The sequence below is a fragment of the Heterocephalus glaber genome, unplaced genomic scaffold (genome assembly GCF_053883595.1).
Source record: "Heterocephalus glaber isolate CG9 unplaced genomic scaffold, H.glaber_assembly_v1.0 deba00001532, whole genome shotgun sequence".
NCBI lineage: Eukaryota > Metazoa > Chordata > Mammalia > Rodentia > Bathyergidae > Heterocephalus > Heterocephalus glaber.
The window spans coordinates 34,671,496-34,743,584 of record NW_028258330.1 but is presented as its reverse complement, the minus strand read 5'-3'; the positions used below and the strand labels follow the sequence as shown (position 1 = coordinate 34,743,584).

The following is a 72,089-nucleotide window of genomic DNA, read 5'->3' as shown; positions in this document are numbered from 1 at the left end:
AATGAACATAGATGCAAAAATTCTTACTGAGATACTGGCAAATAGAATGCAGAAGATCATCAAGATCATACACCTTGACCAAGTGGGATTTATCCCAGTGATGCAGGGATGGTTCAACATACGAAAATCAATCAATGTAATACACTATATCAATAGAGCCAATGACAAATTTATGCACATCTAAATATATGCAAGAAAATCATTTGACAAAATCCAACGTGCATTTATGATAAAAACCCTACAAAAATTGGAATATACAGTCTCTACCTTAATCTGATAAAAGCAATCTATGAAAAACCAACAGCCAATCTCACACTAAATGGTCAAAAACTGAAATTCTTCATACTAAAATCAGGAACAAGACAAGGATGTCCACTATCATGACTCCTGTTCAATATAGTTTTGGAAACATTAGCCACAGCAATTAGAAAAGAGAAGGAAATAAAAGAAATAAAGATAGGAAATGAAGTCAAATTGTCAGTATTTGGAGATGACATGATACTCTATATCAAAGACCCCAAGAACTGACCAAAAGTACTCTAGACTTAGTAACCAAATTAAGTAAAGTAGCTGGATACAAGGTCAACACACAAAAATCAATAGCTTTCCTCTATACAAACAACAGACTCACAGAAAGAAATAGTGCAAAGAATTCCTGTCACAACAGCATCCAAAAACTGAAATACCTAGGAATCAATCTAACAAAAGAAATCAAATCCTCTTCTCTGAAAACTATAGCACTTTGAAAAAAGAGATTAAGAGGATGTCCAAAAATGGAAATACAACTCCTGCTCCTAGAAAGAAAGGATCAACATAGTGAAAATGGACTTATTTCCTAAATTGCTATATATGTTCAATGCAATCCCAATTGAAATCCCAGGTGCATACAGATAGGGAAAAGTTTTAAAGTAAATTCAGTAGATTAGCTATTAAAGTAGTTATGGAGGCAAAATAAGTAGTGTATCCCTGTAAAAGCTTGCCTTAGCCTATTACTTCTGCTGTGTAAAGTGAAGGTTATATAGTTCCTTTGACCTGTAGCTCCACTATAGATAACATCCTAGCTCTGAAGAACAAAGTGGGAATCCTTGAACAAACTTGTGATGTATGTGCCTTAACTGTCAAGTAAGGCACTGTAATCAGTGACTGTAATCAGTGACAGAAACTACCTGTGTCTAACCACGAAACAGGAATTGAAACTTTATTTACTTAACAAAGACCACTAGAGATGAGATAATGACTGACAAAAGTAAAAGGTGATGGACAAAGAATGCAGGGCGCAGACTCTGACCAGACCCAGTTTCTGGCAGTCCAGACTGCTCATGAGTAAATTTATATTTTACTCAACCTCTGTGTCTCTGTGCATTTCTTTCTGTGATTCCAGAACAATACTTCATGGACCTTGAGAAAACAATCCAAAAATTCATTTGGAACAAGAAGAGACCCAGAATAGTAAAAGCAATTCTAACTATCAGAGATTTGTCAGGAGGTATTACAACCCCCAACTTTAAACTATCTTACAAAGCTATTGTGATTAAAAAAAACAGCATGGTACTGGAAAAGAAACAGACCTCAGGACCAGTGGAACAGATTAGAAGATGCCGAAACAGCTCCAGACACACTCAGCCATCTCATCTTCAACAAAGGAGACAAACACCCTCACTGGAGGAAAGATAGCCTCTTTAAAAAATGGTGCTGGAAAAATTGGGTTTCAACTTGCCAAAGACTAAAACTAGACCTATATCTCTCATCATGTACTAAACTAAACTAAAATCTAAATGGATTAAAGATGTAAATATTAAAACAGAAATGCTAAACTGGTTGGAAGGGAGGTTAGGTAGAACTCTTGAAGACATTGGTTTTGGAAATGTCTTTATGAACAAAATCTCAGCTGCCCATGAACTAGCACAAACAATCAACAAGTGGGATGTGTTCTTACTAAAAAGCTTCTGCACAGAAGAGAAACCACTAGCAGTGTGAAGAGAAAACCCACAATGTGGGAAAAATTTTTCACCAATGGTCCCTCAGACAAAGGTCTCCTATCTCAAATGTATAAAGAACTTAAAAAAATAAGACCTCTCACATTTAAAGACCCAATGCAAAAATGAGCATCTGAAATGAACTGACACATTTCCCACACAAAGAAGTAGAAATGGCAAATAAACACATGAAAAAATGTTCTACATCACTGGTCACTGGAGAGATGCAAATGAAAACAATGCTGAGATTCCACTTCACTGCAGAAAGAGTGGCTGCTATCATGAAATCAACCAATAGCAAATGCTGGTGGGGCTGTGGGAAAAGAGGAACCATGTTCCATTGCTGGTGGGAGTGTGGACTGGAGCAACCACTGTGGAAATCAGTATGGAGATACCTCAAAGAACTAGGACTGGAAGTCCCATTTGACCCACCTATTCCCCTGATGGGTATCTTCCTCAGAGAATTAAAAGAATCATGCCACAGTGATATATGTGCAACCATGTTCACAGTGGCACAGTTTGTAATAGCTAAAACTTGGAAACAGCCCCAATGCCTATCAACTGGAGACTGGTTAAAGAAAATATGTTTTTTTATAACATGGAGTACTATTTAGCCATGAAAAATGAGAAACTAGAGACATTTATTGCTAAATGGATGCGCATTGAAGCAGTACATTTAAGTGAAATAAATAGGACATACATGTGTAAATACCGAATAGTTCTTCTAGTGTGAGAAACTGAAAGTGTAAATAAGGACTAAAAAGTATAATGGATAATGTGAAATAGGAAGAAAAGTGGCAAAGGGAAAGTGGGAGGGGTAGTGGAAAGGAAAGAAGGGAATTCAATTAATAAGGGAAAATGAAAAAATGGAAACAAAGTTGTTGTAAATAGGAAGGGATGGAAGGGTTGAAAGGAGGGCAGGAGAAGGGAGAAGACTAAGTACCAAGAGAGCATGTAAAAGTTGCATATCTCCAATGATGAATGTCATTATATTGTACACCTAAAATGTACCAATAAAAGGATATACAAAAAAAAGAATTAAGGAGGCACATGATGGGTATAGTCCTTCTTTCAAATCTTTTATGGTAGCCAGGCCTGGTAGCACACACCTTTATTCCTAGCACTCTCAAGTCTTAATGGTGCCATTAATCTCCATAATTCTCATTGTAATGCAATATTCCTTCTTGTTTACAATCTTGGTAAGAAGAAAAGCAAAAAGCTCCAGGGGCTTTATCTCAGTAGTTCTTTTAATAATTGTCTTCTTCCTATGGGTCAGGGCATCACTTTGAATATTGTGACAATTGCTGTGCATATCTACTCTGATTATACATTCAAGAACTGGGGGAATAACCCCAAAGTGAGTCCTTGAAGTGAATTACCAGAGAGTATGTCAGACATGAGCTAACATTGCATGTATCACCAGACTTGATTCCAGTAGTCGAGTATCACAATCCCTCAAATGATCCCTAGGCCTAAAAGTCAGATTTAAAACCTCAGGACTGAAAGGGTGATCAAGTCTTCTTGAGGAAGTACCCTACATCACTGATTTAAGTTTCCTCAAAACTTCCCCTAGGGCCTGGATTTAGCTCCATTGTTATACTCCCTGCCTTGCAAGACCAAGGACCCAAGTTCAATTCCTGGTACTGTGAAAAAAAAACAAAAAAACTTCCCCTAAAAGGGACTGTAAGCCATATACTAAAGTGACTGATTGAGAAATGCAAACTGTGTACATGCCAGTCAGACTTTCTTTTCATTTTTGCCTATAGATTAATATATTCATAATTAATCACATGTTTTTTTAATGTTAAAGTTGTACCATTTCTTTATGAATTTTCAAAATGTCTTATACCAATGTATTTATTTTTACCTCTTTGTTCTACAATGGTCATATGTATGACATCCACATACATTCTAAATCTTAAAGCAGCATGCCATATTTTTCTTTACATGATAATATTTTTTAAAAATTTAAAGAAAAAGTATAGTCACATATATCCACATTTACCATTATTCTTCATTTATTCCTTAAATCTATAGATTATATCTGGCATGGCATTCCTTCAACTTAAAAAACTTCCTTTAGCATTTCTAATAGTACATAAGCCCTCAATTTTCACTTATCTGAAAATACATTTATTTCATTTCCATTTTTAATGGTATTTTGCTGGATATAGAAATCTGATCTGACTCTAAAATTGTCATTTAATTTGCTTTGGCCTCTATTGTTTCTGATTAGAAAATCAAGTAAAATATTATAATTTTCTGATTTAAAAAAAAACACAAAAATTAGATCCCTATATTTAAAGACTCAATACAATAATGGGCCCCAGAAATGAATACACATTTCTCAGATGAAGAAGTACATATAGCCAATAATTACAAGTGAAAAATTCAACATCATTGGCTATTCATTAAATGCAAATTAATACTATCCTGAGATTCTATCTCATTCCAGAGAAAATCGTTATCATCAAAAAATCAACCAATAACAGAATGCTGAGGAGGCTTCAGGGAAAAAGGAACCCTTCTTCATTGTTGGTGGGAGTGTAAAAAGTTACACTAGAAATCAGTATGGCGATTCCTCAAAAAACTAGAACTAGAGGTTCAATTTGACCCAACTATTCCCCTCCTTGATATCTTTATAAAAGAGTTAAAGTCATCATAAAACAGTGATACATGCATACACATGTTTATAGGAGCACAATTTGTAATAGCTAAATCTTGAAAACAAAAATGTGGCATTTATATACAATGAAATACTACTCTGCCAAAAAGAATGATAAACTTTAGACATTTTTATGTAAGGAGATGTACCTTGAGACCATAATCTTATGTGAAATAAACCAGAGACATGAGTTTAAGTATCACATTGTTTTTCTTATATGAGAACCCCAAAGTGTAAATAAGGAATAAAATAAAACATAGATTTTAGGAATTAGGGAAATTCTTTTTCAAATGGTAAGGTGAACAAGAGATGGAGAAATGTGGCAGGAAGAAAGTAAAAAGTTGTTTTTGAAATAGAGTTGAAGGAGCTGGGCATGGTGGTGCACATCTGTAATCCCAGAACTTGGGAGGCTGAGGCAGGAGGATTGCCACAAGTTCAAGGCCAACTTGGGCTGCACAGTGAGTTCAAAGCCAGGCTGAACTAAATAGTAAGATCCTGTTTCAAAAGACAAAACACACAGAAAAACACAAAACAAACAAAAACAAAAAGTTGAAGAAAATAATTGAAATAGAGCTTTAGCAAATGCAGAAAGGAAGAGCTGGCAAGAGCAGGGAGTAAGAGGAGGGGAAGGGACAAAAGAAAAGAGTTAAGATGTCTTATGTATATGTTCAAAGTCCCCATGATAAATATAATCATTATTACTGTAAATATGTACTAATAAAAAGTAAAAAATAACTATGTGTAGGAAACAAGTATATTTACATAGTGCTGATATATATATTATATATATTATATATATATATTCAAACAGTTTGATTTCTTTAATTTTGAAAAAATCTACAGATTCTTTTTTTTTTTGGTACCTGGAATCAAACTCGGGACCTTGTGGTTGCGAGGCAGGCACCAGAACCACTGAGCTAAATTCCCGGCCCTCTACAGATTCTTTTACTCAGCAAATTAAAATCTAAGAATGTATTTTACAAATGCCTTTGATCAGATATATTTGAGAATATTCTCTAAATTTCAAAAAAAATTGGATCAAATAAATTTATTGTGATACGTTCAAGCAATGGGACACTGTACAGAGATTCCAAAGATGAAGAATTCTCTTATGTGGAATTTCTTATGTGGAATATGTAGAAGATAATCCTCCTTCATGGAAACAATAAAAGCAGTGTACAGAGCATTATATAGTATGGTCTCATTTGTTTTGAATAAATTAAGGTATATGTATAATAAATACTATATATATATGTATGTATATTTAAAAAGAACTAAGCAGAAAAACCATCAATTCTTGGGCAGATTTTTTGTGATTTTGTTGTGCTGGGGAATGAATCAAGTCTTTGGACTGAGTTAAGTTGCAAGCCATTTTTGAGATAATGCATTGCTCCCTCACCAAGTCCAAGTTGGCCAGACATCTCAATCTCACGATCCATCTGTCTCAGTCCCCCAGAGAGTTTGGTTACAGGAATGTGTCACCATCCCTTGTTCCTTGGCTTCTCTTTAATGGAAGACTTTGTTATTCATTTACTTCATTTACAGTTTTTGGTCTGTTTAGATTTCTATGTCATTAGTATTCAGTCTTTATAGATTGTGGTGTCAAGGAATCTATACTTAACTTCTAGAATATCCTCTATTTTGAGCATAAAATAACACAATATTTTCTTGTGTTCTTTTGTGTATATCATATCACTTGTAATGTCTTCTGCTTCATTTTTAAATGTATTTATTTTAATCTTCATGTTTTATTTTCTCCATTGCATTTAAAATGTATTTTAACTGATATATGAAAACAAAAATTGCACATATGAGTGGTACTATGTATACACTGTATAATCTTTAAAAGTGATTAAACACATCTGTCTCCTAAATCTTTACCATTTCTTTCTGGTGAAAACTGTCCAAACCCTTTCTCCTAGCTTTCTATAATTGACAGTAGATTGGGCTGGGGATTTAGCTCAGTGGTTTCACCACCTGCTGCACAAGTACAAGGACCGAAGTTTGATCCCTGGTACCAAAAAAAAAAAAAAAGACAGTAGATTATTGTTGTCTATAGTCATCTTGCTCTCCAATAGGGCACCAGAATGAAGGAATATGGGTGAACTAGAAGAACATATAGTAAGTGAAATCAGCCACGTGCAAATGATAAATACTGCATGATCTTACTCATGTATGGATTTTATAAAGTTGATTTCCCAGAGATTGAGAGCAGAATGGTGAATGTCAGAGGCTGAGGAAGAGCTAGAAATAACATGAAGGGATAACTTGTACAGCACCAGGACTGCAGTTAATGATGACATTATGTATCCTTAAACTCTTCTGAGTGGATGTTGAGTGATAAACCACAGAAAAATTATAGCTATGTGAGATATTTATGCTCATTTTCTAGATTTAACAGTTTAATAATGTATAACACTTTCAAACATTATGTTATGTGTGTTAAACAGTGAATTTAATCTGACAGTTTAAAAAAATAAGAAAAGTTAATCCCTTTCCTGTTTGCAAATAATCTCTCAGGTTCCTATTGTGTTGGCAATTTTCCGCATTGCTGGGACACAATTCCTGACATCCACAGTTTAAGGAAGAACAGTTTATTTTGGCTCACAGTTTGTAAATGTCTCAGTTTAGTCAGATAGCTCCAAGGCAGAACCAGCATGGTGGAAGAACCTGGGAAGAGGAGTGCAGAGAAAGTTTAATGGAGAAGCTGGAAAAAAGACCTACCCTTCCAGGTCCTGCCCACAGTGACCCCACCTCTTCCAAACAGAGCCCACTGCCTAAGAGCAAGTCAACCATACTGCCTCCATAATCCAATCACATTTCAAAAGCCCCACCTTTGAGGTCATGAAGCTTAGAGGGACATCCACATATACACCATAACTACTGGTATCTACCTTTGATTTTACTCTTTAATTTATTTGAAGAGATGGATGAAGAGCAAGGGAAAGAATGAGAGATTAAAAAATTAAAATGTCCTGTGTACATGTACCAAATCCCCATGATGAGTTAATTTTTATATACTGCAAACATGTAATAATAAAAGTAATGTTTTAAAAATTTTAAAAATAAAAATAGTAAAAATTAAGATAGGTCTCTATTCTTTACAGCAGTGTGTGTATTAAATAATCCATAAAACCTGCAAAGTTTTGAAAGCCATTTATCACAATTGGTTGTTTCTGGGATTCCTTCATTGAAAAATGATAATTTGTTTAGAGTAAGCTTTGTGACTTTGAAATCAAATTAAGGAATAAAAGTATCTACTTCCAGGAAATAGACAAATCTCACTCCATGCTACCCGCATAGAGGCAAAATTTTAAAGAAATTACTCCTTTCTGCACTCTTCTTTGTACCCCAAGGGAGCTGAATTGTTTGGAGAATAGAAAGACAATGGAACAATGTACTTAATTAGGAGCTCTGACAATTCAAACCTTGAGATGCTAGAAAGTATAAACTCACCATATACTCCTCCCCTGGAGTTTTCTGATCTCAGCCTCCATGAAAACATAAGGGGGCCTCCTAGGCAACATGAGGGAGAAAAACCACTGGAGAGAATCATGTATGCTACTGAGGGCAGATGGTTTAAGAAACAGAAGAGGAGACAAGGTGGGTAGCCAGATTTCCCTACAGAATTATGCTGAGAAATCACAATATTCCTTTAGCCTGTGAAGGTGATATCTTTGTACTTTGAAGGCAATTTAGTTTCCACGGACACATCATTTTCACCCATTCAGCTTCCTTTTCTCCTTCTGTACCCTAGAGTCTTTTTCCAGTAAGTTATTTTCTCGAGAGTCTTCAACTCTTATTTGCTCTTTCTTATAAGTTGTGCCCTCCTGTTAGACTTCCTTCACTTGATTATTTATTTATAAACAAACCACTGAAAACCTATTATGCAAGAGATATTTTCTATTTTGTTTCAAGTTGGAGTTTTTCTATTTTATCCTCTATTTTCACAGGCAGATTCCACTTCTTCAAAAACATATTCACAGTATTTCCCAGAAGATAAGACCTAACATGAAAATGAGCACTTGTCAGTCCCATAGTGATGCTCAAGGCAGGAAGAATAAACTGCACTATTCTCTTGCTCAGTGGCTGCTCCCTAATGCTGGTAAGGCAGAGTGATTGAGGCTCTCATTTTTTTACCTCAAATTTTAAAGACTGATTATTTTCCAGTTTGGTCTCATTTTCAAGGCAACACAGAATGCAGAGCTGTGATGTAAAAATTCATAGCTTCAGTAAGAGTTCCTAGATCAGAATGTAGGAATATAAAAATAATCTTAAGAAAAATTTAAACTCTCTCAGCTGCAAAACACTATCTCACCTCTACTGTAGGAGCAATAAATTTTCACTTCACATTAGAACTAAAGGCAAAATTGAATGCGTTGTTGTTCAGTGATGTCCTAGTCAGAATTGCCTGTTTAACCACACACTATGACATTCACACATGACAAAGTCACCTAACAAATGTTTCTTTCAGAACCTACCCTAGTTGTTAATCATCAAATGACTATACTTGTTTGTTTGTGTGTGTGTGTGTGTTTGTGTGTGTAATGGGGATTGGAGTCAGGACCTTGTGCTTGTGAGGCAGGCGGTAGGACCACTAAATCCCTGGCACAACTACACTTGTTTTTAATTAATAATGTATCTGGAAATGGAACTAACTGGTGGGTTATGAGGTCATTTTATGTTTAATATCTTGAAGAATAACCAAACACTTTCTACATTGTAATGTATAAAGTTTCTAATAGTGTCCTATTAATACTTTAAGTTTTTATTTAATCTAAATTATAGGCTCCTACTGGGTGTTGTAGAAATCAACTTTCCTGGCACCCACAACATAAAAGAAAACATTTAATTTTACTTATGTTTTCAAGGAATTCAGTCCATGAATTATTGGCTTCAGGAAGGAGATACAGTGGAAGTGCATGTTGGAGTACAGCTGCTTGGATTATGTCTGCAGGGAAGCAGAGGAAGGGTAAAGTTCCAGATAGGGAGAGATCATATATAGTACCTAAATCCATGCCTCAGCGACCCCCTCAGACACAGCCAGAAATGTGCTCCACCAATCCCCTGGGATGCTCCCAAGCCAATCAAGTTGACACAATGAAGCTTACCTGTCACGCATGTGAAGTAGTATCACATTGTGATTTTGATTTGAATTTATCCATGACTAAACATCATTTACAAGTGCTTGTTGGAAGTTTCATTATCTTTTATGTAGAAATGTCTTTGTTCATTTTGCAATAGTGTACTGTGTACTTTTCCTACTGATCTATAAGATTTCTTCATATATTCTAAATACATGATCCTTACCAGATGTGTGTTTGCAAATATTTCCCTGTGTATGTCATCTATCTATTTATTTGAAATATAACATTTATTGTTAATAACCACACTCATCATGATATCATGATATGATATCTCTTAAAGTTATTTCTCCGCTCTATCTGAAATTTTTGGTCCTTCAATAAATATTTACCCAAGCCCATGACTCATAGTCTCTAGAACCTACTATTTTCACAACTTGGACTATTTTATATTTCATATGTGAGCTCATGTGAGGTATATCTTTCAAAGACTGGCTCAGTTCTCTTAAAAGAATGTTGCACAGGCTCACCAAGTTGTTCAAAATAATATTGTTTCTGTCTTTCTTTGATTTTTTTTCACTTTTTATTACTTTTGTTTTGGTTGGGTTTTTAATTAAGCTTATTGATAAATGTTAGATATACATAATGATCAAGTTCATTATAGGGAATTTGTACCTGTATATGATATATTTTGATTCTCCTTTTCTGCCCATTACTCTCCACTCCCTTCAACCACTGTTCTTATTTACAAAAGTTTGTTTCCATTTTTCCCTCTTTTCTCCTTTTTCATTTTCCATCCATACATTCACCCCTTCCTAATTGAACATTTTCTTTCTCCTTAATAGTATCTATTATATTGTTCTTATTTATACTTTTGGTATCTCATACCAGGAAAACAATGATATTTACACTTGTATGTTTGATTTATTTCACATAAGATTATGGTCTCAGATCTCAGTGAGAAGCTGGTGTGGTCTACAGCAGCATGGGTGTGGGCAGGTCCTAGCCAAAGCCCCCACTGACCCCACAGCTTAGGCCCACAGGCCCCAGACAAAGGACCACCTAGAAAAGAGCTGCACAGGTGCACAAGCAACAGCCAGAGCCTGACTCTGATACCACGTGTAAATATTTGTAGACCCAACCCATAAGCTCACTCAGACACCAGCAACTTGGTAGCACAGTCCCCAGCCAAAGGCACTCCCAGACAACAGCTATAAAGGGAGGCAAGCCACAACTAGAGGCATGACCAGACAAAATCCCTAGTGTGCACAGACTCTAGCCAGAAGCCCACCCACAAAACAGGACAGCACAAGGATCTAGAAAGCCATTCAGAACCCAGGAATTGCTGCAGTGGTGGGCAGCACAGAAAAGGCCTCTCAGAGTCTTGCTTTAATTGAAGATCAACAGGCAAGCAAAAAAGCACCTAAACAAAGGCTCAGCAAGCTACCTATATTGAAATGAGAAGACACATAATCAAGTCCCAAAACCAGACATCCAGGTCACCTAAGGCAACATACAAAGGACAATGAGATGGAACAATCTGATACCCAACCACCTAGACTCCCTGAACTGGCAACAAAAGAGGATCTGGAAAAAATGAAATAAAAAATAATTTCTCAAATGACACCAGAGATTGTGCACATAGTGCAAGATATGATTAATAAATCTAGAGCAGACACAAATAAAAAATAGAGGAGCTGAGGAGCATGATGCAATCCCAACATAAGAAACAAATGGAATTCATAAAAGAGATGCAAACAGATATCAGGGAGATTAAAAACTTCCTTGAAAGTTTACACAGAGGAATAAGTGAATGTGAGGACAGAATTTCACATATAGAAAACAGGATTTCAATTAGTGACTTGGAAAAGAAAAAATTCTTAAAAATAGTAAGGGACCATAAGAAATCAATCCAGCACCTGCTGGAGATGATTCAAAGAAGAATGACATAAGAATGATTGGAATGAATGAAGAAACAGGAGAGAGTACAAACAATATAAAAAACTTCACAGAACTACTTGTAGAAAACTACCAAATCAGGGGGAAAGAATTGGACACATAGATAAGTGAGGAACATAGGACTCCAACTAGCATTCATCAAAAAAAAAACTACACCTAGGCATATAATAGTTAACATTTCAGAAATGCAACAGAAGGACAAAATTCTACAAGCAACTAGAGAAAGGAAAAAAATCACATACAAACAAAAGCCCATCAAAATCACAGAAGACTTCTCAACACAAACCCACAAGGCAAGAAGTACTTGGAGTGATGTATTTCATGCCCTAAACAAAAACAAACTCCAACCCAGATTGACGTACTGTACAAAAATATCTTTCAAAATTGATGGAGAAATAAGATACTTTCAGGACAAAGAGCACCTGAGAAACTTCATGAATAACAAATCAACATCCAGAAAAATTTTACACAAGGTCCTAGGAAAAGACAACAAGGATCACAACCACAGGAACCCCAGCAGAATGAATCCATCAGGCAAAACAAGAAATTAAATGCAAAGAGGGAGAATCCAACAAAAAGAAAAAGTCATGACAAGGATAAGTCAATGCATATCAGTTATAACCATCAATGTTAAAGGTTTTGATTCACCAATCAAAAGAGACTGGCAGAATGGGTCAAGAAGAAAGATCCAACAATATGCTGCATACAAGAAACATACTTAATTCAAAAAGAAACTCATAGCCTGAAATTTTCAGGGTGAACAATACTCCATGTTTAGGAATCTGAAAAAAAGCAAGAATAGCTATCCTATTAGAAGATCAAATGGATTTCAAATCAAGACTGATCAAGAGAGACAAAGATGGACACTAAACCTCTTTAAAGGGAAAAATCAAAAAGGAAGAGATGGCAATCATAAATACATATGCACCAAACACTAGGACACCCAACTATATAAAACAAATACTAACAGACATGAAAAATCAAATAAGCACTAATACAATAGTAGTGGAGGAATTCAATACCTGACTGTCACAAATAGCTAGATAAATTATACTGAAAATAAACAATGAATTACAGAAACTCAAACTCTTGAACAAATGAACTTAACAGATATTTTCCATTAAGTTCATCTGTATATTTTAGGAATACAATACAGTTACATTCAACATTGGGAACTTGTACCTTTAGATGAAATAACTTTGTTCTTATTTTCCCCATTCCCCTGCCCTCCTTTCACCTCCTCCACCCTTTCCTATTTACAAACACTTTGTTTCCATTTTTTCCCTTTCTCATATATTTTCTTTTCTCTTCTTTCCTTTCCCCTACCCTGCCCACTTCTCCTAATCCTTTAGAACTATTCTTCCTATTACACAATATCAATTATGAATTTTGATCCTTATTTACACTTTCAGTGTTTTACACAAGAGAAACTATTCAGTATTTACAGAGTGTTTCATCCCATAAAATCAGAATATACATTATTTTCAGCTGCACACGGGTCATTCTCCAAAACATGCCACATAATCACTCATAGAACTTGTTTCAGTAATTGCAAAGGAATTGAAGTTGTCCTCTGTATATTACAGAACATAATGTATGAGATTGGAGATCAATAGCAAAAGAAACCACAAACATTTCATATACACATGGAAATTGAACAACACACTTTTGAATAACAAATGGGGCACAGAGGAAATTAAAGAAGAAATCAGATAATTTGTACAATTAAATGACAATGCCTGTAAAACATCACAGAATCTTTGGGACACAATGAAAGCAGTCTTATGAGGAAAATTCATAGCAGTAGATACTCATATAAGTAAAAGTGAGAGAGCTCAAGTAAACAACCTCATATTGAACATCAAGCTTCTAGAAGAAGAGCAGAAAAACCCACAGCTCATAGAAGGGATGAAATTATAAAGATCACAGCAAAAATCAATCCAATGGAGACTGACAGAATGATAAAAAAAAGTCAATGAAGCTAAGAGTTGGTTCTTGAAAAGAATAAACAAAATTGAGAAACCCTTAGCCAAACTAATGAAGAATAGGAAATAAAAGACCCAATTCCATGCAATTTGGAATGAAAAGGGTGAAATTACAATGGATCCATCAGAAATCCAGAGGATTCTCAATAACTACTTTGAGAACCTATATGCCAATAAGTTGGAAAACACAAAAGAAATGGACAGATTCCTAGATATGTATGAATTACAAAAGTTGAACAAATACAACCTAAATATTCTAAATAACCCAATATCGATCAACAAAATTGAAAACACAATTTAAAACATGCCAACTGAGAAATGCAGGGACTGGATGGCTACACTGCTAAATTCTGCAGAACATTTGGAGAAGAACTATTGCCACTACTTTTAAACTCTTCACTGAAATGAAAGGGAAGCAATACTCCCAAGTCAATTCCTGCAAGCAAGAATCGCCTTGATCCCAACAGCAGAAAAAGACCCAACTGAAATAGAAAAATACAGGACAATCTCACTAATGAACATAGATGTGAATATCCTCAATAAGCTACTGTCAAACGAGGCTGGGGATTGAGCTCAGTGGTTTTACATCCTCTCTTGCAAGCACAAGGTTCTGAGTTCAATACCCAGTACCAAAAAATAAATAAATAAATAAAAGAAGTATATTCTCAAACAGAATACAGAAGATCATCAAGAAGATCATACACCCTGACCAAGTGGGATTCATCCCAAGGATGCAGGAATGGTTCAACATACACAAATCAATCAATGTAATACACTATTATTAATAGAGCCATGGACAAAAATCATATGATCATCTTAATAGATGCAGAAAAAACATTCAACAAAATCCAACATGCATTCATGATATAAATCCTAAAAAAATTGGAATAGAAAGTCAACTTCAACCTGATAAAAGCCATCTACGAAAAATCAACAGCAAATATTATACTAAATGGTCAAAAACTGATATCCTTCACACTAAAATAAGGAACAAGACAAGGATGTCCACTTTCACCACAGCTGTTCAATATAGCTCTGGAAATATTAGCCATAACAATTAGACAAAAGAAAGAAATAAAAGGAATAAAGATAGGAAAAGCAAAAGTTAAAGTCTCATTATTTGGAGATGACATGATACTCTAAATTGAAGACTCCAAGAACTCCACCAAAAGACTTCTAGACTTAATAAGCAAATCCAGTAGTGGAACTATATACAAGGTCAACATTCAAAAAACAGTACATTCTCTGCATCTACTGAGATGATCATATGGTTTTTGTCCTTAACTCTATTAATATAGTGTATTAAATTTATTGATTTATGAATGTTGAACGATTCTTGCATCCCTGGGATAAATCCGACTTGCTCAGGGTGTGTGAGCTTCTGGGTGACCCTCTGTATTGTTTTCCAGTATCTTGTTGAGGATTTTTGCATCTATGTTCATTAGTGAGATTGGTCTGTAGTTCTCTTTTTGGGTTGGGTCTTTCCTTGGTTTTGAATCAAAGTAGCAATTGCTTCCTTTGGGAAATTGTAGAATTCAGTTATCTAGTTGCAAGAATAGATCACAAGAAGTTTCTTAACTGAGGAAATTGAGTCATTTCTGGGAAATTCCACAAGTCTGTTTGGTAAAAGAATACCAGAAAACTTTAAGAGATGTTGTAAAAGTCTCAGGGGAGAAAAACAGGTTTTCCTAGTTTTCTTATTTACCATTTTCTGGGATCAGAGGACCAGGACCCAATGATTCTATGCATAGTGAGAGAGATATGACTCACTATGCACATCCGTGATGTTTGTGGTGGACCCGTGGGCTTGATTTTGGCTAAAGTCATCCTGCTCTCTTGATACTATCTGATAAGAAGAGGGCTGCAGTGTGCTCTTTGATGTATGGGATTGGTGAACAGAAACAGGGGACTTGTGAATTCGCCTGTAACTTTTATGAGTCACTTAAAGTCATTTGTCACCAGAGGTTAAAATCAGAAAGATGATAGCCAGAATAACTAAACTTCTTTCCTAAATGTATAAAAGCCTTGCTTCTTTCCTTTGTGATTGTGGAATAGTGCCAGAGGAATTAAACTGCTGTTTGTCCCCCAGGCTGTCTCCTTTTCTTTCTTTAAAAATTGGTGCTTTCCAGGGTTCCAGGTCTCCCTGTAGAGAGACCACCAACAGCTTCCACCAATGAATTTGGAAGCCTTCCTTCCCTTTCAGTTTCCTTGATGAAAACAACACAGATTCCAGTTCACCCCAGAAAGAATTGCTGCTATCAAGAAATCAACCAATAACAAATGCTAGCATGGGTGTGGGGAGAAAGGAACCCTTCTCCATTGGGAGTGCAGACTGGGGCAATCACTGTGGAAGTCAGTATAGAGGTACTTCAAAGAACTAGGGCTAGAGGTCTCATTTGACCCAGCTATTCCCCTGCTGGGTATCTTCCCCAAAGAATGAAAAGAATCAGATCACAGCAATATATGTACACCCATGTTTATAGAGACACAGTTTATAATAGCTAAAGTTTGGAATCAGCCCAAGTGCACATCAACTGGAAACTGGGTAAATAAGATGTGGTTCTTTTAAAAATGGAATACTAATCAGCCATAAAGAACAAGAAACTAGAGTCATTTAAAGCTAAATGGATGCATATTGAGGACATATTCTTAAGTGAAACAAATAGGACACACATGTGTAAATATGGAATAGTTTCTCTAGTGTGAGAAACTGAAAGTGTAAATAAGGATTAAAATGAATAATTGATAATTTGAAATAGGAAAGGTACAAAGGTGTAGGGTTGGTGGGAAGAGAAGGGGAAAGGAAAGAAGGAAAAGGAAAAATTATGAGAAAAGAAAAAAATGGAAATGAAATCTATGTAAATAGTGAGGGGTGGAGGGGGTGAAGGGCACACAGGTAACGGGGAAAAAATAAGAATCAAGATACATCATGTACAGGTACAAGCACCCAATGATAAATGTAAATGTATTGTATACCTAAAATGTACCAATAAAAGAATTTTAAAAAAATCCTTAGCTTTCCTGTACACAAACAACAGACTCACCGAAAGAGGAACTGGGGAAATAAACTCTCTACAATAGCATCCAAAAAAATGAAATACATAATAATCAATCTAATGAACAAAATCAAAGACCTGTACTCTGAAAATTATAGCACTCTGAATAAAGAGATCAAAGAGGATATCAGAAAATGGAAAGACATCCCTTGCTCCAGTGTAGGAAGAAAAAATTTAGTGAAAATGGCCATAATTCCAAAACTGCTGTATAAATTCAATACAATAGCAATTGAAATTCCAACAGCATACTTCACCGACCTCAAAAACAATCCAAAAATTCATTTGGAACAAGAAGAGACCTAGAATAGCAAAAGCAATTCTAAGCAACAAAGACAAGGTAGAGGATATCACTATACCCAATTTCAAGCTATACTACAAAGCCACTGAGATAAAAACAGAATGGTACTGGAAAAGAAACAGACGTGAGGATCAATGGAACCAATTAGAAGATGCAGAAACAACTCCAGACACACTCAGCAACCTCATCCTTGACAAAAGAGGCAAACACCCTCACTGGAGGAAAGATTGACTCTTTGATAAATGGCACTGGAAAAATTGGGCTTCAACTTGCCAAAGATTAAAACTAGACCTATACCTATCACCATGCACTAAACTAAAATCAAGATGGATTAAAGATCTAAATATTAAAAGAGAAACACTAATAAACATGACACATGTATAAATATAGTATAGTTTCTCTAGTGTGAGAAACTGAAAGTGTAAACAAGGATTAAAAGGATTAAATTGAATAATTGATAATTTGATATAGGAGGGAAAGGTTCAAAGAAGTAGGGGAAGTGGGAGGGGAAGGAGAAAGGAAAGAAAAGGAAATTTGGAGAAAAGAAATAAATGGCAACCAAGTCTATATAATTAAGGAAGGGAGGAGGGGGTGAACAGCACACAGGGAATGGGGAAAAAATAAGAACCAAGATACATCGTGTACAGCAACAAGCACCCAATGATAAATGTAAACTTATTGTATACCTAAAATGTACAAAGAAAAGAATTTAAGCAAAAAAAAGAAAGAGAGAAACACTAAACTGGCTGGAAGAGGGGTTAAATAGATCACTTGAAGACATTGGTGTAGGAAAAGGTTTCATGAACAAAACCTCAGTTGCATATGAACTAGCACAAACAATCAACAACTGGGATCTCTTCCGATTAAAAAGCTTCTGCATATCAAGGGAAACAACCAACAGTTTGAAGAGACAACCCACAATGTGGAAAAAATTTTCATCAGCTGTTCTTCAGACAAAGGTCTACTATCTAGAATTTATAAAGAACTTTAAAAAATCAGTCCTCCCATATTCAAAGACCCAATCCAAAAATGGGCATCTAAAATGAACAAACATTCGTTAGCCAAAAAGTAGAAATAGCAAATAAACATATGAAAAAATGTTCAATATCTCTAGTCATTGAGAGATGCAAATGAAAACAGTGCTGAGATTCACCTCACCCAAGAAGGAATGGCTGCTATCATGATATTAGCCAATAATAAATGCTGGTGTGGTTGTGGTGAAAAAGGAACTCTTCTTCACTCTTGGTGGAAGTGTAGACTGGTGCGACCACTGTGCAATTCAGTATGGAGATAACTCAAAGAAGTAGGATTAGAGATTCCATTTGTTCCAGCTATTCCCCTCCTGGGTATCTTCCTCAAAGAATTAAAAGAATCATACCACAGTGATATATGTTCACCGTGTTCATAGTGTCACAGTTTATAATAGCTAAAACTTTTGGAAACAGCCCAATTGCCCATCAATTTGAGACTGGTTAAAGAAAATGTAAGGTTTTATTAAATGTAATACTACTCAGCCATAAAGAATGAGAAATTAGAGACATTTATAGCTAAGTGGATGCACATTGAGGTAATATTCTTAAGTGAAATAAATGTAACACACATGTAAATACCAAATTGTTTGGTGTGATAAAGTTAATGTGTAAATAAGGCTCAAAAGTTATAATAGATAATGGGAAATTGGAAGAATATGTGCAAAGTGGAAGGTGAAGTGGGAGGAGCAGGGGTAAGGAAATGAAGTAAATTTGTGAAAATGAAAAAATGGAAATGAAGTCTTTTTAATTAGAAAGGGGTGGAGTGTTGAAGGAAGGACAGTGGAATGGGGAAAAATAAGAACCAAGATATATAAAGACAAATTTCCAATGATGAATGTCATTATATTGTATAACTAAAATGTACCAATAAAATTAATATAAAAAAGGTCATGGTCTCAATAAACACTAATTTACCTAAAAATTTCTCAAGTTTTCCTGTTTTATGGCTCAGTAGTAATTCATTTTATATATATATCACATCTTCTTTATCCATTCATTGGTTGATAGGCATTTGGGCTGTTTTCAATATTTAGCTATTACAAACTGTGTTGCTGTAAGATATGGGTGTGCATATATCGCTGTGGTATGATGCTTTTAATTCTTTCAGGAAGATACAAAACAGAGGAATAGCTGGGTCAATCAGAACCCCTAGAATTAGTTTTTTGAGAAAGCTCTGCACTGATTTCCACAGTGCTTGCTCCAGTCTACCAACAGTGTCATTTTTCCCCACAGCCCTACCAGCATTTGATATTGGCTGATTTCTTGAAATAGAAATTAGAGTGAGATGGATGCTCAACAAAGGAATCCTTTTATTTCTTTCTTTTCTATTTTTTTTTTTTTTGGTACTGGGGCTTGAACTCAGGACCTTGCGCTTGCAAGGCAGGCACCGGAACCACTGAGCTAAATCTCCAGCCTATTTCTTTCTTTTCTTAACAGACTAGTGTTTCACACTCACACACACACACACACATATATATATATTCATATATATATTCATATATATATATGTTCATTTTCATTTACTCGTCTAATGATAAATCCTATTTTGAACTCCTATCTTTGTTACTAAAATGAGACCATGATAAGAGGAATGGACATATGCCCTGGCATACTGATTTCAGGTGTTTTGAATAAACATGCAGTAGAGAAATCACAAAATCATGTGATATTTCTAGTTTTCAACTTTTTGAGGAAGCTCCTTAATTTTTCCATAATGACTACATCAATTTTCATTCTTATTAATAGTGTTCCGTAGTCTCATTTCTAAAATCCCTACCCATATCTTCTATCATTTTTTGTTTGTTTGTTTTTGGGGTTTTTTTGGTGCCAGGGATCTATCTCGGGACCTTGTGCTTGCGAGGCAGGTGCCAGAACCATTGAGCTAAATCCCCGGCCCACATATCTTCTATCATTTATCTTTTGGATTATAGCATTTCTAAAAGATAGGAAGTGATATCTCATTGTGGCTTAACTTACATCATGCTCAAAATTAGTGATTTTTCATGTACTTGGTATCCATTTTTATTTTTTCTTTTGAGATATGTCTATTAAGGTACAACACCTAGTTTATAATCTAGTTATTTGCTTTCTAAGTGTTGAGTTGACTGGGTTCCACATAAATTGGTACATATTCATCTTACCAGATGTGCAATTTTAAAATATCTTCTCCATCTTATGTTTTCCCTTCACTTTGAAAATTGCTTCTTTTGGTGTATGGAGTCATTTAAATTTGAAACTGTTTCATTTTGGATATCCAGTCCTACACCCCATAATTGGTAAGAGTTTGTTATTTCGCCTTGTGTGTCTCTGGAATCTTGGTTAAAAATCATGTGATCATAAATTTGATAATTTATATCTAGTCCATATCCTGTTCCACGGTATTGTGCCAGTTTTCATGTCAGTACCATGTACTGTTTCCTTTAAAATCTCTTTTGATGCATCAGATTGTTAATTTTGATGAAATTACAATTGTCTGCTGTGTTTTTGTTCAAGCTTTCAGAATCACATCTAAGCATCTGTCACTACATTTAAAGCAATGAAGATATTCTATTTTTATGAATTTTGTGATTATGGCTATTTGTAGGTTATTGATCCACTTTTTAAATAAATACTGTTTAATATATGAACTACAGGTGAAACTTCTTTATGTATAATTTGTCCTTGGAACATTTCTTTATTTAAACATTATATTATTTTTTGGCAGTTTAATTAATTTTATTGGTACATTTTAGGTATACAATATAAGGACATACATCATTGGAAATTTGTACCTTTACATAATCTATTTTGTTTCTTATTTATTCCCTTGTCAACCCTACGTGCCCCACTGTGCTATAAAATGTTAGATGTCATATTTCATATCATCTGCATCCCTGTTCCTTTTTTCCATCCCCCTAACAGCTCACCTCCCTACTCATACACATACACATGTACATAAACACACACACACACACACACACACAAACACACACACACACGCTTTCCAGTTTCTGGTAAGTACTATTCTATTTAATAAGGTCTACCTTCTCATCTTCTGCACATAAGTAGCAGCAAACAATGTTTGTTTTTCAGCACCTTATTGCTCTTAATATAATGGTCTCTGGTTCAATTAATCGAAAACTTTATTTTTTCTGTTGTCAGAAAAATACTTCTAATTATATATAGTCTTCATTTTAATTCATTCATCCATTGATGGGTATATTATTTGAGTTCACATCATGGCTAGGGTAAATAGCTGCAATGTATCTATTGAGATCTGGGGAGCTAGTTTCATTCCATTCTGTGGACATCATATTTCTCATCATTGTTATGGAAGACACTTTTCTTTTACCAATGTATATGTTCTTGGTGCCTTCATCAGAGAAGTGTAAATCAAAGTGACATTGAGATTCCATCTCATCCTAGTCAGAATGGCTCTCCTGAAGAATACCAAAAACAATGAATGCTTGTCAGAATTCAGGTAAAAAGGAAACTTTTGATGCTGGTGGTGGGAATGTACACTAGTACAACCACTAGGGAAATCAGTATGGAGATTTTAAAAAAATTCTAAACAGACATCTCATTTGATCCAACTGTACCACTCTTAGGTATATTCCTGTAGCAATTAAAGGCAACATACTATAGTGATACATGCATACACATGAATACAATGTTGCAAATTGTAAAGGTAAGCTGGTGAAGCAACCTATATGCCCATCAACAGATGAATGCATAAAATAAATGTAGAAGATATAAAGAATGGAACAGTATTCACACATAAAAATGAATGAAATCATGTCCCTCATAAGAAAGTGGATGGAAAGATCATTATGATAAGCAAAGTAAGCCAGATTCAGAAAAATTACATTGTGCTGGAATTATGGCTCAGTGGTAGTTTGATTGTCTAGCACATACAAAGCTATAGGTTCAAGCTCCATTACCACACACAAAAAGAAAGATATGTAGCTCATGTTTTATCTTCTATGATAAATATGGAACATTTATTTATTTCCTTATTTTTTGTGTTTTTATTGGTACATGTTTGCAGTACATAATGATTAAGTTGGTACATATACATCTTCATACTTTTTAGTGTCCCTTTTCTCTACCCTTCCTCCTTCCCCTGTCCCTCCATCTCTTGGTTCCTTTACTTTTGGCAAAAGATCTATCTCCTGTTTCTGATTACCTCTCTTTTACTTTGCTCTATTATATTTATATTTTTGTTTTCTCCTATAAGACAAATCATGTGATAATTAAGCTTGTCTTTCTGATTTATTTAATATTATGGGATCAAGGTGCATTTAATTCCCTACAAATGACTCAAATTTAACCTTCTTTATGTCAGTATAGTACTCCATTGTTTACAAATACCACATGTTCTTTATTTATTCATCCTATGATAGACATATAAGCTGCTTTCAAGATTTAGTTATTATAAATTATGCAGTTATAAACATGGTTATACATGCGTCACTATAATATGATGTTTTGACACTTTCAAGAAGATACTTAAAAGAGGGAAACCTACATCAAATGGAATTTCCAGTTTTAGTTTTGAGGAATCGCTATACTGATTTTCATAGGAGTTGTACTTGTTGAAATTCCATCAACAATTTAGAAAGGTTTGCTTTCACCCACAGTCCCACAAGTGTTTATTTGATTTCAGGATGATAGCCATTCTTTCTGAAGTAAGAGAGGATCTCAGAGTTGTTTTAATTTGTAATTCTGTAATGGCCAGTGGTGTTGAATATTTTTCTGTATTTATTTGTCATTTTTATTCTTCTGAGAAGTGTATATTCATTTTGGTTGCCCATATTTTGATTCAGTCTTTTATTTTGTTTGGTCTAAATTTTTTTGAGTTTTTTGTGTGTTTCAAATATTAGTCCTCTGTCTGAGGAATAGCCCACAAATTGTTGTTGATTCATTCTGTTGGTTGTTTTCTTTAATTAGATTTGATCTAATTTGTGTATTCTTGATGTTATTTCTTGTGCAACTGGGGTTGTGTACAGATCTGGCCTCCACCTATGTCTTCATGAGTTTCAACTATTTTATCATCCAGCAGATTGTTTGTGTTTTAACATTAAGATCATCCTGTTGCATTTTGATTTTAGTTTGGTACCTGGTGAGGTATAAGGTACTAGATTCAATCTTCTGCATGAAAATAGAGATGTTTCCTAGTACCATTTGTTAAAGAAGCTCTTTCATCCAGTGAATATTTTTGGCCCTTTGTTCAAAGATCACATCACTGCTGTCCCTGGGGTTGTTTCTGCATTCTCTATTCTGTTCCACTAATCCATAAGTATGTTTTGGTGTCAGTACCATGCTGTTTTTATCATTTTATGTTTGTAATATAACTTGAAGCCCAAGATGTGATGCCTACTGTTTTTTCTCTTGTTGCCCAGGGTTGCTTTTGTGATTCTGGGGCTTTACTGGTTTCATATGAATTTTAGGATTGTGTTCTCTAGTTATGTGAGGAACTGTGTTTCTCTTTTTATTGAGATTGTATTAAATCTGTCTATCAGGTCTGAAATTAAGATAATTTTTTTCTATTTGTTCTGTCTATTCTATGAAGTAGACTTTTGGAGTCAGGGGAGATGATTAAGAGGAGAAGGGAGAAAAGCTAAGAGAGAATGGAGAATGACGGGATTTAAAATGATCAAGATATGTTAATTGTACTCAATAATTTCCCCAAACAAACCTCATCATCACTAGTATTAGTATGCACTAATAAAGAAAATCAGCTGATTTTAGAATACATGAACTTATTTCTGGACTTTCTTTTCTGTTCCATTGTCCTATATCATTGTCTTATATCAGTACCATAATATTTTGGTTACCACAGCTTTGTACTCTTTTGATATCACATATTGTGATGCTTCTCAAATTACTCTTTTATGTAGACATTTATTTGGCTGCTTGAGTGTATCATCTGGAACCAGGTGTAGTGGGGTATTGGAGTTGGTTTCTGAGAAACGAAAAATACTAAGGTGGCTTTTTGGAGAGAGGATTAATATGATTAACTGATAGGCATTAACATGGTACAATAGGGTTAACTAAAAATAAATCATAAAGAGTACTATGCAAAATCCACAAAAGACAGCTGACATGTCAATAAGCATGTTTAGTGGTGGTTAGATATATGATTCACTCAACAGTAGCCACTCTAGTTTACACCAAGGAGGAGGTTTGACAGATTAAACTACATTTCCTTTGTTGCATTGCATGACTAGTGTTCCAAGCAATTCTTTCCTTAGCATATGAGCAATAGGACATCTTCTATACATAAAACCTGTTTGCCCATTTTTCAACTTCCTTCAGACAACCCTTATTGAAATCTTTTACTCTGTCCACTTAGAACATGCCCTTGACTTGGAAGAATCTTGGGAGTGTAAAAGAGATGTTGCAGGGACATGGTTCTAGATTTTCTCAAGGATGATACTTAGACCTTTTAAAGCCACTTTCTTTTAAGAACATGTTACTAGCATTTGTTTGTGATACATACTAAATACATTCATCTTGAGAAATTTATGGATATATATATATATTGAGCCTTGATCATTTTACTTTCTCTTCCCTCCTTCCTGTCTCTTCCCATTTCCTTGTTCTCTTTGCATTTCTACAATGTCTATTTTCCCATTTCCTATCATCTTTTATTTTTATCTTTAAATTATTTATACTTATAGAGATCATTCATTTCCTTGGTTAGGCGAATTCCTAAGTCTTTACTTATTCTGAATTACTGCCAATGTGATGGTTTTTCTTCTTTCTTTCCCAGTGGATTCATTGTTGGTAAACAGGAACACTGTTAATTTTTTGGTATTGATTTTGTTACTGCCACTTTGTTGAATATTTTCATTAGAACTTTTTTGTTCTTCAATGTAAAGGATCATGTCAATAGCAAATAAGAATAATTTGGCTTCTTCTTTTTCTATATATGTCCTTTTTATTTCTTTCTCTTGACTGATTGCACTGGCCAATGTTTTGAGAACTATATTCAACAGAAGTGGTGCAAGAAGACTCTCTTTTCTCCCAATAAATGAATAAAAAGACTTCGACAAAGTCCAATGGCTAGTTTTAAAAAAAACTGATAAAAATAGATATAGACTCTTAAACTGATAAAAGCTATTTATGAAAATCCACTTCTATCATATCAAATTGGGGGAAAACATATATATATATATATATAGAGAGAGAGAGAGAGAGAGAGAGAGAACTTACATCAATATGGATGAATTAAAAGAAACTGTATTAAATGAAATAAGCCAGGTGCATAAATATAAATGAATAAGACTTCCAAACACAACATTTTACATGATAAACACATATTTTATCTGATAAAAATAAATACATTTAAAACAGTAAAAATTAAAAAGGACTTTTTCCGTTCATACCATTATGAGCATCAAATGATCCATAAAATCTCCAAAGAGTCTTCTCAAGAGTGTATTACAGAATATTTTTTCTGTGGTTGGTTCCCTGAGAAAACTGAGTGCATAGAGTAAATCATGCCTTTCAAATCAAACTAAAGAAACAGTTTTCCTCCCTGGAGGAAATAAATGTATCTCCCTCCCTACTACCTACATAGGCCCAAAACAGACAGAAGATTTTCCATTCTGCTATCTTCCTTGTATCCCAAGAGGGCTGAATTATTTGGAGACTGGAAAGACAATGGAACAATATATTTAATTAGGAGCTGTAAGAATTCATAATGTGAGACACTGGAAACTAGAAACTTATCTTGTTTCCCTTCCCCTTACTACTCTGCAGGTTTCAGCAACTGGGCTTCCTGGGAACAGTTCATGGAGAAAAGAAAGCTTCTGTGGTAGCCACTGGAGAGAGACATTGTGTCCCCTTGAGGGCAGGTGGAACATGAAGGAAAAGAGGAGATAAGATTTGTAATGAGAATGGGCAAATCCCATATTTTGTTCCAATATAAAAGTGACCTCTTTGTACTTTGGGGGAACTTTAATTTCCATTGAGACTTCTTTCTTCAGGGTAATTTTTTGTTTCCTTTTCTCACATTTTGCAACCTAGTCTTTCCTCAACATTAGTGATTTTCTGGTGAGTTTCTAACTCCTCTCCATACTTTCCAATAAAACACAGGTTCCTGTTATATGTCCTGCACTCAATTACTTCTTAATTGAATACTTCTCCAAAGATCTATTATGTGCAAGATATTATCTACTTTACGTCAAATTTGACCAAAATTTTATTTGTATTCCCAACCCATTTTTACTGGCAGATTATGTTGAAGTAACATGTATTATTGTAGATTTTTTTTATCTGTTTCCTCAATACCATCTAACATCAATAAGATTATTTTTGACCTGTAAAATACCCAGTCTTATTTTTTTCATATTACGAACCTTATTAAATATTGATAAATATATCAAGTGATCAAAGCTGAAGGAGACTTTATTTTCGACATGATTATGAGTTTAACACAAATACCACAATGTTCAATGTAACATTTTGTCTACTGTTTCAAACAGCCATGTTTGCAGGTATGAAAATAATCTTGGTTTCTTGTTTTTACAGTCTCAACTCAGGATAATCCACACATACATGGCTATTAAATTTTCTCAGATACATTTTTCCATTGGGATTATGTTTATGATTTATCTTCATTGACTTTCTTTTCTGGGATGAATTATGTTAGCCAACATCTTTATGTTAAGCAGACTTCTATTCCTAGAATTGGTCTTCTTTTTTTATCATGTGTCATATTTAAAATAGATATGTGTATGTTATTTAACTTTACTATTAAAATTTGTGTCTATATTCAGGCATATGATAAGCTTGAAGACTGCATAATAGTAAACATTTTGGGCTCAGTATGTTTTTCTATTTCAAATATTTGCATTTGTTCAGAGCCTTCAGTGTGACAAACCCCATGTAAATCTCTCATAAGAGGAAGTGGGAGCCAAAACTCTCACACTTTCTGCACCACAAATAAGCAGAAAATGTCCTCTGGCACCAAGATCATTGTCACACAGAACAAGCACATATTCTGTTCTCTCAGCACACTTCTTTCCTTTCCTTTCCTTATCTCCTTGGAGTGACAATTTCTTTCTATCTCTCAGCCCAAACAGTACTCTTGCAAAGAAAATTCTGCCTCCTACCTTTCAAATTCAACAGGCCCTTAGTGATGTATTTCTCTCTTGAAATAATTGACAATCTCTAGGCATTCATAATACTGACCCCAGATTTCATGGAAATTGTATATATTTATATTTAAATATATTTGGTCTTTCAATCTTTGTAGGATAATTCTTTTATAATTTTTAATATTTTAAGCAATATATATTTTAACCTTTATTTATGTTGATTTTTAACAGAATTCACCCCATTTTGGCAGCCCAAAGAGGTAACTATCTTTCGGTATTTATTGATCTAAGACCCATCTATGATGACAGCCAGAGTTTAAGGAAGTGTTGCTAAATTACACCCATCCAAGACTCATGTGTTGAGATGTTGAAGAGAAGTTCACATTTATGAAATGCCTATTGTATCCCAGGGAGCAAAGTACAAATTAGATCACCTCATTTACTTTTGCTTCAAAACTACCATGTAATGACTATGTACTATCCTGCTGCAGAGGTGGCATATTTGCAGTTAAGATAGTTTAAATAATTTTTACAAAGTCACAAATGAGTTATGTTGTTTGACTAACACCCTATTCCAGGAATTCTGCCTCAAAACGCAATTTTTAAAATTGCAGATGTATATGTTATCTTGGGAGAGTTACTTATCCAAGATTAATAATAAAATGAATAAAAAGAGCTACTATTTATTGAAATTTTTAGTGTGAAGACAGGATTTTTTAAACCTTAGAAACAAATAACAGCAACAAACACATTTTTAAAGCTGAAATAAGGCACTAAGAATTAATTTTCAAATCCCTATCAAGTTCCAAGTCATAGAATAAACATTGTGTTAAAAATTGTTGTTTATTTGCTATTGTAGAGGTACTTAAAAAAAGTATGGAGATTATCAAGTAAAATATATGAAAGTTTTCACCCATTTTAGAAAGATGATATTAAATTTAAAAATTTGTTTACATTTATAAATTCAACTAGGAGAATTAAAACAAGGGCTTCAGTGATATAAAGAAAAAAGAATCTCTACTACATTGAGTGAACTATGGACAGTCACACATATCTGAACAAGAAATAAACTACCACTTGGCTGATTGAACCACTATTACTGGCAAGAAGCAATAGAAAGTGAAGGGATCTGTTCCCATATTACATGTTGCAGTGCAAAGTAACAGTGACATTTGGCTATGCTCTCAAAATTGACTTTTCTTCTATCACAGAAGATACTCTGATGTAGAAACAGAAAACAACACAGGTGAATCATGATTCCTCCTCATGGGCCTCTCACAGGATCCTAAATTTCATCCCATTCTTTTTGGACTGTTCCTGTCCATGTACCTGGTCACAGTGCTCAGGAACATGCTCATTAATCTTACCATCAGCTCTGACTCCCACACCCACACCCCCATATACTTCTTCCTCTCCAACCTGTCCTTTGTGGACATCTGTTTCACCTCCACCATGGTCTCCAACTATTCATACAGAAAAGTTATTTGATATACAGAGTGCCTCACCCAGGTGTATTTATTTTTGGCCATTGTCACAGTGGATAATTTGCTACTGAGCATAAGGCCATGTGACTGCTTTGTGGCCATCTGCCACCCCCTGAAATACATGGCCCTCATGAACTCCAATGTCTGTGTTTTCTTAGTTCTCATATCATGGCTCATCATGTTCTTGGTTTCCCTGCTTCATATTTTAATAATGAAGCAATTGAATTTCTCCATAAACACCAAAATCCTCCCATTTCTTCTGTGAACTGGCTCAGGTTCTCAAGGTGGCCAGGTCTGATACCATTGCCAATGGCAACATCATCCTATTTTATTTGTCAACTGTCCTGCTGTGTGTGTATCCCATCACTGGGATCCTCTTCTCTTAATCTCAGATCATCTCCTCCTTACTGAGGATATCCTCCTCTGCAAGCAGATGTAAAGCATTTTCTACCTGTGGGTCTCACCTCTGTGTGGTCTCCTTGTTCTATGGAACAGGATTTGGGGAGTACCTCAGTCCAGCTTTGACCCATTCTTATCCTGAAAGCTCTGTTGTCTCAGTGATGTACACTGTGGGACCCCCATGCTGAACCCCTTCATCTATAGCCTGAGGAACAAGGATATGAAGGGAGCCCTGGGCAGACTCCTCAGCAGAGCAGCCTCTGGTTCTTGATGGATCACTAATCTTAGAATTAACTGGACATTGTGTCCCTTGAAGCAAATGCTGTCAATTTGCAATCCTGGATCTTTTTCTTCCCTAAATGACATCCTGAAATTCTTGTATTCACAAAGCATCTATGACTTTACATTTTATGTTATTCTGTTTCTTCCTTCTCTACAACTCCCTCAAAAGTTTCCTCTTAAACTTTTCTTCCCTATGCATGTTTCATAAAGTTGCAAGTCTAGTAAGTTTTCTCATGGACATTCCTGAGATTTCCAACATCATGTAAAGTACTGAAATCAACTGCTGAAATGATTCTCTCAAACATTTTACTTAAATGTTAATGTTTTTTACTATAACTTATTCTTGTGTGCTATGGAAGAAATGAAATGAAAATCATCACTCTAAAGTATTTTCCATATCTAAAGTGTACGATTTTGTATGACTTCATACTGAAAAAATATCTTTGATATAATTCCTCATATTCATTCTACTTCTGAACTGAAGAGACTGAAAACGGGATGTATGGTGGCTTGGAATTTGATACTCGGCCCACATTCTTACCTTTGCTATCCTACTCTCATAAGAACAATGACTGCACCTCTTCCATTGAAAGTAGGTTTGTTCATTTGCTTTATAGTGAGATAATGCTGAACATAACTCTGAGTTCTTATATTTTGTGTGATTCTTGCTTTTTTACTCACCTCTTCCTTCTCTCCTTTCCCTGTCCTCCTTTTTCTTCTCTGTTTTTTTTCTTCCTTCATTCTTTCTTTTTTACTTCTTCATTTTGATTATTTTATTTGTTAATGTTAACAAGCTTCATTCTATTTAATGGGTTAATAATATTCTACTGTATATAGACACTTTATACAGACCCTGTTTCTCTATCAGTCAGTTGATGAAAATTTGGTTAATTTCTATCATCTGCTATTGTGAATAATGTTGCTCTGAATATGAATGCTCATTTATTTTTAGTAGTCTACTGTTACATTATGATGCTGCAGTCAATAACAAACTCCATATACATGATTTTCTCCATAACATTATATTGTCCAATGATGCCCTAGTCATTTTAGTTTGTACCTGTGAACTTTGTGATATGCACACAATGAAGGTTTCTAAGATGTACTCTGGTTGTTAAGCAGCAGATAACTATACTTTGTTCTCAGTTATTATGGTAATATATGTAGGAGTAGAATTAATGTGTTATAAGTTCATTGTATGTTTGGCAAGTATATTTTACATTTTTTAAAAAAATGTGAAGTTCTTCATAGCTTCATTTCCTTGTCAATAGGTCTTCTTTTTAATTTTATTAAAAGTATGATCTCTACAAGGAATGAAATAATATTTCATTGTGCTTCAGATATTACCTATTTTTTTCAATTTTTACTTTGTATTGGTACATGTTTGCAGTATATAATGATAATATTCCTAGCAGGGAGTTGGTACATGCACATAATGTTGTAATTCTTTTCTTATCCCCTTAACCTTCCCACCATCCTTTCTGCCTCCATATTTCTGCAAAGAATAAACTGGTTATTTGAGTGAAAATGAATGCATCTTCAGACCATAATGTTGTGAGATAAATCAGACACACAAGTTTAAATATTTCATGATTCCTCTTACATGAGAAACTCAAAATATAAATAAGGACCAAATAAAAGATAAATAACTGGAAACAATTATTTTACAAAAGAGTCGGGAATCAATAGATTTTAATTTTTCCATTACTAATTGAGCATCTATTCAGCTGCTTGCTTGTTGGCAAGTCTCTTTGCTCATGTTGCAGTAGTTTAGTGTGAACTTTTACTTCTGTCAGATTTCTTTGCACATTCTGGATACTTGGCACTTATCATATATGAGTTTTATAATATATCTCCCCTCCCATGTGTTGTTCTTCTATTTATCTCAAGTGCACAATTTATTTTTATAAACTATACTCATAATAAAATATAATAGATTTCTTGAAGTTATTTCTCTTGCTAACTGATTTTATCTTTCGAGAAATATCTAAAGAGGTACTTTGTCTTGTTGAGAGTTATTTGTTTTCTTACTGTTGTGTGGCTTGATTTCTACATGTAGTAAAAGCTTTTATTACAAGTAATTTGTCCTCTGAGTGTTCCACAAGACAAGCAAACATTTCTAACAAGTTTTGTTTATTTATTTTTTTGTGCTGGGAATCCCTATCAATTTCTAATAAGTGTTAATAAATGAGCAAATGAGCATGAGTTTTGATAAATGACCAAATTCTTGCAGTACAAGGGTGAACATCACATGATCACAAAAAAAGCCAAGGGTGTTTTAGGCTCTCTCTCTCTCTCTCTCTCTGCAGGACTGTGAGTTAACTTTTCCCAACAGCAAGACCTTATGGAGAAATTGGAGAATGAGGAGAAAAGAACAGAGGAAAAATTCATCACTTCAAATGAGATTAAGAAGATGTGTAAAATGTGAGAAACTGCAAAATTTTGTAGAAAAGCACCACTGGAAAAAGGCTGTACCTGTGCAAGTGATGAATCTCCTATCTATTTAAAGACAATGCCATGTCACATTTCTAGGAACTCCTCAAAAGGAGGCAAAAGCAAGTGTCATTGGATAGGTTCCTTGTCAAGATTATACAAAAGAAAAGGATTCCACTGAGCCAATAGACAGCAGTGATTCCATTGGTGATAGTAAACTTGTCCTACACAATAACTCTCCTCTCTCTTGTCTCCCTCACACTAGCCTCAGAGGTTTTCAAAGGTAACTGCAGGTTAACTTGTTTATTTTTCTTTATGTTTTGTATTTTATTTATTTTGTATTATATTACATTATTATAATCACGGTAATTTTAATATTTCCATCTTAACTGATATATTCAAATGCATTTAAAATGTATTGTTCTTAAAATTTATTCTCCAGCTGTATGGAAGCTTTTAAGTTTGAAGCAATCTCTTCATTTTTTGTTTTTGTTGCCTTGCTTTTGGGCTTTATATGTAAGGAATAATTTTTTGAACCAATGTCATCAAGCTTTTCTCTTTGTTTGCCTCTGGTGAACTTTCATTTTCATGACTTACACATAACTCTATTCTATTTTATGGTGTTATGAGAGTATCTAATTTAATTCTTCTATTACATCTACAAAAGAGTTAATTCTTTCTCTACTGTGTGTTCCTGATAACTGGCAAAAGCTAATTGATTACAAATTTATAAATTTATTTCAAGGTTTTCTATCCCCTTTCTTTCTTTCTTTTCTTTTCTTTCTTTCTTTCTTTTTTGCAGTACCAGTGATTGAATTCAGGACTTTGTGCTTGCAAGGCAGCAAGGCAGGCATGGCGCCACTGGGCTAAATCCCTGTCCCTCCATTATTCTTTATTATGCTTTCATGTGTATACCAAAATTCATTTTCAAGGAATCAGGTGATGTTTAATGTACATTGTCTAATTTATTTCACTTAGCATTGTGGCCTCAAGATCCAACATCTTTCTAATAAATAATTGAAGTTTTTCCTCTTGTATGAATGCATAGTACTCCTTCTTGTATACATACATACTTTTTATCCATTTATCCATTGATGGGCATATAGGATGCTTCCATAATTTAGCTATTGTTAGTTTTGCTGCCATTAACATGGGTATGCATTACAAATTACTATAATTTGATGACTTTAACTCTTTTGGGAAGGTACTGAGAAAAAGTATATCTAGTTCAAATGGAATTGTTATTTTTAATTCTTTGGGGAATCTTCATAATGCTTTCAGTAGTGGTTGTACTAGTTTACATTCCCACTGCAGTATATAAGCATCACTTTTTCCTCACTATCTCTCTAGAATTTGTTATTGTTGTGGTCTTTTATTTTTTAAGTCTTCTATAATAGCCATTATCATTGGACAGAGATGAAATCTTACTATTGTTCTATTTACATTTCTCTAATGATCAAAAATTATGAACATTTTTTCATATACTTATTGGTCTCTTTTATTTCTTTTAAGAAGTGACTTTTTCAATCTCACATTTTTAATTTAGTCTTTTGTTTCTGGGTCTGATTTGTTAAATTGTTATACATTCTAGATTTTAGTCCTCTGGGGAGTAGTTGTAAATTTTTTCCCTATTCTGTAGTTTGTCTGTTTACTCTGTTGGTTATTTTCTGTGCTGTGCAGAAGGTTTATAGTTTGATATAAACATTTATTTATTGTACAATTGGGATTGTATGGCCTATGTCTTCTAGATTTTACCTGTTTTATCTTCCAGCCAATTCAGTGTTTCTGTTTTCATATCTAGATATTTGATCCATTTTTATTTGATTTGAGTACAAGGTATGTAGATGAAAATGTCTTTTGCAGATAGTGAAAACTTCTTTTTGGCCAATGGATACCCTTTAAAATGTTTTCTCTTGCCTGATTGATCTGGGTAAAGTTTTGCATACAATATTAGGCATGAGTCAGGGTAGTGAGCAGCACTGTCATTTTCATGCTCATGAAGGAAGTGCATTTAGTTTTTCCCCATTAATTATTATGTTGTCAGGGTTTCTCCTAAGTGGCATTTATCAGTTTGAGGTAAGATATTTCCATATATGTTTCCATTAAATAATTTTTTTTGTCATGAAAGCTTTTTGAGTTTTTTCAAAGTCTTTCTCTATGTCTACTGAGATTATTATGTGGTTTTCACCCTCCTACATAATACCTATCTTAGTGAAGAGTGTTGCATCGCTTTGAGATAGCTATTCTGAACTTTACTACCTTTTACCATGGAAAGTGATAATACATCATAAAATTCTTCTAAATCATTGAATAAGAGGGAAAAACAAAACTTTACCTGCAAAGAGTGTCCACTATATGACATCAGAATATAAAATTATTGTTACAGTTATCAAGGATTTTGGCTATAAATTAGGTGAAAAAATATCTACCTTTGGCTAGTAGCATGGATCTTGGCACTCTTGGGTAAAGTAAAAGAAGGAAAACTCAACTTGCTAACAATGAGATGTTGACAATAATCTTCATTCACCACTACAGCCATAGCATAACTAAAAACATGAGACCACCGGTGACTCTTCAGCTGGACATCTGAGCACAACCATATATTTAAAACCAGCTTTATTTCTTGAGCATATTTTGAAATATTTCAATTATAGACAATTGACAACATGACTTTTTCCCATGTTATCATGCATCACTCAGTTTTGTCAAGAATTGTAATATAATTTACTTGTTTTAGTGGAGAAAATTGAATATGGACAGGGTGAATAGTCACTGCAAAATAAAACAAAAATGAGCAATGTGACCACAGAGATAGTTACTAAAGGGAGAATGTAAAAGACAGAGGGCTGGAGACATGTAAGAAATACTGGAATATAATGAATTTCCCAGGTAGTGAAATTTACTGAGCAATACTGTTTAGACACAACACCAAGTGCAAAATAGAGTAAGGATATCAGGAATCCCCACTCAACAGCAAAATATAAATATTTGAAGGGCAGAATGGAGCAGGAAAATACTTTTAACACCAGCTTTAGTAATAATAAGATGCAGGCTGTTGAAGGACAATGGATTCCCAGATGACTTTTAAAGAAAAAATATCACCTACTGATTGCTACAGTAAACTCATTTCTCTTTGTCCAGTGGAGCTTGATCCTTTTAAGCACCACATCTGAGACTTCTCTGAAGCTTTACAAACAACTCATATTTATTCACATGTGTATAAATCATAAACTCTGGTGAAGGGATCCAAATATCAAGTGTTTTTAACCTCCCTAGGTGAATCTAATAAAAGACAACCCTGAGAACCTCTGATATGGCCCCAGGACATAACATACCTAAATGTTATGTCTTAGATACAATTTTGAAAGAAAATATACATGAGAGTCAATTTTGAAAGAAAATATACATGGGGCAAGCGCAGTGTGCTAGGGTCCGAGCTAGGAGCCTGGCGTCTATGGCTTGTTCCCCTTCTCTGCCATGGTCGCCCTCCGCAGCCTGAGCACCAGCTTCCTTCCCTCCCCTCCCCTGCGCTCCCGCCTGGGGTCTCTGGGCCGGGGGGGGTTAGGGACAGAGGAGGAGGTGAAAGCGGGGTGAGGGTGAGGGGCGGAGGGGTACCGTCTTGGGGCGGGGTGCGGGCTGCCTCGCTCTCTCAGGAGCTCTCTCTCTCCAGCCTGGTGTTGAGGCCAGGGGCGTCCAGGCCTCTGGCAGCACACATGGAGCTGGGCGGTTGTGAGAGCCAGGTGCTGCTCACAGTGTCCTCAAGTCCAGGCCACATTGCCCCTCTCCTTCTCCCTTCCTCCAGGCTCCAACTCTTCCTTCATGCCTCTGTTTCTCCTGCACCTACTTATCCTGCTCGTACTGCTGGAGGATGTGAGGGCTCAGCAAGGTGATGGATGTGGACACACTGTACTGGGCACCAAAAGTGGAACTTTTGCATCCATGAACTATTGTCAGACCTGTCCCAAGAACACCGTTTGTAAATGTGAGATCCATGTCAAGATGGGAGAACAAATTCGCATCAAATTGGGTGACATTGACATTCAAGATACTTATTCTTGTCACTTTGGTTACTTGAAAATTTGTAATAGAATTGGACTTGGCAGAACAGAAATAGATATTATCCTCAGTCCTTCCAGAACTGACTGTTGTGTATAACATGTGACTTAGAGTCAAAGTGTCAAGGTTAATACTGTGGCCTGGGGTTAAAAGTGAACCATTCAACTGAATCAAAAAACAATGAAATTGCAATGATGTTCATGAGTCAAGACCATAGCTATGAACAAGGATTTTGTGCTGCATACTCAGTTATAAATAAACAAGATCCAATTACTTGTTTGGATACTGTATCCAACTTTTTGGAATCTGAGTTCAGTAAGTACTGCCCACTTGGTTGTCTCTTTCCTTTTGCTGAGATATCTGGAATAATTCCTCATGGACATAGAGATTCCTCACCATTATGCATGGCTGGTATACATGCAGGAGTAGTGTCAGATGTGTTGGGTGGGCAAATCAGTGTTGTAATTAGTAAAGGCATTCCATATTATGAAAGTTCCTTGGCCAACAATGTCACATCTGTGGTGGGACACTTATTTACAAGTCTTTTTACATTTAAAACAAGTGGTTGTTAGGGAACACTGGGAATGGAATCTGGTGTGATTGCTGACCCTCATACAACAGCATCATCAGTACTGGAGTGAACTGACCACACAGGGCAGAAGAACAGTTGGAAACCTGAAAAGTCCAGACTGAAAAAACCTGGACTTCCTTGGGCTTCATTGGCCACTGATAAAAATCAGTGATTACAAATAGATCTGAATAAGGAAAAGAAGATAACAGGCATTATCACTACTGGATCCACCATGGTAGAGCATAATTATTATGTATCTGCTTATGGAATTCAGTATAGTGATGATGGATGGAATTGGACTATGTGAGAGGAGGACGGAGCCATACAAGATATTTCAAAGAAACAAAAATTATCACCAGAATGTGCATAATAAATGTTTGCCAATGATTATTGCACATTTTATTAGAGTGATCCCTATGCAATGGGAGCAGAAAATTGCCACTGAAGTGGAACTGCTGGGATGGCAGTTTATTCCTAAAGGTCGTCCTCCAAAACTTTTTTTGAGAAGATATCAATATTTTTTATTGCATCAACTCTTGAATTTATTCTAAGGACAAATGTTGAAGTACAAAAAATTCAGGTTTTTAAAAATTCTTTCTAGTTAACAGTTAAACTTGATCTCAAAGTTAACATTTTACACAAACATCAGTAGTTTTAGCACTCTAAAATACCTTGAATTTGGACAGTCTGTCCCAAGTGAGAAGAAAAGGTGAGAGTGATCAAAACAATATATTTTATTTTAAAAAGCTCTACAATGTTTTTAGTAATGTTTTTAATAAGACAGATGCACTCATGTTTTGATTAAAATTATAATATCTATATACCATGTTGTCTCAGATTTGTAAAGTCAATACAGGAAAAGTTCACTGGAAAATTGTTCCTTTTTCAATGCATCTCAATAGTTTTTTGGGGGGTTCCCCGGATTGAACTCAGGACCTTGTGCTTGCAAGGCAGGTGGTGGAACAACTGAGCTAAATCCCTAGCTCAGATCTCAATAATCTTTTAAGATTCCTTGAATGCAGACCCCCAAAGAAACTTTTTTCTCCAGACAAAAATGATTTATATATTCTGTCAGTCAGAAACAAGCCATATGCTAAAATTACCTGCTGGTCAGCAGGATCCCAGTGAACTGGAAGGCTGAAAAACAGCCTTACAGAAAAGCTGGGAGAAATCTTCAGTAAGGTTGAGTTCTGCCATGATTTCTCAAATTGATCACCCCTTTTTCTAAATTACTCATTTTGTTTTACAGGTATTTACTTAATGCCCAGTAAATACAGAGTTCCCTGCTCTTACATAGCTTCTAATAGAGTAGAGGAAACAATAAACAAAATGTCACACAAATAACGATAACATTACAAAACTGATTTTACAGGTAATTCTGCTAAATTCAAGAAATGATAAAGACCACATAGTTCAAAACAACTGGTAAAACAAGTTTAGCTGGGCCTGGGGAATGTTCAGCATGCCCATCAACTCAGCCATGGCAGGCCTGTCACCTGGGCTGTTGTCTCTCGCTGTCTTCTGCATGAGAAGCACCATCTGCTTTCACTCTGAGTGGATAAACCAAAAAGAATGCTTACTGGTGTAGATTTCTTATTTCCCACTTCCTTTTTAGTTTTCTTCTATTCTGGACCTTCTTTCTCTTTGTTCCATATGGTTTCTCTACCATATTGTTGTCAGTCAGAATTTTCACTCTGAACTGGTTTTGTGAACCCAGATTTGGGCATTTTATAGCTGTTCAGCTAGCTTTTTATCAGTCTTCTCATCCTGGATCTGCTCAGGAGAGGACAGGGCGGTGGAACCAAGGGCGCTCCTTCAGCGCCTGACTCGACCACGCTCTCCTCTTCTGTGTGGTGGCCACTGCCCCTGGCACTTGGACCTGTGGTGTGGCTGTTGCCACAGGGGCCACCACCACCAGGTCTGGGTTTGAAAACATCGTGGTCCCTCACCACAGCTGCCTTGCTCCCTTCACAGCCCCTGTAGCCCATTGGCTCGAGAAGATATCAAATTGTCAGGGATATGTTCTGCACATTTTAATTCATTTTTATAATTCCAGTTTGCTTTTATGTGGCAAAACCCCCATTAATAAATGTTTAATGAAACATCTATATTTTTGTTACAGCTTATTTTGTTAGATATGAAAATACTAGAAAAGGCTTTTAATGTCAAATTTCTGAGAAATATAGGCCAAAAAAGTCTCTAAACATGTCTTAAGAGTGGACCTTTGACTTATGAACTCAATTTTTGCATGAGGGCTGTTGTAACTCGAGTTGGTTGTAAGTCCAGACTATTTTTCCCCACAAGAAAGAATGGAAATATCTATAATGTGTTCTGAACCACCCAAAGCACCTATTAGCTAAACATTTTCATAATAAAAAGGGTTGTATGTAGGGAACAGGGAAAGGGGACATTACTAGAACCTCTGCAGTAAGTCCTAGTCTCCTGCGAGCCATGGCAGTACATGGCGAATTACAGGAAAGGTAGAAAAATGAGACTGAGAAGAAGCTGAGCTTTGGGTCTGATCAGTGCTGCTCTGGGTGGCAAAAAAAGAAAACCCCCAGCTCACCACACGTTTTATTCAGTACTCAGTACATCGGGAGAAACAAGTGTAACAAATGACTTGCAGAGAGTTCAGTACATCCATGTAAACAAGATGTAACAATCCAAGAACAACGAGGAACTGAGTAGATGTTTGTTCCTCCCAGGATGTTTTCGGCTCCCAGGATGTTTCTCGTCCTGGAGAATCACAGCTTCCCGGTTCATGGAGATCTCAGCTGTGACTGGAAGCCAAAATGCAATTATGTCTCAGAATTCCATAGCTGGGCTGTAGGCAGGAGAACTAAGCTAACCAAATGATTTTTCCCTAAAATTATGTAGCATTGCTCCCAACATATCTCCCTTTTATTTTTGTTTTATGTGAAGGTGTTTTTAGGAAAAGTAAGCACACCCAACAATGGCTTGTCCCTTTATATTGTGAGGATCTATAGTGTGTTTGACTGGCTTAGCTGTCTATAATAAGCATAATTTCTTTTAATTGGGGCTGTAAAAGGATGAAAAATCTAATGATTTTTTTAAACATTGTTGGCTAAAAAACTTAAAACTTTTGTTTGAACTTAAATAAATATTGTCTTCGGGTATACTTTTCTACTGGGTGTTTAAGACCAAGTTACGGTCTGACCTATAGTAAATAAAATCAACCTCTTGCTGTCTAACAAGGTCAAGTGAGTCTCCTCAGGCACTGTCTTGGAACCATGCATAGAGCCTCTTAGCTCCTCTGTCAGTGTCAGCCATCAGGATATGTCACAGCCTTGTTGCTTCCTGTGAAAGCATGGGAGATTTTTTTTCCTCGTGGTGACATTCTTTTGGCACACTTTTTGTTGGATCTTTACTGTTTTGGTGTTTGGCAACCTCCTTGCTCAGGAGGTTGGGTGACTCACCAAAAATGCAGGATCTTGGCGATGGTTCCCTCATAACCTGGAGCTTTTTGCTATTGTTGTTGACCTTGGAGGGCCAGGGCCAAAATATTGGCTGCCTTTTTAGCCCAGATATCTCTTCAGTTTTAGTCTCTAAATTTTGGTTGTTGAACACCCAGAAGAGAAGATCAATAACATTAGGAATGTAAGAGGAGTGGTGAACTCAACTATTATAAATTTACCTGGATATTAAGTATTTTGGAATAAAAATATGGTTAAACTGTTATTATTGTCAATTATGGTTGTTCTTGTGGTTGGATCCCTAAGTAGCTATCTTTTTATAGGATGTCATCTAAGGAAAATAAATCAGCCTACAAGTGTGTTTATTATCATAAGTGGATGGAGCATAAGAGAAAGGCAAATATCTGAATCAAAAGGTTATTACTGTAAACAATATGTTGAAAGACCCATACGATTAGAGTGCATGAATACATTTTGTACACCAGAAAAGGATCAGTAATAAATATCACAATTACATAAAACCTTATGTTCTTCAATGTAGTTTGGTACCAAAAGCATCTTTCTAATAGCAGTGTTTTGCTTATGTCACAGAAATTAATCTTTTGAAGATGACCAATGTAAACATATCACAATATCACTTTTAGAACTTTAACCAATATAAACATTTTATAATAAGATATTTAGAACTAAAACTTCAATGATAATGGATTTAATCAATTTATAATAACAGATAATATTTATTGTGGTGTGTCTCCCATAAGATTATGAAAATTATTAGGGGGTCCCTTTAGTGAATTAAGACCAGAATAATTATTTGCTGGGCAGCTGCTTCTTTATTTACCAAAGGGAGTACCCATGGTCACTATGTACCTTGACAAATAAATCTTGATGGCACTTTGATCAGTTAGCAACTGGGGGGAAGAAGGGCATGCCTTTAATTTAATAACATTTATCTGCAAGCCATTCCAGTAATAGGTGAATATCTTTTAAGGAAAAGGAACTTTTTTTTTCAAAAGCTGAAAAGGAAAAGAGGGGAAAAAAATCTGAGCTCAACTGTACAAACAGACAAATAGACAACAGACAAACATATAAGACAATTTATGAAACAAGGCTGCACTCAAATATATTTGGCCAAATTGAATTATAATATCCTTCTTATGATTTTTAGGTTTATAATTGTATAGAAGGCTAGTCAAAAACTTTTGTAGTCAATTAACAGAGATCTTTTCCAATTAGAATCAGAAGGAATGCAAGCACTTTTATGCCTATAAATGTAAAAAGAATATTTTCAAGTTGTGCCTCCCCTTTTTTAATCTATATTTATTTTTTCTCTGGGGACATCATCTCAATCCTGGACCCCGCTGTGGATTTGTTGGTTCTTGCTGGTGAGATGGGTCACTCAGGTGTAGCTGGCTTATCACTCTTAGCTGGGGTGCTATATCACCCATTCTCCAAGATGTTGGTGGTTCCATCACTGTGACCCACAGTCTCACATTTCAGGAGGGCAGCCACAAAGTTGCATCATTATCTGTCAGCACACAAGCAAAACCTCTACCCCAAGTTATTAAGGCAGGAGCAATTTTTTGCCACATGGCCTTTTGTAATCTTAAAAACAAGTTTAATAATTTAGGTTCTAGGGTAGAGCAGACCATAGCTCCTTCCAGTCTTTGAGTCAACCAAACTGCATAAGAGAAATCACTTAAAATGTTAAGAGGTTGGGGAGGGAAGTTTTCAATCACAAATAAAATGGCTAGTAACTCTGACCTTTGAGCAGAGTGGACTAAGGGCCAAGTGGGGAGCGTTCTGGGAGAGAGATGATCACCCCTTCACCAGGCCTCAAGGAGGATGGTATCTACATGTTCCCATGCTATTAAGCTAGTTGTCCCTTCCTGGGGAAAAGATGGGACATACATTTGTATGTCTTTTAACAAATCTATCACAGCATCCTCAGGTACTGGGTACATAGCTTGATTTAACAGTGACTTAAGTAAATTTGGCCAAGTTACGCTGCTCTGATGACAGAGACTGACCCATAGTTGTAACTCAGCAAAGATAGAAAATTACCCCCAGCTGGACACACTTACCACCAGTGTTCCTCATCCAAGTCTGGAAATTGTCCTGGGAGATCATGCTGTCTCTTTTACTCTGTTTGTCTCACAGGTGAGTTCACCCCTGCATCAGCTCTGGATTGCTGGCCAGGTAACTTTCTGAATGGGGTCTTCATTCATCTGCATTTACCTGAGCAGCAGAGCTGCTGGACTAGGGTGAAAATTCAGTGTTCTCCAATTTGATGCTTTCTACAAAACATCAGGGTTCTTGTTAATCCACCATCCAAGTGTCTCTTTTACAAGCTCAGCAAAACCATATGGAACCAGAAGCACTCTGTAAAATATTGCTGACCATGGAGGCCACCATCCTGATGCCTCAGGGGGTCCGCTGTGGATCTCTCATGCTCCTGCTGGCCCAGCTGAGCCAGAGGCACCTCCCCCCACTCCTTGCCATGGCCACTGCCCCCCCACCCCCAGCCTCTACAGTGCATGTGCACTGCAGCCACTGAACTGCGACAGCCCTGTCCTCCAAAACTTACTCAACCTCCACCTCCTCAGAAGAACAATGACCTCAAAAACTCCACAGCCCCTCCCAAAGTAGCCAAAGGCCATGCCCCAAAATTTACTCAGCATTACAACCATGCAGTAGTAATGAATTTCCTGCACAGCCAGACCAAACAACTGTCACTCCTGATATGAAAAATTGGACCATAACTCCAAATGTAACCAAAGATGTAGCATTGGCTGCTGTTCTTGTCCCTGTGCTAGCCATGGTCCTCACTACTCTTATCCTAATATTAGCATGTGCTTGGCATTGGAGAAACAGAAAGAAAAAAACTGAAGGCACCTATGACTTACCTACCTGGGACCAGGCAGGTTGGTGGAAAGGAATGAAGCAGTTTCTCCTTGCCAAATCACTGGAACACGAAGAAACCCCAGTTCACTATAACAGTAGTGAAGTTAATCATTTAAATCTGAAATAAGTCACCACAAGGCTACAAACTGACTCTGCAGAGTATGCACAACCACTTGTGGGAGGAATTGTGGGTACACTTCATCAGAGATCTACCTTTAAACCAGAAGAAGGAAAAGAAGCAGGCTATGCAGACCTAGATCTTTACAACACTCCAGTGCAGGAAGTTTATCATGCTTATGCTGAGCCTCTCCCAATTACTGGGCCTGAATATGCAACCCCAATTGTCACAGAGATGTCAGCACACCCCACAGCCTCAGTTGGTCTGCCCTCTACATCCACTTTCAAAGCTACAGGGAACCACCCTCCCCTTTAGTGGGAACTTAGAATAAACTTCTCTCCAGACTGACAGCTGCTCCTCAGCCCAGCCCCACTATGATACCCCTAAAGGTGGGAAGACAGGTGCGCCAGAAGAATTGGTGTACCAGGTGTCACAGAGGACACAGCAAGTATCAGAAGAAAGAGGGGATGGGGAGTATGATGTTTTTAAAGAAATCCTTTGAAGATGATGCTGCTTTTTACAAAGCATCAATTTAAAGTACATGGCCTTTTAAAAAAATTATTAGTGGTAGTAATATATAGAATGTATTGCATTTCTGCCACTGAAGTTGTTGAGAAAATGTGGCCAAAGTACAGAAAACTACTTATCTTGCTATCTTGCTTTAGAGGAGTTACTGTTGCACAGTTAATTCTTGCCTGTTAAATTTTCAACAACTTGTTTATTACTACTGTAAAACATTATTTTTAATACAGAAAAAGATATCTATAATGCACTTCAAAGAAACTGAAAATCAGAGTATTTATCACCAATGCTTCAGGTACATTAATGAACTCAAGTTGGTTCTATAAGCCTAATGGGCATTGATGCATAGTACTGTTCTTGAAATATGTAATGGCTTGAAATTTTCCTTTTGTGAAAGTTGGGTATTATTATGTTTTCCCCCTTTTCTATTCCTATATTGCATCCTGGATTTTTAAAAAATGGTGATATAAGATTGTTTTGATTGTAGCCATACACACTTCTCTGTTGTAGGAAGATTGGTGGCTAGGAAATTGACTTGTAATAAGCTGGGTGACCAACTTGTCACTTGCTGGAACTCTTAAAGAGCTTTAACACTGCATGGTACAGGACCTGGTCTCCTCCATGCTTATTCTACTTGGTGCTCTTTGTGACTGGCTCCATTCTTGTTTATAAAATATTAGTGGTTTTTTGTAGGTAATGCTTGTTTTATCAGACTCATAAAATCAGATCCTCTGATGTCTTTAAGTATACATCTCTATATGGAAACAGAACAGAAGCAATTTAAAATTTAGAAAAGCTGTCAAGAAGATTCCCTCTACACACAGAAGTAATAAAAATTTCCTTGAATACAAAAAAATGTGACCAGAGTTGTCCTCTTTGGTTTTTTTACACACACAAACGCACACACACACACACAGACACACACAAACATACACAACTTCTCGAGTCTCAAGATGTGCTATTTTAGTCAAATAATTTTAATTTGTTTTCCTATAATAAAACTTTTATAAGAAATAGAAATCTAATGTATATCCTTCAGTATGATGCACTTGTGCCTTTTGTGTATAGTAAGAGTTGTGAGTAGTCTTTTGTGTCATACCTAGAGAATAGATGTGATAGCATCCTAGGAAATGAAACTTTTAGTCACCATTTGTTCATGGCCTGCCCAGAACTTGCTTTAGATGGGGTGAGTGAGAAGTCATATGTAATGTAATTTATTAGGCTATAGTACAAAAACCACATCTAAACATCTTTAGACTGGCAAGACAACATAAGTTCACTGTGTGATAAAAATATATAAATTTGACATCCCTTCTTCCATGAATATTAGTTGGTAGACTTGCTGTAAAAAAATGTACTAATTTTTTTTTCATTAGTACATGTGTGCAGTACATAATGTTTACATTCCTTGTGTGGAGTTGATTCAGGTACACATGAAAAAATCAAATTAAAAATAAAAAGTAAAATAAAAGATAATAGTAAGGAAATAGAGCTTTTTATTTTCCATTAGGTTCTAGTCATTTCTTCTGACTTAATGCCACAAGATTATTTTGTTGGCAGAATTTACTAAATTTGAATAAAGGTGAACAGTATTCATTTTGGGTGCATCCATAAGTATACCAGTACAGTATTCTAGAAACTGCATAAGAAAGAGAATTACTTCTGCAGCTTCCCTGACTTCTCCAATATTTTGTTGGTTTTATTCACATTTGCTTTTCCTTTTTCAAACTTTGAGGCACAATTTCAATTATTGAAAAATCAATGCATATTTTGTTTCAAGATACTTGAAACAAAAATCAGCTGCTAAACACGTGTTAAACCATATGTTAATGTGTAAAGCATATATATTAATGCACCTATGTCCTTTCAGATGGGAATGGAGTAAACCAGTTGCTTTATTGTTTTTATTCATTGAAGAGAATATACTTCTTCCCAAGTCACGTACCTGTTTAAATCTTTGAGAGAGATGTTTTCAGTACCTTTCATTTTTCCCAAAGAAACGTACTATTTTGTGGAATTGTTTGACATGATTGCTTTTCCTTGGAGCTTGGTTTCTTTTTTTATGAGGCAAATTTTTGGTAATGATGCATATTTTAACACTTGATTCATACTGCCACTGTGCTGTCCTTGAACTAAAAATGATTTTAATGAAATGTCTACTTGTTATTATTTTTATATACTTTACTCTGCAGAAGAGCTGAGCCCGATTCAAATGTTTTTTCTAGTTTTCAACTTTTTAGTTGTTTTTCATATTAGAGATTTTTTAATTTTTTGTTTTTTAGTATATTTATGTGTGATTATATCAGACTATATATATACTTGCATGTATACACACACACACACAAACACAAACACAGCACACAGCCTTGGAGACAATCAAGTAACAACTGAAAATGTGATGGTATTTAACAATTTTTGACAAATTTCCCTTGAATGTTTATTCTTTGCTTGAAACATTTAAGACTTCTGTCACTGTGGTTTATTTTTCCCCTGACATTAGTTACAGAAATAGAATCAGAAGTAATATGGCAAGCATGACCACTATAGTTTTCATAGAGTTATGCTGACTTTGCCTGTTACTTGATTCTAGGAACCAAGAGAGTTAATGATATTGTTATTTCTGATTTATCTTTCATTAAAAACTGTAAACCTAAATGGATCCTGTTGTAAGTGCTAAGTCTAGTGCAGGTATTTCAGTTCATGTTTCACTATTTGCACTTTGCATTAAACAGTGGATTTATTCACTGATAAAAGGGCTCCAAGCAGAGAATTTATGCAGAATTAAAACTCCATTATGTTTACCTTTCTCCCCTCACCCAGTGGCAAGAAGCAGAATATGAGCTCATTTAAATATGAATGTGGCCTCAAAGCTTTGGAAAGTGATAAAGCTGTACTTCTTTGCCTTGGTTCTACATTGTCACCTGGAGAGGAAAAGGTCTATTAGAAACATCATGTCCAATGAGACAAAGAACCAGTACATTATGTGAAACATTGTAAGCTTTTCATTTAACCCCTAGCAAGACAACTGACCAGCCTCTGCCTAGGAAAATAGTTACTAGCTCTGCCTTTGGTTTTGAACTTGAAGTCCCTAAACTACAAAAAATCCAAATAAGAGTTGGGTGGTTACTGAAATACTTTTAGGACAACTCTTGAACCAATTTTCATTTAATCCAACTTGTGACTGGTTTTCATTTTGGTACTGGGAAAGCTGTACACAGAACAACATGTATTGAAATACATATTGAAAATAAAAATGTTTTGAGTGTCAGTTATATTCTCCTAGAATGCACTTTTCTTACCTCGGCATGTACTGTAGTCACTATTTGTATGTGTTTCTAGAATTTACATTGTATAAATAATGAGAGTTTATTGTATTCATGTTTTTTTAAAATTGTGTATATTTGTCTTGCTCAGGTTATTTGGCTTAAATAAACCACCCTTGAAGTTTGTAAAAAAAAAAAAAAAAGAAGAAAAGAAAATATACATGAGTTGTGACAAAGGATGTAAATTTTAAACACACTTATAAAGGAAGTTTAGCATTTCACCTGGAGGCCAGGGTCATTGCTCAGGAACTACAGAAACTGCCGGGGTTTTCTGTAGAAGTCATAATATTTATGATGAAAGGATTTCCAGAACACTCACTCAGAACAATTAAACACAAAGAAAAGGAAAGAATATTCCATTATGGTTCAGAGTACACAGGGAACCAAGAAACTCCAAAAATAATTTGACCAAAGAGGGAGGTGTTCTAGGACTAGATGTTTGGTACAAGATTGCAAAGTATAAGAATAAAGGAGGTAATGAAATTACTTTGTTCTGTTCCATATCCTCCACAGGGAACACTAAGGTCCTTGTTCCTCACACTGTAGATGAAAGGATTGAGCAGAAGTGTGAAAACTGTGTACATCAGAAGCCACTGCACTATTTCTAGGAGAATTTGATGCAGCAGATGCAAGGTAATCTCCAATGGCTGTTCCCTAAAATAATCAAACCACTGAGAGGTGAGACCCACAGTTGTAAAAGGCTTCATATTTCCCCTCTGATGATGGAATTTTCAAAATGGAGGAAATAATTTTGTAGTAAGAGAACAAGATCCCTGAGAAGGGAAGAAAACCAGAGATGGGACCAACAAAATACATAACTATCTTTCTGGTAATGGTATCACAGCAGGAAATACTAAGAAGTTGAGAAGGGTGACAGAAAAAAATAGTAATTTCTGTATCCTTAAAGTAAGTAAAGTGTAAAATGGTCAAATCTTGCATCTGAGATATCAAAAGACAAACAAAAAAGACACAAAAATGAAGAATCCACAGAGATGTGGTTCATGATTCAGTGAAATTGCTGAGGGTGACAGATGGCCACAAACCTGTCATATGCCATCACCATCAGAAGCATATCATCCAAACATATGAAAATGATAAATGGAGACATCTGTGTAAGGAAGCACACATAGAACATGGCTGTACTCTGAGACCCTATGTCCACAATAATCTTTGGGACTGTGATGGAGGTGAAGCAGATGTCAGAGTAGGACAAGTTGGAGAGGAAGCAGTACATGGGGGTGTGGATTTGGGAGTCAGAGATGATGATCAGAACGATGAGCAGGTTTCCATGCACTGTAACATGGTACACAGACAGGAACAATCCAAAGAGGATGGGCTGCAGGTCTGGATCTTCTGAGAGAGCCATGAGATGGGATTCTGGGCTGTGGGTTAGATTTTGTGCTTCCAGATTGTTCAGACACCTTTGAAGAAGAAAGAGATTTGGTAAAAAGAAAGAACACACACCAAGCACTAAACAACAGCACATATTCCTTTGACTTAGAATACTTGAAACTGTGAAAAGAACTGTATTATCTCAACACTAAATTAAACTTGATGGTTCCCAATTTGAAAACACCATGTGCCATTTATCCTCCAGGAATATTCAGCTATTTGTGGTTTCTGATTTCCTTCTTTTATGAATGAAGTGTTCACTCAAATCTTGTTTGTATTTTGAAAATTATTGAATATATAACTTCGCTAATTAACTCTGTGGCCTTCAGGTTTTTATAAATGTAACTTAAATGCACATAGCCAATATCATCAGCAATCAAAAATGCACTATTACTGTGCACCAACCACAGTGTAAATAACAAAATAATAAAGGAAAGCTATATAACACTTCTGAATTTTTTAATTTTGCAAGTTTTTTTATATCAACAATATTCTTCTATCTCAGTAAAATATACAGCAAGGAATACACTGCTTTGAATTTTTTTATTGGCAATCCATAATTAGTGCCCTAAGAATACCATTGTATTACTGTTTCTCTGACCATAGAACCCACTTAGGTATGACTAAGTATTTTAGAATCACATTAGAACCCAGAGCCCAAGTTTGAGGCCCACCATTCTTATAAAATATATTAGCTATATAGAACCATACTTTGTTCTACATAGACTGCAATTTTATAATGTAAGCTACTTAAAGGTAAGTTGAGTTATTTAGTCATGTCACAATGTGAATGATTACTGGACAATAATTCAAAAAGAAAAGAACTAGGCAATATCTCCATCTGTAAGTTAGAGACAATAATTACTAGATTATAATGTCATTGTAAAAAGATTTCAAAATTATTTTAAATTGCATTGACTGGTAGTGCTGAATCTCATGAACACATTTACATGCAAATATTTTTATTTTTCAATTAATTTTATAGGTACATTTCAGACATAAAATATAATGACAGTCATCATTGGAAATTTGCACCTTTACATATCTCTCTTGGTTCTTATTTCTTCCCCATTCCCCTGCCCTCCCTTCAACCCCTCCATTCCTCCCTATTTACAAAGAATTTGTTTCCATTTTTTCATTTCCTCATATTAATTCCATTCCCTTCTTTCCTTTCCACTACCCCTACCAATTCCCCTTCCCCTTTGCCCCTTTTCTTCTTATTTCACATTATCTATTATACCTTTTAGTCCTTATTTACACTTTCAGTTTCTCACTTTAGAGAAACTATTTGGTATTTACACATCTGTGTCCCATTTATTTCACTTAAGAGTATCACCTCAATGTGCACCCATTTAGCAATAAATGTCTCTAATTTCTCATTTTTTATGCCTGAGTAGTACACCATTTACTTAAAAAAAAAAAAAAAAAAAAACATTTCATTACCCAGCCTTCAGTTGATGGGCAGTTGAGCTACTTCCAGGTTTTAGCTATTATAAATTTTGTGGCTATGAACATGGGTGCACACATATCACTACAGTATGATTCTTTTAATTGTTTGGGGAAGATACCCAGCAGGGGAAGAACTGGATCAAATGGGACTTCCATCCCTAATACTTTGAGGTATCTCCACACTGATGTCTACTGTGATTGCACCAGTCTACACTCCCAACTGCAGTGGAACACTGTTCCTCTTTCCCCTCAGCCCTTCCAGCATTTGTTATTGGTTGATTTCATGATAGCAGCAATTCTTTCTGTGGTGAGGTGGAATATCAGGGTTGTTTTTATTTGCACCTCTCAAATGACCAGTGATGTTGAACATTTTTTCATACTTTTGTTTGCTATTTCTACTACTTTGAGAAATGTCAGTTCATTTCAGATGCCATATTTTGGATTGGGTCTTTAAATTTGGGAGGTCTAATTTTTAAAAAAAATCTTTATAGATTCTAGATAGCAGATGCTTGTCTGAGTAACAGCAGGTGAAATTTTTTTCCCACATTGTGGGTTGTCTCTTCACACTGTTGGTCATTTCTCTTGCTGTGCAGAAGCTTTTAAATAATAAGAAATCCAACTTGTTGATGGTTTGTGCTAGTTCACGGGCAACTGAGGTTATGTTCATAAAATCTTTTCCTATGCCAGTGCCTTCAAGAGTTCTACCTAACCTCTGTTTCAGCTGATTCAGTGTTTCTGTTTTAATGTTGACATCTTTAATCAATGTCAATTTTAGTTTAGTGCATGGTGAGAGATATAGCTCTAGTTTTAATCTTTGGCAAGTTAAAACCCAGTTTTTCCAGGACCATTATTAAAGAGGCTATCTTTCCTCCAGTGAGGGTATTTGGCCGCTTTATCAAAGTTGAGATGGCTGAGCTTGTCTGCAGTTGTTTCTGCCTCTTCTAATCTATTCCACTGGTCCTCAGGTCTGTTTCTTTGCCAGTACCATCCTCTTTTTATAACACTAGCTTTGTAGTATAGTTTCAAGTTGGGGGTTATGATACTCCCTGCCATGTCTCTGTTGCTGAGAATTCCTTATGCTATTCTAGGTCCCTTCTTGTACCAAATTTATTTTTGAATAGTTTTCTCAAGGTCCATGAAGTTTGGTGCTGAAATTTCAATTTGGACTGCATTGAATCTATATAGCAGTTTTAGAAGTATGAACATTTTCACTATGTTGATTTTTCCTACCCAGGAGGAAGAGATGTCTTTCTATTTTCTGATATTGTCTTCAATCTTTCTTTTCAGAGTGCTGTGTTTTTCAAAGAAGAGGTCTTTGATTTCTTTTGTTAGGGTGATTCCTAAGTATTTCAGTTTTATGGATGGTATTGTGAAAGGATTGTTTGCCCTTTTTCTCTCTCAGTGAGCCTGCTGTTTGTGTAGGGGAAAGCTATTGATTTTTGCGTGTTGACCTTGTATCCAGCTTCTCCACTGAATTTGTTTATGAAGTCTGGAAGACTTTGGTGGAGTTCTTGGGGTTTTCTATATAGAGCATCATTTTATCTGCAAATAATGACAATTTGACTTCTTCATTTCCTATCATTATTTCTTTTATTTCTTTCTCTTCTCTAATCACTGTGGCTAATATTTCCAAGACTGCATTTAACATGAGTGGTGATAATTGACATCCTTGTCTTGTTCCTGATTTTACTGTGAAGGATTTCAGTTTTTCACCATTTAGGATGACATTGGCTGTTGGTATTTCATACATGGCTTTTATCAGATTGGGGTAGAGAACGTCTATTCAAAATATTTCATAAATGAATGTTGGATTTTGTCAAGTGCTTTTTCTGCATCTATTGAGATGATCGTATGGTTTTTGTCCTTGGCTCTATTGAAATAGTGTGTTACATTTATTAATTTGCGTATGTTGAACCATCCCTGCATCCCTAGTATGAGTTCCACTTGGTCAGGGTGTAGGATCTTCTTGATGATCTTCTGCATTCTATTTGTCAGTGCCTTATTAAGGATTTTTGCACTGATGTTCCTTAGTGAGATTGGCCTATAGTTCTCCTTTTTGGTTGGGTCATTCTCTGCTTTGGGGATCAAGGTGATGCTTGCTTGCAGGAATGAATTTGGGAGCATTGCTTCCCTTTTAATTTCATTGAAAAATTTAAACAGTAGTGGCAGCAGTTCCTCTCTAAATGTCTTGTAGAATTCAGTAGTGAAGCCATAAGGAGCTGGGCTTTTCTTAGTTTGTAAGTTTTTAATTACATTTTCAGTTTCATTGATTGATATAGGGTCATTTAGAATTTTTAGGTCTTCTTTGTTCAACTTTGGGAATTCATGTGTATCTAGGAATCCATCCATTTCTTCTATTTTCCATCTTATTGGCTAATAGGTTCTCTAAGTATTAATGATCCTCTGTATTTATGCTGGGTGTGTTATAATTTCATCCTTTTCATTCTTAATTGCATGAATTTGGGCCTTTCCTTTCCTTTTTCTGATAAGTTTAGCTAAGGGTTTGTCAATTTTTTTTATTCTTTCGAAGAACCAACTCTTTGCTTGATTGATTTTTTGTATTGTTCTCTTAGTCTCCATTGCATTGATTTCTGCTCTACTCTTTATAATTTTCACCCTTGTTTGAGCTTTGCATTTGTCCTGCTTTTCTTTTTCTAGAAGCTTGAGGTTCAGCATCACGTTATGTAATTGGGCTTGCTCTGATTTCCTAATATGAATATTCACTCCTATAAATTTCCCTTGTAAGACAACTTTCATTGTGTCACATATATTCTGATATGTTGTATTGTCCTTTTCATTTAAGTGTAGGAACTCTCTGATTTCTTCTTTAATTTTCTCTGTGACCCCTTCGTTATTCACAAGTGTGTTGTTCAATTTCCATGTGTTTATGAAATTCTTGCATTTTCTTTTGCTATTGTTCTTCAATTTCATCGCAGTATGGTCTGACAATGTACAGGGGATAAGATAACATCAATTCCTTTGAACTTACTTAAACATGTTCTATGAGCAAGTATGTGGTCTATTTTGTAGTATGACCCATGTGCAGCTGAAAAGAATGTGTATTCTGATTTTGTGGGGTGGAACATTCTGTAAACATATGTTAAGTTCATTTGTTCAAGAGTTTGATTGAGTTCTTGTGTTTTGTTGCTTATTTTATGAATAGTTGATTTATTTGTGACAGCAGGGTATTGAGGCCCATCACTACTATTGTATTAGGTGTTATTTGACTTTTAATGTTGTTTAGTGTTTGTTTTATACAGTTGGGTGCACTAGTGTTTGGTACATATATGTTTATGATTGTCTACTCTTCCTCTTGGATTGTTCCCTTTACAAGGATGTAGTGTCCTACATTGTCTCTCTTAATCAGTGTTGGTTTGAAATCCACTTGATCTGCAATGAGGATAGCTACTTCTTTCTTTTTTTTGGTCTCCAGTCACATGGAGTATTGTTTTCTACCCTTTTACTTTAAGTCCATGAGTTCCTTTTTGAATGAAGTGTGTTTCTTGTATGCAGCATATTGTTGGATCTTGCTTCATGACCCTTTCTAACAGTCTATTTCTTTTGACTGGTGAATTTAGAACATTAATTTTGATGGTTATAACTGATATGTATTGACTTATCATCGTCACGACTTTTTCTTTCTGTTGGATTCTCCTCTTTTGCTTTTAATTTCTTCTTGTGCCTGATGGATTCATCCTGCTGGGATTCATGGGTTTGTGATCCTCATGGTCTTTTCCTAGGATATAGTCTAAAATTTTTGGAGTGCTGGTTTGGTGTTCATGACTTGCTAAGGTGATATTTGTCATGAAAGTGCCTTATTTCTCCACCAATTTTGAAAGTTAGTTTTGCAGGGTACATCAATTTGGATTAGAGGCTGTTTTCCTTCAGGGATTGAAATGCCTCACTCCAAGCTCTTCTTTCCTTTAGGGTTTTTATTGAGAAGTCTGCTGTGATTCTGATGGGCTTTACTTTGTATGTGAGTTGTTTCTTATCTCTAACTGCTTGTAGAACTTTGTTCTTCTCTTGGGTTTCTGGAATCTTGACTATTATATGCCTATTTGTAGATTTTTTTTTTGATCAAGGTATTTGGAATCATATATGACTCACTTATCTGTATGTCAAGTTCTTTTCCCCTGCTTGGGAAGTTTTCTGCCAATACTTCTGTAAACAGTTTTTTTCTTTTAATGTCATCTGCACACTCTCCTGTTTTTTCATTGACTCCGATCAGGCTTATGTTATTCTTCTTTGCATCATCTAGCAGCTGCTGGATTGATTTCTCATGGCCCCTTACTATTTTTAAGTATTTTTTCTTTTCCCGGTCACTAATTGCAATTTTATGTGCAATATCTAAAATTCCGTCCTCACATTATCTCATTCTGCAGCATAAACTTTCAATGGAGTTTAAATCTCCTGGAAATCTGTTTGCAACTTTTTTATGGATTTCATATGTTTCCTATGTTGAGACTCCATCATGTTCATCAGCTCCTCTCTATTTGTTTTTTATCTGTGTCCTCTCTAGATTTTTTAATCATGTCTTGCACTATGGGCACAATCTCTGCTGATATGTGAGAAATTGTTTCTGATCTCATTTTTTCCAGATCATCTTTTGTTGCTAGATCAGGGAGTCCAATTTTTTTGAGTATCAGATTTTTGCATCCATCTCTTTTCCCTTTTGGGTTGGTTTAGGTGATCTGGAAGTCTTCTTTTTATACTTGTTTACATGTCTTCTCATTTCAACAGATGGGGGGCAGTGATGTGTGTAGCACAACTCACCTCCTCTCTACTGAGGGAAGTGGTATGATGATCTGGAAGGCTCACCTCTTCTGTCCTGGGGGCACCTCTGCTTCTCTACACTGGGGGCAGTGATAGGGTGGCCCAGAAGATTCACCTCTGAACTGGGGGCAGCTCTGCTCCTCTGAGCTGAGAGTGGTGGTATGGTGGTCTGGAAGGTTAACCTCTTCTGCAATGGTGGCACTTCTGCTCCTCTACACTGGGGTGGTTGTATGGCATGTGAATATGTTTAAATATCAAGATACCTTAGCCTTGAACCAAACCTAATTTTTTCAAAACCTCTGCATATTATGTCCTTGGTGATCCTCTCCAATACAAGATTTCAGAACTATAGTAATTTTTATTTCTTTTTTTGGTACATTTTAGGTGTACAATATTTTTACATTTCTTATTGGGAACTTGTAACTTTATATGACGTATCTTGGTTCTTATTTTTTCCCCATTCCCAGCACCCCATTCAAGCCCTCCACCCTTCCTAATTACAAAGACTTTGTTTCCATTTTTTACATTTCTCATAATCTTTGCTATCCCTTCTTTCCTTTCCCCTGCCCCTCCCACTTTCCCTACACAATTGTACCTTTTCTTCCTATATTGCATTATCAATTATTCATTCCAATCATTCGTACATTTTAGGTATACAGTATAATGATATTCATCATTGGAAATTTGCACCTTTACATAATCTCTCGGTTCATATTTTCCCCCTTCCCCTGCCCTCGCTTCAACCCCTCAATCCCTCCCTATTTACAAAGACTTTGTTTAAATTTTTCCATTTTCTCATATTAATTCCATTCCCTTCTTTCTCTTACCTGCCCCTCCCACTTCCCTTTCCTCTTTGCCACTTTTCTTCCTATTTCACAATATCTACTATATCTTTCAGTCCTTACTTACACTTTCAGTTTCTCATACTAGAGAAACTATTCAGTATTTAAACATATGTGTCCTATTTATTTCACTTATGAATATCACCTCAATGTGCACCCATTTAGATATAAATGTCTCTAATTTCTCATTTTTACAGCTGAGTAGTACTCCACTTCATAAAAAAAAAATTACACATTTTCTTTATCCAGTCTCTAGTTGATGGGCATTTGGGCTGTTTCCAAGTTTTAGTTATTACAAATTGTGCTGCTATGAACATGGATTAACATGTATCACTGAGGTATGATTCTTTTAATTGTATGGGGAAGATACCCAGCAGGGGAATAGCTGGGTCAAATGGGCAGTTCTAGTTCTTTGAGGTATCTCCATACTGATTTCCACAGTGGTTGGACCAGTCCACACTCCCATAAGCAGTGGAGCAGGGTTCCCTTTTCCCCACAGCCCTGTTGCTGTTTGTTGATTTCATGATAGCAGCCATTCTTTCTGGAATGATGTGGAATCTCAATGTTGTTTTCATTTGCATCTCTCAAATGACCAGTGATGTTGAACATTTTTTCTTTTTTTGTATTAAGTTCTTTTATTGGTACATTGTAGGTATACAACACAATTACATTTCTCATTGGGAATTGTACCTTTACATAATGCATCTTGGTTCATATTTTTTCCCCATTCCTACCCCTCCCTTCACACCCTCCACCCTTCCCTATTTACAAAGACTTTACATTTTTTCCATTTCTCATAATTTTTCCTTTCCCTTCTTTTCTTTCCCCTGACACCCCCCCCCCCGACTACCGCTACCCCTTTGGACCTTTTCTTCCTATTTACATTATTGATTATTCATTCTAATCATTGGTACATTTTAGGTATACAATATAATGACATTCATCATTGGAAATTTGCACCTTTACATAGTCTCTCTTGGTTCTTATTTTTCACCCTTGCCCAGCCCTCCCTTCAACCCCTCCAGTCCTCCCTATTTACAAAGATTTTGTTCCTATTTTTCCATTTTCTCATATTAATCTCATTCCCTTCTATCCTTTCCCCGAGATATCGGTCTAGTTTTAATCTTTGGCAAGTTGAAACCCAGTTTTTTCAGCACCATTTATTAAAGAGGCTATCTTTCTTCCAGTGAGGGTGTTTGGCTCCTTTATCAAAGATGAGATGCCTGAGTGTGTCTGAAATTGTTTCTGCATCTTCAAATCTGTTCCAATGTTCATCAGTTTTGTTTCTTTACCAGTACCATGCTTTTTTATCACAGTAGCTTTGTAGTATAGTTTCAAGTTAGGGATTGTGATACCCCCTGCCATGTCTCTGTTACCTAGAAATGCTTTTGCTATTATGGGTCTCTTCTTGTTCCAAATGAATTTTTGGATTGTTTTCTCAAGGTCAGTGAAGCATGCTGCTGGGGTCTCAATGGGAATTGCATTGAATCTATATAGCAGTTTTGGAAGTATGGGCATTTTCACTATATTGATCCTTCCTCCCCAGGCACAGGGGATGTCTGTCCATTTTCTGATATCACCTTCAATCTCTCTTTTCAAAGTGCTGCAGTTTTCATAGAAGAGGCTTTTGATTTCTTTCATTAGGTTGATTCCTAGTTATTTTAGTTTTTTGGATGCTATTGTGGAAGGAATTATTTGCTCAATTTCTCTCTCAGTGAATCTGCGGTTTGTGTAGGGGAAATCTACTGATTTTTGTATATTGACCTGGTATCCAGCTACTTTACTAAATTTGCTTATTAAGTGTAGAAGACTTTTGGTGGAATTCTTGTGGTTTTCTCTATAGAGTATCATGTCATCTCAAAATAATGATAATTTGACTTCATTTCCTATGTTTATTCTTTTTATTTCTTTCTCTTGTCTAATTACTGTGGCTAATGTTTCCAAAACTGTATTGAACAAGAGTGGTGACAGTGGACATCCTTTTCTTGTCCCTGATGTTAGTGTGAAGGATTTCAGTTTTTGAACATTTACTATGATACTGGCTGTTGGTTTTTCATTGATGGCTTTTATCAGTTTGAGGTAGAGAAAATCTATTCCAATTTTATGTAGGGTTTTCATCATAAATGTGTGTTGGATTTTCTCAAATACTTTTCCTGTGTCTATGGAGATAATCATATGTTTTTTGTCCTTAGCTGTATTGATATAGTGTATTACATTGATTGATTTTCATATGCTGAACCATCCCTGCATCCCTGGGATGAATCCCACTTGATCAGAGTGTACATTCTTCTTGATGATCTTCTGCACTCTGTTTGCCAGTATCTTAGTAAGGATTTTAGCATTTATGTTCATTAGTGAGATTGGCCTATAGTTCTCTTTTTCAGTTGGGTCTTTATCTGCTTTCTGGATCAAGGTGATGCTTGCTTCCAGGTATGAACTTGGGAGTACAGCCTCCTTTTCAATTTCATTGAAAAGTTTAAACAGTAGTGGCAGTAAAACTCTCTAAATGTTTTGTAGAATTCAGCAGTGAAGCAGACAGGACCTGGGCTTTTCTCATTTGGTAAGGTTTTAGTTAGGTTTTCAATTTCTTTGGTTGATATTGGGTTGTTCAGAATTTTTTGATCTTCTTCATTCAACTTTGATAATTCATATATATGCCCATTTCTTCTGTGTTTTCCATCTTCTTGGCATATAGTTTCTGGAAGTAGGCATTGATGATCCTCTGGATTTCTATTTGGTCTGTTGTAATTTCACACTTTTCATTCCTAATTGCATGGATTTGGGCCTTTTCTTTCCTTTTTCTCTTAAGGTTGGGTAAGGGTTTGTAAATTTTTTTTATTCTTTCAAAGAACCAACTCTTGGCTTCATTGATTTTTTTGTATTGTTCTCTTAATCTCTATTGCATTGATTTCTGCTCTGATCTTTATAATTAGCTCCCTTCTATGAGTTTGGGTTTGTCTTGTTCTTCTTTTTCTAGATGCTTGAGGTTCAGCATCAGGTTGTTTAATTTGGGTTCATTCTGTTTCCCTAATATGTGTATTCACTGCTATTAATTTCCCTCATAAGACTGTTTTCACCCAGGTTTGATCCCTGATACCAAAAAAAAAAAAAAAAGACTGCTTTCATTGTGTCCCATAGATTGGAATGTGTTGTATTGTCATTGTAATTTAATTGAAGGAACTGTCTGATTTCTTCTTTAATTTCCCCTGTGACCCATTGGTTAATCAGAACTGTGTTGTTCAATTTTCACATATTTATGAAATATTTCCAGTTTCTTTTGCTATGGATCTCCAATTTCACTCCACTGTAGTCTGATAATATACAGGGGATAACTTCAATTCCTTTTTACTTACTTTAACATGTTCTATGAATGAATATGTGGTCTTTTTTTAGAACAACCTGTGTGCATCTGAGAAGAATGTGTATTCTGATTTTGTGGGGTGGAACACTCTGTAAACATGAACAAATGAACTTTCATTTGTTCTAGAGGTCGATTGAGTTCTAATGTTTCATTACTTATTTTTGTCTAGTTGATCTATTTGTGACAGTGGGGTATTGAGCTCCCCCACTAAAATTGTATTAGTGCATATATGACTTTTCATGTCTGTTAGTATTTGTTTTCTATATTTGGGTGCACTAGCATTTGTTGCAAAGATATTTATGATTGTCATCTCTTCCTGTTGAATTGGTCACTTTACAAGGATGTAGGGTTCTTCTTTGTCTATCTTAATCAGTGTTGGTTTGAAATCTCCTTGAACTGCAAAGAGGATATCTACTCCTGGTTTTTTTCAGGTTCCCATTGGATGGAATATTGTTTGCCACCCTTTAACTTTCAGTCGATGAGTTTCATTTTGAATTAAGTGTGTTTCTTTTATAAGGCATATTGTTGGATTTTGTTTCTGGGCTCATTTTCTCAGTCTATTTCTTTTGATTGGTGAATTGAGACCATTAACTTTGATAGTTATAACAGATTGCTATTGGCTTATCATTGTTATGACTCTTTCTTTTTGTTGGCTTCTCCCCCTTTACATTTAATTTCTTGTCATTCCCAATGGGTTCATTCTGCTGTGCTTCCTAGGGTTCTGATCCTCATTGTCAGTTCCTAGGATGTTGTCTAAAATTTTGGGGGATGCTGGTTTGGTTTTCATGAAGTTCCTAAGGTGCTCTTTGTCATGGAAGTATCTTATTTCTCCATCTATTTTGAAAGACAGTTTTGGAGGTTACATCAATCTGGGTTGGAGGCTGTTTTTCTTTAGGTTTGGAATATATCACTCCAAGCTCTTCTTTCCTTGATTGTGTACATCGAGAAGTCTGCCGTGATTCTGATAGGCTCATAAAACATGATTTAGTAAGTGAAAAGGAACTGAAGTTATCCCTTATATATTATCAGACTATACTGTGAAGAAATTGGAGATCAATAGCAAAAGAAACTGCAAGAATTTCATAAAAACATGGAAATTGAACAACACACTTCTGAATCACCAGTGGTTTTGAGTAAATTAAAGAAGAAATTAGACACTTCCTACAATTAAATGAAAATGCCAATACAACATATCTGAAACTGTTGATTGCAATGAAAGCTGTTTTACAAGGGAAATCATTGGCAGTGAATACACATATTAGAAAAACAGAGTGAGCTCACTTATGCAGCCCAATCCTGAACCTCAAGCTTGTAGATAAAAAAGAGTGGGACAAACTCAAAGATCATACAAGGGAGGAAATTATAAGATCAGAGCAGAAATCAATTTAATGGAGACTAAGAAAATGATACAAAAAATCAATGAAGCCAATAGTTGGTTCTTTGAAAGAATAAAAAAAATATTGACAAAACTTTAGCCAAACTTATCAAAAAAAGGAAAGAAAAGTTCCAAATCCAGCAATTAGGGATGAATATGGTGAAATTATAACACACCCAGCAGAAATCCAGAGGATCATCAATGCCTACTTTGAGAACCTATGTGCCAATAAGATAGAAAACACAGAAGAAATGGACAGATTCTTATATATGAATTACCAAGTTTGAACGAAGAAGATGTAAAAATTCTTATTAACCCAATATCAATCAATGAAATTGAAAATGTCATTCAAAACTTAGCAGCTAAGAAAAGCCCAGGTCATGATGGCTTCACGGCTGAATTCTACAAGACATTTACAGAGGAGCTACTGCCACTACTGTTTAAACTCTTCAATGAAATTATAAGGGAGGCAAGTACTCCCAAATTCATTCCTGGAAGCAAGCATCACCTTGATTCCCAAAGCAGAGAATGACCCAACAAAAAAGGAGAACTATAGGCCAAGCTCACTAAGGAATGTCCTTAAGTCACTGGCAAATAGAATGCAGAAGATCATCAAGAAGATCATACACCCTGACCAAGTGAGATTCATCCCAGGGATGTAGGGATGTTATAACACACAAACTCAATCAATGTAATACACTTTATCAATAGAGCCAAGGACAAAATGCTATGATCATCTAAATAGATGCAGAAAAAGCATTCAACAAATCCAACATGCATTTATGATAAAATCCCTAAAAAATATTGGAATAGACAGTCTTTTCCTCAATCTGATAAAAGCCATCTATGAATAACAAACAGCCAATATCATACTACATGGTCAAAATCTGAAATCCTTCACACTAAAATCAGGAAGAAGACAAAGATGTACACTATAACCACTCCTGTTTATTATTGTTTTAGAAACATTGGCCACAGCACTTAGAGAAGAGAAAGAAAAAAAGGCATAAAGATAGGAAATGAAATCAAATTGCCATTATTTGCAGATGAGATGATACTCTATATAGAAAACCCCAAGAACGCCACCAAAAGTCATCTAGACTTCATAACCAAATTCAGTAGAGTAGCTGGATACATAGTCAACACAGAAAATTCAATAGGTTTCCCCTACACAAAGAGCAGACTCATTGAGAGAGAAATAGGTCAAAGAATTCCTTTCACAATAGCATCCATATAACTGAAATACTTAGGAATCAACCTAACAAAAGATATCAAAAACCTCTTCTCTGAAAACTGCTGCACTCTCAAAAGAATATTGAAGATGGTATCAGAAAATAGAAGGATATCCCTTGCTCCTGAATAGGAAGAATCAACATAATGAAAATGGCCATATTTCTAAAACTTCTATATAGATGAAATGCAATCCCAATTGAAATTCCAGCAGCATATTTCACCACTTGAGAAAACAATCCAAAAATTCCTATGGAACAAGAAGTGAACTAGAATAGTAAAAGCAATTCTAGGCAACAGAGACATGGCAGGAGGTGTCACAATTTCCAAATTGAAACTATATTACAAAGCTACTATGATAAAAACTGCATGGTACTAGCAAAGAAACAGAACTGAGGACCAGTGAAACAGAGTAGAGAATGCTGAAACAACTCCAGAAACACTCAGCCACCTCATCTTCAACAAAGGAGCCAAATACTGTCACTGGAGGAAAGATAGCATCTTTAATAAATGGTGATGGAAAACTTGGCTTTCAATGAAACAAAAGTGAAAACTAGACCTATACCTCTCACCATACACTAAAATTAAGTTAAAATGGATTAAATATCTAAATATTAAAAGAGGAACCCTGAACTGCCTGGAAGTGAGATTAGGTAGAACTCTTGAAGGCATTGGTATAGGAAAAGATTTTATGAACAAAACATTAGTTCCTCTGAATTAGCACAATCAACAAGTGGGTTCCCTTCCTATTAAAAAAACTTCTGCACCAAGAAATGAACTGCAGTGTGAAGAGACAACCCACAATGTGGTAAAACTTTTCACCTGCTGTTCCTCAGACAAAGGTCTACTATCTAGAATCTACATAGAACTTAAAAAATCAGACCTCTCAAATTTAAAGACCCAATCCAAAAATGGACATATGAAATGAACAGATATTTCTCAGACAAAGAAGTAAAAGCAGCAAATAAACTTATGAAAATATGTTAAACATCACTGGTCATTTGAGAACTGCAAATGAAAACAACACTGAGATTCCTCCTCACCCCAGAAAGAATGGCTGATATCATGAAATCAACCAATAACAAATGTTCACTGGCTGTGGGGAAAGAGGGACACTGTTCCACTGCTGGTGGGAGTATAGACTCATGCAACCAATGTGGAAATCAGTATGGAGATACCTGAAAGAACTAGGACTGGAAGTCCCAATTGACCCATCTATTCCCCTGCTGGATATGTTCCCTAAAGAATTAACAGAATCATACCATGGTTATATATGTGCACCCATGTTTTTAGCAGCACAATTTGTAATAGTCAAAACTTGGAAGCACCCCAATTGCTCATCAATTGGACACTGGATAAAGAAAATGTTTGTTTGTTTTTTTTAAATAAAATGGAGTAGTACTCAGCCATAAAAATGAGAAATTTGTGGAGAGTGAAGGGTTGAAACAACCCTGAAAGACTCCTGAGCCTCTTAAGATTCTTGAGTCAGATAAGAACATAATGAGCCAGGATATGAAACTGGTACAAAAACAAGGATGTTGACTTTTAAAGAAAACAACAAATATAGAAAGGATTTGAATGTCTGCTGGACAAGAAAGTAACATTCCCTGAATTGTAAGGATATATTTGACCTTTTCTCTGTAAAAATAATTAGTCACGAGATCATGAGGGGAGGAAAGGAGGGAGGCTATGGGTAATGAAGGAGGATATATAAAAGGCTCAATAAAGTGGGAAGGAGAAGGCCCTTGCTCTCTCCTCCTCTCTCCTTTTTCTTTTCCTTTGAGTCAGTGTTTTTCTTTCTTAATCCTCACCCCTCTGCTCGGGTACTGTTCGACTAGTGATGGCTGGTTCCGTCAGAAATTAGAGACATTTATAGCTAAATGGATGCACATTAAGGTGATGCTCTTAAGTGAAATAAATAGGACACACGTGTAAAACTGAATAGTTTCTCTGTGAGAAACTGAATGTGTAAATAAGAACTAAAAGGTATAAAAGATAATGTGAAATAGGAAGAAAAGGGGCATAGGGGAAGGGGAAGGGGAAGTGGGAAGGGTAGGGAAAAGGAAAGAAGGGAATGAAATCAACATGAGAAAATAAAAAAAATGGAAACAAAGTCTTTGTAAATAAGGAGGAATGCAGGGTTTGAAGGGAGGTCAGGGGAATGGGGAAAAAATAAGAACCTAGAGAGATTATGTAAATGTGCTAATTTCCAATGCTAAATGTAACTGTATTGTATACCTAAAATGTAGCAATAAAATTAGTACAAAAATAATTAAGTGAGAAGTTTTTCCTGTCAATGTCCACAAGTGAGTGCAGGTTTATGTATCCATAAACAGTGTGTATCAAAGCTTATCCAAAATCTAATATCTAATATTGGTTTAGTATCTAAAAACAATTTTTCTGAAAAGTGTATTTTAAAAGTACGTAAAGCTCTTTGAAATAGTCTACAATACAGTCTTCCCTGAAATGTGCTAGTTTACATCCACATGTAGACATGGTTTTGTGTGTAGTGCTCTCTGAATGTGAGATAATTTCTTAGTTTATTATCATAACAATGCTTATAAAATTCTTGTTCCTTTATTCATAGCATACAAGTGAGATTTTCTAGATCATGTTGGGTGGAGGATGTGTAACCTGAACTCCAACAATTAATGTACATTCAATTTTCCTATTAATTTCCATTTAATTTTCCTAATCATTTACATTTTTGTTCCCCCCAAAATAAGTGTTTATCCAATACATCACATTATTTGTTTTCATCACCTTTCCTGTTGCTGACATACAATATGCAATTTAAACAATTTAAAGTAACTGTAGTTTATTGTAGCTCATAATTACAGTCCCTGGTTGGCTGGTTGAAAGAAACAGCATAGTTTGAGGGTACAGGAGACAGAAACTGCTCACATAATAGAAGTGAGGAAGCAGAGAGAGAGCAGGCAGGAACAGGGGAGAGATATATACCCTTAAAGTCATACCCCAGTGAGCTCCCTCTAACCAGACCCACCTCCTAACAGGAAGTCGGGTGAGCACCCTCATGGTCCATGTGCCTTTCAAATGGCCAGCCTCCAAGTTCATGAGAGTTGGCAGGGGCATTCTTGATATAAACCATAATATTAGTCTTCAGATTTATTTTCAAAAATATCCCTGAGGTATTTCCAGCAATACTCCTTGAGTGATTAGTGACTGAGAAATTTTATCTCACAAAAGTAATATTTCCACTTGGTTTCTGTAGAAGAGACTACCCTGGCATGAGTGTTATAAAATGCATATTATAGTCCTGGAGCACTGTCCTGCTACTAAATATACAGTGTGTGTCTCTCCAAAGCTCTGTACTCCTCGTGCTTGATGGAAATACAGATAATATCACCCATCTCCACAATGTATATGTACTTAAAGAAAGTTGAGCAATTAAGTAGTCAAACAAATTATCCTTATGCGAATAGCAAGTTTGTTGATGGACAAATTTGTCAAAGGACTGTAGAGCCTGAAATAATGTAAAAGACTAAGATACACCTTATCCCATTCACAGTATGACCCCCTTTCCTTTATGTATATTTTACTATTTTTATACCTATGAGTATCTTTGCTATGACCTATGAATAATCAAATGTTTCACCTGTTACTGCTAAGTAACAGTACAAGGCTCAGGTGTACATAATATATACACAAACCAGAGCCATTTTACCCTCAGCTGTATGGGACATTACTAAAAGGGGTAGTACAAGCAAGAAGGCACCAAGAGTGTTGATCCAATAATGACTATGCCTAATGATTTTGACCCAAAAAATGATCTATTCAATATTTAACAATTTTTTGTAATTTTTAATTTCTCCTGTGTGGAAGGACAGAGAAAGTATCTGAGGGATCAGAAATAAAATGAGTCTGTCAATCTTGTCCAAATGCAAGCATAATTATACAAAGGCAAAAATAAAATGCATGGATACAGAAGAATAAAAATAACAACTTCAGATCTCAGGATATTTTATTTCAAAAATTTGAAATTAGGGGCTGGGCACATAGCCCAGTGGTGCTTTTGTTTACCTTACAAGCACAAGGTCCTGAGTTCAATCACTGGTACCACAAAAAAAAAAGCTTTGAAATTAAATTATTTATTATTAGTGCCAATAATATCTAAGATTCAGTTTAACTTTATGTTATACAACTCTCATCTATTAATAAGAGGAGTATGTATTTTCTATTTAATCCATACTCAATGAAGTTGTATCAAGAAGGAAACATCTCAGATACTAATGCTGATTCACAGAGATAGAAACAACTTGCCCTGTTTCAGAATAAAATTATAAAACAATATGTTTGGTCCCTGAACCTTTTCCTTTACTTACTAAGCATCAGTAAGTTTCTGGCAGAGATCCAGAATTGTAAACCACAATTATTTCTCAAAAATGTCAAACTCTTTCCAGTTTCCTGAGAAGGAATGAAATCAAAACCTGAGTTGATTTCTTTAGATGAGATTGAGAAGGATGGTTACAAGATTGGAGGGAGATGTGGACAGCTTCAAGGAAAGCCTGGAGTAGGGAGCAATAAATAGGACAGCTCTAACTATCGTGGGCCTTCTCTTTCTTTGATTTTTGCCTTTGTTCTCAGACATCCTCCCCACAATGGATGCAGCAGGTATAAGCTCATCTCTTCACTGTGATCTTACTTAGAACCTCTAAAAGGAAGGCCTCAGTGAGAAAAGGCTCCCTTCCTGGAAAGACAGTAAAAAGAACTGGGTGCTTGAATTATCAGATACTATGTGCAAGACTCTTCCAGCAATGTGTCCTGTATCTGATATTAGACACTTCTTTTTTTTCTACCAAAAACCTTATAGTTAAATACACAAAATGCTTTTTTCTTTTTTGCTTTTAAAATAATAATATAGGAGCTCATTTATAAAGAAGATTGTGCAAATACAATGCAACAAGTTACACAGAATTCAGATGCTGCTACTTAGGAATTGCTTTATATTGGTTCATGATGATGTGGTTCTTTTCAGCTTCATCATCACCATCATATAACCTTTCTGAGGTGTTGAGGAAACAGTTCACAAACACTCATAATCTACTATCATGGATTAGATGCCTGTGATATATAGAAACTGTGTAGAAATCTAGGAAAATTTTAACTGAGACTTTTGTGTCCCTCATGACAACCAAGAACATAAATTTCACCTTCTTCATATTTGAAGCAGCACACAATGCTATCATTCCATCTCACAGTCCAAACTGTCTTCTATCTTCATGATATATAAAAATGGTTCAAATAATTTCTACTCCACTCATTCTCCCTTTCAACACTTAATTAGATTTTGTCTCTAGTGATTATGTAAAAAACTATGATCCCAATTCCTCATCTACCTGAGAACCATTGAGACTCTAGATCAACTCATGGAATCAACAATGTCAGATACAACCCTCCTATTTCAAACAATCATGAAGGAGGAGATACAGCAATGGTGACAACTGGACTGAAAAAATCCAAATGAAAGCCTGGAGTAGGTGATTGATTATGGTCTGTTTATTATAGGACCTTGGAAGCTCAGTGCTCACAGTTTATGATTACCCAAGATGGTCCATGTCATCCTGGCCCTACGGACTTCCAAAATTTACTGGAATTTGAAGAAAAGACAAAGAAAATGAGTGTCCAAAAAAGGCTTTGGCTCTTGTCCTCAGGAGGAATATCAAGTATATTATTCCCTCTTTTAATTTCTTCCCTTAAAAAAAGTACTCAACTTTTTTATTTCCATTGTTCATTGTGGTAAGATATGTATAACTCAGTGGACCATTTTAACCACTTTTGAGCACAGTTTTTTAACCTTAATTACAAAGTCATTTTTTCTGAAACCACCAATTATGTCAAAACTCCAGAAACTTATCAAGTTCCCAAGTGACATTTGCACCCATCCAAAATCTCCTAAAGTCCACATCCCCCTAATCATCTATGATTCTATTATAAAATATGAAGTAAAATTGAAGACATCAAATATGTGAAATAATATAACCAAGTAAACAGTATTTATAGTGAGTTTTTTGTCTTCAGTTTTACCAGGTTTCCCAAACTACAAATGGATAGCAAAGGTCCAGAGATTAGACTCCCCAATTGTAGAGCCTCTTCAGGGTGCCAAGAATGTCCCTGCATCTCAGACTTTAGATGATGGGATTCGACATGGTAGTGACTACAGTGTATATCAATGAGGGCACCATGCCCATGCTGGGAGAATATGACACAGCTGAACCAAAATATACTCCAAGGGCTGTTACATAAAATGAGTAAACAACTGAGAGGCAAGTACTACAGGTAGAAAAGGCTTTGTACTTCCCTCCAGATGATGAGATTATCAGAATGGTGGAAATAATTTTATAGTAAGAGAAAAGGATGCCTGAAATGTGAAAAAATCCACATATGATGCCAACAAAGTATGTGACTAGGTTTTTGATCAATGTATAAGAACAGGATAGATTAAGGAGTTGAAAAGGATGACAGAAAAAATCAGCAATTTCCACAGCTTTGAAGGAGGTTAGTCATAAGGCGATTAAATTGTGTAGCTGGGAAATCAAAAGGCTGAAAAAGAAAGACACCAAGTGTGCAGCAGCAGTGCCCTTGGGCCACAGCACTATGCCTGGAGGATGGGCACCCAGGGAAACACAGTGAAGAGCTACAACTATCTGCTCAAGTTCCTGCTGGTGGGCGACAGCAACATGGGCAAGGGTGAGATCCTGGAAAGCCTTCAGGACGGCGCAACCGAGTCCCCATAGGGCTACAGCAATGGAATCGACTACAAAACAGCCACCATCCTGCTGGATGGCTGACGTGTCAAACTGGAGCTCTGAGACACGTCGGGCCTGGGTAGGTTCTGTACCATCTTCAGGTCCTACACTAGGGGTTCACAGTGCATCCTCCTGATATATGATATTACCAGCCACTGGTCCTTTGATGGCATCAACCGATGGATCAAGGAGATCAATGAGCATCCACCTGGGGTTCCTCAGATCCTGGTTGGGAACTGGTTGCACCTGGCCTTCAAGAGGCAAGTGCCAACAGAGCAGGCTCATGTCTATGCAAAGAAGAACTGCATGACCTTCTTTGAGGTCAGCCCCCGTGCAACTTCAAGTTCATCGAGTCCTTCACAGCACTCTCTTGCATCGTGCTCATCCAGCACTTGATGGAGAAGAACTGGAGGCCCACTCGAGTGTTCAGCTTGCAGGATCTCTGCTGCCATGCCATCATCTCCTGCACCCCTGTGCATCTCATCAACAAGCTTCCACTGCCTGTCACTATCAAGAGCCACCTCAAGTCCTCTTTAATGGCAAATGGCATGAATGCTGTCCTGATGCATGGCCATTCCTACTCCCAGCAGGGCCAGGGGCAGCAGCAGCAGCAGCCTTAAGTGGTCCAAGTCAATCTGTCCCCCTCAGAGCCCTCCCTAGACCTGCTCTTGAAGCACCTGCAAGATCTCCTAGCAGAACCAGTGGCCATCAGCTGTGCAGACTCTGGGAGGCTCACTGGGTCACTCCTTACCAGGCAGTAGGCCTTACTGTGTGTATGAGGACATGGCAACACAGTCCTGCCTAAGAATCACCAGGTATCCTCTACACCTGGGCTGGGTAGAGGGAAGGAGCATGTAGGAGAACATGCTCTGTGGATTGCCAGAAGGGCCTGGAGCCAGTTGGGCTGCTGGTGCTACAGGGCCTTGATCTGAATCAACCTCTGATTCCACAGCTACCTGGGATTCAGCCAGTAGGGACAAAATCACACCTAGATCCCCTGTCTTATTTATACAGAGAACATTTCACCCATTTTGTATTTTAAAGGGTGGTCAGGGAAGCCTGGATGCAACCATGTGGTACACATGGTCACATCAACCATGGTGCAAGTTCCACATGTCTAAGGAATGAGGGATTTATGGCAGTGGTGGAAAGAATGGACAAAGCTGGATGCTTTTTGGATTTGCATACACTTTGCCTGGGGTATGGGAGGTACACAGTGGCCAGTGGGAGAACAGATGGGCAAGGGCACCCTCGAGAATCTTCTGGAAGTGATCTTGGCCCCAGCTTCATTTTTAACTAGGGTGGTCAATGTGCTACATGCAAGAATGTAGCTCCTGCCAACCCTCTGTGGATGTCTTCCCTGTACATTGGACCACCTGCAACTCAGGAGAGGGAGAAAGTGGGGTGCACCCCAATATTTTCCACCTTATAGGTCCCTCCCACCTGTGACTTCACTACTTTGGTGATGTTTACTACACAGACTCAGATCAGCACCTCCAGGTTGAGAATGCAGAGCTGTTTGCATACTTGTGAGATGGGGCCACATCCTACGCTCCTCTGGTGGCATCTGGGTCACTGGACATCTCTTTCCAACCTCTTGCTCTTAGAAGCTTGTGCTCATCAACCTCAGCTGTGTTCCTGTAGCTGCTCCTTGCCTGACATGGCCCCTGTGCCCAGGAGCTCACATATCATTGGAACTTCTTTGGCCTGTTTCTTAGAATTACAGCCTGGAACAGCAGGCTCATCTGCTCTGTGGGCTTCAGTGATAGACATTAAACCCTCTCAAAGACCCATCAGCCAGCCCCTATGCTGCAACACAGCGAGGTCTGGTCATCTTTCCATCTTGAAGCCAAGGACAAATCCGCTACAGTGCTGCTCCTACTCCTCTGTGCCCTGGGCAGCCCTCTCCATGAGGACATCACCCTCTGATTACTCCCCTGATGACAAAGCCCTCCATTACACTGGTGATCTGCTCTTCCTCTTTCTCAATGGCCCATGGCCACAGCAGGAGCCCTCCCCTGGCCTTGCCCCTCCCACCCAGAACCCTCATAATGCATGTGACCTGAGATGGCTCTGCTGTGGATGGGCAATGCAGCACTATGGCCTGCTGTTCTGTAGAGAGTCATGCCACCAGGGAGAGGGTTGTGGCTGTGTGAGCTGCCTGACACCAATGGCTCCCTGGCCCTGAGGCTGACCACAAGCAGGTTGGATAGAGGCATCCCACCCATTGGACTTTACCTTTCCCCTACCCACATCCTCCCTGCAAGTGTTCTCTCTTTGGAATTGTGAACAAAATCACACAGACTTTGTTTTGATGACCTGCATGGTCCCTTATACATGGTATGAACACTACCCTGCTGCTGTTGGATTCCATGATTTCTGGGTTCTTTGAACTGGTCTTATTTCATTGTACAGTAAATAAAATTCAGCCATAACCTCTCAAAAAAAAAAAGAAAGAAAGAAAGAAAAAAGAAAGAAAGAAGACACCAAAACTAGTAAGACACAGCAGTGAGGGTTCATAATGACTGCATGATTCAGGGGATGGCAGAAGGACAGAAACCAGTCATAGGCCATCAGTCAGAAGCATTTCATCCATACATCCAAACACTGAAACAAAAGACATCTGTGTCAGGCAGCACACATAGGAGATGACTCTGCTTTGTGTTAGGATATCCGCAATCATCTTTGGGACCATAGTGGAGGTGAAACAGATATCAGCAAGGAAATGTTGGAGAGGAAGAAGTACATGGCAATGTGGAAGTGGGAGTCAGAGCAGACAGCCAGGATGATGAGCAGATTCCAAAGAGCTGTGACCAGGTACATGGACAGAGACAGACCAAGGAGGATGGGTCTTCTGAGAAGCCCAGGAGATTTTAAACTTTTTTACAGATTTCTTTTAATCATTTCACATATTATAACTAAGGTATCGTCCATGTAAGATAGAACTTTTGTCTGTTTCTGCACTTTGTATTTGAAAGAGCATGGTAATATGATTTAATGGTTTCCTAATTATAAACTCTGTTGTGTCTACTTGAACCCATTAGAAGCAGGAAAAGTCCCCAAGCTCAAGTTGAGGCCCAGACCCCTAATTCAAATGAACAGATTTTTATATCAATCTTTCTTGATACAAGAACTGAATTTTTCTCATTTCATATATATGAAGGAATTTGACACATTGTTTTGTCATGTCACACTACGTTTTAATTGGAAAATATGCTGAACAGAAAAGCGCTGCACATGAAATTATGTAAACATGATTCAAAACTCACCATCAAAATTTAAAAGCACATGAAATAATTTAAACGCACTTGCAATTGTAACACACCTCATGTAATTCCCAACAGTTGTAAAACGGGAATAAAATTACCTACCTTCTATGGTTATTGCAAGAAAGGGCTTTGACAATTATTTAATTTGCATCAATGTTCAGTCAGATTAGTAAAACACATATCTGGGAATATTTGTAGGTAAGCAGATACCCTGGCCTCAGATGGATAAATTCAATCAGAATGTGTACATTTCAGGATTTTTTAATCACTTTCTTACACCAGAGTGGAGAACTACTGTCCCAGAATATTTTCTGAAATTTAGACAGTGCTCCTTTCCATATATTAGCATATAAATATTTAATTTGATAGTATTTATATCATGATTAATATTTTTAGAGATCTGATCAATTACATGTGAATTTGGATTCTTAATATCTCTCCATAATCCCATTACCTTGTTTATGTTTTCTCAAAGGAATCTGTTGTCATGAATTTTGTGGGCAGATTTCCTGTCAATGTTTCCAAATCATCACTGATTTGTGAATCTACAAAGAATTTTCTTTAAACCTTAATTTAAAAGAACTTAAATCTCTTCTATGTGGTGTAGAGCACAACGCCTATGGCCCCTGATATAAAGAAGATTACATCGACAGGTGGTTGTAAGTTTGCCTATGAAGAGCATGCATCTATATCAGATGCTTTAACTGATGCAATGCATAACCCAGGAGACACAGATCTCATTTAACTGGTAAATATTATTGTGACAATCTTTTCCAAATTCTTGTGACTCTCTCACTGTCACAGAAGAAAAATGTATATGTAATATATTGATTGGGTTACTTCTCTGGCTTCCAATAGATAATGCACATGCACCTTCTCCTGATGCCTTTTTCTTTTAAACCATGAATACTTCTGCTGTGTTTTTCAGTAACTGGCATATATGCCATAAAATGGGTTATAGAGCC

General features: G+C 36.2%; 4 pseudogenes; 3 read left to right on the top strand and 1 right to left on the bottom strand.

Annotated features, from left to right (window-relative positions):
• The first annotated feature begins 21,464 nt into the window (after nt 1–21,464).
• Nucleotides 21,465–29,294, top strand: LOC101702550 (olfactory receptor 7D4-like; annotated as a pseudogene).
• Nucleotides 29,295–35,542: 6,248 nt separating this feature from the next.
• LOC101701974 (discoidin, CUB and LCCL domain-containing protein 2-like) lies at nt 35,543–43,429 on the top strand (annotated as a pseudogene).
• A 3,668-nt stretch (nt 43,430–47,097) lies between these two features.
• LOC147824763 (olfactory receptor 7E178-like) lies at nt 47,098–64,181 on the bottom strand (annotated as a pseudogene).
• Nucleotides 64,182–67,714: 3,533 nt separating this feature from the next.
• Nucleotides 67,715–68,548, top strand: LOC101701633 (ras-related protein Rab-40C pseudogene; annotated as a pseudogene).
• Nucleotides 68,549–72,089: the final 3,541 nt, after the last annotated feature.